Raw genomic sequence first — 72,089 nt, forward strand, 5'->3', positions numbered from 1 at the left:
CTCTCCTAAGTGTCCTTTATCTTTAAAATTTCAACCGTGACTTTCCTATAGGATTGTACGGAGCTCGCGGATGTGTTCTCACACTGCACGCGTCCCCAGTGGGTCCCCTGTGTCACTACCTTGGGTGGTTCCTTGGGGTCCCAGCGATTTGACGTGCTCTAGGCACTGTGTCTAGTCAAGTTGTTGTTCTTATACCACTTTCTTAATATATGGTTTGGTCTCCCCCTGGGGCCCATGGTGCTATTTACTGTAGTTCTAGTGCTTTAATATTGTGTATCTTGTTCTCTAATCTCATAAAGAGGTTAGTAGAGAGTGTTTAGAAATAAATACAAATATTTTATATATACCTTGTGTGGTTCACCTTTCATTTGGTAATTCAAGAGGTTATAATCTGGTAAACCAAGCTGCTTTACATTCCTTCGAGACTTAGCCTGAAGGCTGCTCTCCACAGCTACCACTGGGATAGCTTTCAATAAAGGTTGTCTTTAACCTAATCATCAATAAGGGTTGTTTGGACTGGTACACGGTAGGGGTGGGCGGAATTTGCGAAATCCACTTTAGGCAAATTATCGCGAAAATGTTTAAAATTATCGCAAATAAGCGGAAATATCGCGAAGATGCAGAAGTTTTTTTCCCACATGTTCGCGAGATTTTCTGCATGGTTGCGGGTCGCCAACTTACCCATGTGGTTGCTCGCGGGCGCGGCCATCTTATTTTCAGTTGTCTCGCGCTGCATGATCGCGAGAAGAAAGACGTGATCGCGTGACGCATGACGTCACTGCGGGCGCGAACTGTCGCGAGACAGCGCAAATGGCTAAAAACAATACAACATCTCATGGAGAACGCGACCGGATCAAGAAAACTTGTCGGCGAATGCAGGGATTCAGGTAAGGCGATCGCGCGCAGGCGAGAATGTATTATTTTACAGCGCGAGCAGGAAACAAATGATCGCCAAGCTGCGGAATGCGGAAATTTTGACATTTTCGTGCTTTCCGCGGAACGCGAAAATGTCAAATTATCGCAATTTCCGCGAACGGAACGAAATTTCCGCCCAGGCCTAGTACACGGTGCCCACTTTAAGTAGTGGACAGCATATACCAGGCCAACTTCCCACAACCAGCATTTGTACTGCGTCTTTCAGAAAGGCTATGATTGCACACATATTTACTTTGAGAGGTCAAAAGCTGTAAAATCAAGAACATGTTAGCATGACAACAAAGTAAAACAAATGAACATGCAGGTGTGATTAGTGAATAGCGCTGTGTCTTTATGAGAGACTCTGCCATCAATGGAGCACACACATTCTAAACAAAAAAAGCGGGAAATTAACCATTGAGAAGTTTAGACGAACGAACGCTCAAATAGCGCGCCAATCCTAGCGCGAGGCAGAACACTTTGACCTCCTGAGACGGAAGCCGGGAGAGTCTAGCTAGCGTTTTTAAAATTGTTTTACTGTGTAATTAAAGTGCTTTTAAACTTTATTTTACCATTTCGAGAGTGTATGCAAGGTGATTGTCAACTTTCCTACCTCGATCCCCCTCTGCCACGGGATACTGTCTCGAGTGGACGCCCTGCCCTGGGACACGCAGGCCACGCCCACCATCTGACAGGCCACACCCCTACCTCCGCCACTATTTATCATGTGTTTCCACCGGAAGCGCAGCGGACGGGCGCAGCGGGGGCGCCGTTTGCGCGCCGAAGGCGCGCCTAAGGCAAGCCCGTCTCCGCCCGTCCGCGACCAGACCGCGGCCGGGGCCAGACATGCTGCCGGCGAGGGATCTCAGGGTGAAAGGATAGTGTGGTCAGGTGAGGACCTAAAGGCTCTGGCTCCCCCCTTTAATTGCTGTCCGCACTCTACAGACCCTCTAACCTTCGCCCCTCCTCAGATCTGTAACAGTTGTGTGTCAGTTTTTGGCAATGTAAATTCTGTGAGGCTTCCTAGTCCCAAAACTCCACTTCAGATAGGCATTAGAGCCGGACTACTGAATTGTAGATCCCTGGCCAAACATGCTGATGATGTCTGGCTGTTACTTGAAGAACAGGAATGGGATATCCTGTTTTTAACAGAAACATGGATGAAGGAAGGCAACTTGACCTCCATTGCACTGGCAGTCCCTCTGGGATTTAAAATATGCCTCGCCAACCGTTCTGGGACAAAAAGAGGCGGTGGCGTAGCTATCATTTTTAAAGAGCACTTAAGACTAACCTCCTCAGCACCTACGACTACTCAAGGAATTGAAGGCCTCCACTTCTGCTTTCAGGCAAGTCCTCAGCTCTCATTAGCAGGACTGGTGATTTATCGCCCACCGGGCGGCGCAGATTCGAACTTATCTATCCTACTGGACATGATTGTTCAGAGCTCGCTCCTCCACCCCCATTTTATTGTGGTGGGTGACTTTAACATCCACATGAATAAATCCGACTGTGCCATGGCAGAGCTACTTAGAGCTACTTTAAGCACGGCCAGTCTGAGACTGATCAATGAGGGCCCTACACATAGGGGGGGCCATACTATTGATCTTATCTTTTCTAATATCAAAAATGTGCTGGCCGAGGATCCACTCCCCCTGACCTGGTCAGATCACTCACTTGTCCCTTTCACACTGAACTTGGCGCACGACATCTCTGCGTCCAGTAAATGTTACTTCCTAAAAAGACAATGGAAGAAGCTGATCCCCGAGTCTATGGGCCCTGTCCTGGAGAAGACTACCCCATCCCTGACAAACAACGCCAATATTGATGCTCAACTCTTCAACGAGTGGGTTGGAAAGATGGTTTCCTCTATTGCACCAGCTTCCCGTGCACTATCGAAAAGAGACTCTCCCTCAGCACCCTGGTTTTCGCAGGCGCTAAGAATAGAGAAATCAGCTTGTAAAAAGCTGGAGAGACTCTGAGAGCAAACTATGGTCTGGAGGAAAAGATCATGTACAAAGAAGCTTCTAAAAATCTTCGGAAAGCTATTAGAAAAAATAAAAAACGTTTTTATGCAGACTCGATTCTACAGGCAGAACAGTCTAGCAAACAGATTTTCAAAATAGTACAGTCTTTTTTTAAACCTAAGTGCATTGAGAGGGAGGTTGCTCCAACAGTTATGCTTTGCGAGCAAATTTCTGAGTTATTTGATCAAAAAATTAAAAAGGTCTACGACTCCTTTGGACCAGAAATAAAAACAGTGAAACAGGACCTCGCGAATAAGAGCGAGCTAAGTGAGACTTTCACCCAGTTTTTCACTATCCCCGTGAGTGAGGTACGGCAAGAATTGCTCCGATGCAAATCTGGTTCACCCGACGACCCCTGCCCTGCAAAATTATGGAGCTCTATAGCCGACTTCGTAACTCCTACACTTCATCATATCTGGAACTCCTCCATTGCTTCGGGCATATTTCCGGATGCATGGAAACATGCTACCCTCCTGCCCTTAAAGAAAAAGCCTAACGGGGACCCGGAAGATCTCACTAATCTCCGCCCGATATCCCTACTAGCCGCCCCGGGAAAAATGTTGGAAAAAGTCATACAACGACAGCTGAGTAAATTTGTAGAAGTAAACAAAATTCTCCATGAAACACAGTCTGGCTTCCGGCCCAGCTTTAGCACGGAAACAGCGCTTATTGAGGTAGCCGAGTCAGTTAGGTGGTCGATGGATGCAGGGAACTCAGCTATGCTGGTACTCCTGGATCTGTCGGCCGCCTTCGATACGGTGGACCACGCCAGACTACTCAGCCGGTTGGCCGAGATAGGGATTCAGGATAAGGCGCTGGATTGGGTACACTCCTACCTATCTCAGAGAACCCAGAAGGTGGCACTTGGAACAATCTCGTCATCACCCAAGCCCCTTGGCTGTGGAGTCCCGCAGGGGTCGGCCTTAAGCCCCCTTCTGTTCAATGTCTACCTTGCTCCTCTCTTTACGCTAATTGCCAACTGGGGTGTCAAGGCAATTTCATATGCCGATGACACACAGTTGGTATTTCCGTATTCCGAGATCACGCAAGAGTCCTTTTCTAACTTCAAAGGCTGTCTTCAAGACGTAGCCCACTGGATGAACGCTAATAAATTAAAACTTAATGCCAATAAGACAGAGGTTATCTTTTTTGGCAAGGGCTCCCCGCCCGCGTCAGATCTTTGGTGGCCGTCGGAGATGGGTCCTGCCCCGTCACCCAGTCACACGGCAAAAAATCTTGGAGTGAGATGGGATGATTGCATGTCCTTTACCTCCCATATCCAACAAGTTGCCGGATGTTGTATGAGCAAACTGAGAAATCTGCGTAAAATCCTCAGACTCCTACCAGAAGACTGCCGAAAAACGGTTATCCACGCCACTGTGACCTCAAGGCTGGATTATGCCAATGGACTCTACCTAGGCCTACCAAAATACCTGACACATAAGCTTCAGGTAGTTCAAAATGCGGCTGCGAGACTGTTACTGCGAATTCCACTCAAGCAGTCAGTCTCTCCGCATCTTCGATCCCTACACTGGTTGCCAGTTGCCAGCAGAATAAAGTTTAAAGCACTAACGCTGGCTTTTAGATCCTTGCATGGCTCCTGCCCAGTATACCTGAAAAACCGTCTTCCCAGATACTCCCAAGCCAGCGCATTGCGGTCTAACTGCCGTGTTCAACTGACAATCCCACGCACGAAAAAGGCTCGACTCGGGGGTCGGACTTTTTCGGCTAACGTCTCCGCGCTGTGGAATACCCTGCCACAAGAAATTCAGCAGGCCCCTCCCGAATCCTGTTTTAAGACACTGCTAAAAACTTGGCTTTTTAACCAACCACGCTAGCTTTTTAATTTAATTTTTAATTCTAATTTTTATTTTTTATTGCTATTTTTAACTACTCCCAGGTCTTCTGTGTTCTATAGCGCCGGGACACCTCCTCGCGAGGTAGCTGTCGCGCTTTATAAAACCCAGTATTATTATTATTATTATTAAGTCTTTGCATTAGCAAAGTAAATAATGAACACACTATTAATTCCAAGCAGCACGTTATAACACGTCTGCAGTCTAACAAAAGGACCACTTGATGTCCACTACCAATGCCTGATGGGAACACAAATGGCCAAATGAACCATCCCCAAAGTGCCAAGGCTTTAATGGAGAGCCCATTCCAACAATGGCAAGCTATGAAGTCAATTGCTGGAGGAGACTGACTAAAAGCCCACTTCCATTCAGTATTTGGTATTGCACATTTTGGAGAATTGATGATGTCCTCTATACAGCTTTTTCTAATGCTGTATGTAGCCTAGTGCATGTGAAAGTGTATTTTCTAAATTGGTTGTATCATCCACTGAAGTTTAGAAACATTTTATGAACGTTGTGATAAGAAATGCAGCATTTTACAGCTATTTTCTCACAATGTTCTACAGGAGTTTGAGAACACTCCTTGATGGTGCTAGCCTCCTTAGCACATCAAAGAGTTTTGGGTAAACCATTTACAACCTCTGGCATTTTAGCAAACTTATGTGAAAATTTTGCATGAAACATTATTTGGGCACAATTTTTTTTATTTTTTTTATTTCAAATACTTTATTGATTTTCAAAAAGAAAGAGGTAACAAAAAAAAACGATCACCTTGTCAAGGTTAGAACATCATATAGATAAAACAAACAGTTCACATATATAAAGCATATAATGAATTATTTAGTCTTATACCGAACACATGGAAACTAACCCCTATTGATCAATAATGAAGAAGAAAGAAAAAAATAGTGAAGATGAAAGGAAAAAAGAAAAGGAGAAAGATGAGAGGAAGAGGAGAGCAAAAGTCAAATACTGAAAAGATTTCTGTGCAAACATAGGCACAGGAGTAACCCAATATAGACGTGCCGTATAGAGACCAGTACAGGAGGGGGAGAACGCTGCTTTTCTCTGCTTTGTACTGTGCAATTCAAGATGAGTATTTGCGCTCTGCCGACCTTAATTTGATGCATGTGCCTCGTTTCCGTAGAGCCAGGACTGGAGGCCGTTCTTTTAGGGTATTGGCTCCTACTTTATGGAACTCATTGCCTCTTGCTATTAGGAGGATTTCTAATCATTTGATGTTTAGAAAGGCCGTGAAGGCTGTTCCAGTAACTTTTCATCTCCCTTTTTTTCCTTTGCCCCTCTTCAGCACTGGGACGTCTCTTTGCTGGGACAGCCAGGCGCTTTACAAACTGCATAACATAACATTTGTACCTCACTGCTTTCTATAATCCGCAACCACCTCCAGACCTGTGTAATGCAAATATATACGACAGCCCTCGAGAGAATTTTGGAATATTTTAATTCCTAGTGTACTCCCACTTACACATTGTAGTTTAAGGCTTCGGTTGGTTCATCATGAACTTCCAAAGCAAGATAAATGGGTCTTCCTTTCAGGCCACTTTGTGTGTCAGGAACATGTATTTAGTGCAGCTCCTGACTTGTGGCTAGTGCAAGATTTACAGAGCAGGTAAACATGGCCCTGAAGAGAAATACAAGCACTAACCTGGCAGTCAGTAGTGAAAGTTCCGTTCTCTCTAACGTGGAATTTTTATAATTATCAATGGACAGGCACCTCCACCGTCACGAAAACCACCTCAAGCATAACTGGCGGGCAGGTTAACCGAGACGTCAATGACTTCACGAACAGCGACACACTTATCTTCTTGTCGCAGGGCACTTCATAAGGCCTCCTCTTGACACACTAGCTCGAAAGGTGGTGGAATTCTCAGGTTGCGGCACAGGGTGGACACACTCCCTGCCAGCGCTGTGGTGTGGACGATTCTCCTGATATGTGCTAGTGATGTAAGTACAGTGTGTTAAACAAGCTTAGCATACAAACCAGCTGAAGAGGGAATAATATACCACTTACAGAAGCAAGGAAACCCTGAAATGAAATGATGCATCTGTATGAATGACGCCTGCCTTGCAGAGCCAGCAGACATTTTGCTTGAGGGATTACTTTGCCTGCCAGCCTGGGGGAAGAAGAGTTTTCTTTTCTAATCATTGAATAAAGGATGTTGGAGGATTGTGAGAACTGAATCTTAAGCAGGAAGAGCCGCCTCCTGCCTGCCCCAGGCATTCTCCACATCAAAATTGGATCGAGATTCACCCGCTCCTTTCAAAGGAGAATAAATAGCACGTAAGGGAGGGAAATAGTTTTGCAGTGATAAAATAATGCCTTAATGTCAAACCTGCCAGCATTTATTTATTTATTTACTTACTTGTTAGTTTATCTTAGGTATTTATTTTATAAGATCACTTTTAACCAAAGAGTTGGTCAAAAGGAAGTTAGTGGAAACAAAAGTGAAACAACTAACGGAAGCTGTCAATCAAATTCAAATCTGAGCGCATAAAAGTAGGGGCCACGTGTATAAAAAAGCTTTCTTTTTACTACTAAATAGTGATTTTAACCGAGTCGCTATTTGGTAATTGCAAAATGCTATGTATTTAAGGAATCGTCAAAGATTTGGGGGCATATCAGCAACAACCGGCGATAATTAACGCTAAGCGCACGTAGCGCTAGGATAATTTCCGACGGCTAGCGTGGATTTTTATCGCTGAGATAGTGTGCTATTAGCAACGCTTATCTCAAAAGCAATAGAAATCCTAGCGCTAACTGCCAAACGTGAGATTATCGCTGGAAACCCAGCGATAATCCCGTGAAGTTTGGCGATAGCTTGCTGACAGGGCCTCACATACTTAGCCATGATATCCACCTTGCATAGGATATCATAGCTAAGTCAGTTTCAAAGCAGGCATAAGGAAAGTAGCGATAACAGAGGTTATCGCTACTTTTCTCGTTGCTATGCTGCTTTGCGTGAGGCTTGATAATAGGAGAAATGTTGCTTAGCGACATTTCTCCCGTTATCCTGGGGAGGAATGCCCAAGACGGGCGTTAGGAATTCAGGCGCTAAGGCAAGGTTTCACGCGATAGCGTGACCTTGCTGATATAGCGATAAAATTATCGCCGCTTTTCAGACGAAAATGGCCGCAAAAGCGGCGATAATTTTATATCGCCGCCTTGTAGATATGCCCCCTAGTGACACCTTAATATTACCGCATAGCGATTCGGTAAATAGGTAATCGCAATTAGTTAATACCTCTTAATTAGTTCCTATGGGCCTAAAAGCCCATAGATGCAAATGGTTTTGCATTAGCTTGGGTATTGCAAATTATTAACCCCCCCCCTTAGGCGCCCTACAAAAAATAAATGTGCTCATGGAAAGCACACGTGCATTTCTGTGCATTTTCAAACTTTGCACATGGTTACCATCGACTTGAAATCAATGGTGATAACATTTTCCTAAATGTGTAGATTTCATTTAAAAAAAATGCTTGGTACATGTTCTAAGGGAATTGCAATTTGTGATTCCCTATTTTTAGTCACACTTTTAGGTAATCTCAGTATTTGGGATTACCTAAAATTACAACTAGAAAGCCTTTCATACATCATAAAAGGCTATTTTGCATTTGCAAACGGACGACTTTTCCGATTCTCCTTGTTTGCAAATGCAGAATTTTTGATACATGTACCTCTAGCTCGTTCAATAATTTTTTCAAGGTTAAAAGATGCCCAGCTGGTCTCATAGCCACATTTATATGAGTTTATAATATAGATGTCAACAGATAAAATGAATGAAAACCGAAAAGATGTGCAAGGAGACAGCAAGGGACAGTTATTCAAGCATAAGATGCAGAACGGAGAGTTTGATTGCGGACATAGGGAGGGATCATAGAAGTGAGGGGCGAATCAGTGATAACATTTGGGGACTGGATGTGGCCTAACGGTTAGGGTGTTTGACCTCAAATCTGGGGATCTGGGTTTGAGTCTCAGCAAGGATGCTCAACATCCTGTGATTCTGGACAAATCACTTAATTTCCCCGTGCCTAAAAAAATGAATGCGTCCTTATGTAACGCAACTGGTGCTCATGTAAAGCGCTCTGATACCCTAAGGTCAGGTTTGTGCTATATACAACTCGTGAAAAAAAAAAGACCAGAATGGGAAAGAGATATTTACATTAAAAATAAATTCAATGAAAACCAGGGACTTGTTGCTGATAAGGGGAGCTGGATGAGTGAGGTGGAAGATCGAAAGTAAGTTTTAAATTAGGTTAAGTACAGTTAAAGGATGTTCATGTAACCAAACACAAAGGGATAAAGAATAATTAAGTCGGGACAAGAGCAAGGTTCGTAGAAAAATGTTTAGGGAAGGAACGGTAATGAAAACTGTAAATTTACGAACATCAAGAAACATTAGATTATCACAACTGAAGCCATTTGGGGAGAAAAGTTGAAGAAGTGATTAAATAAAAAGCCTAATGAGGTGTGGTCCACATTAAGAAAGAACAGATGTACCCCAAGTAAGGCTCTGGTCTGATTTATTCACCCCATCCATCAACTGCTGCTGAGTAACTGACCACAGCAGAATCCCCTTACATCGTGAGGTTCTATTTAGAACATATGGTGAGGTTCCACAAAAAACCAGACATGATGTCACACATCTCCCTTCTTTACAACAAAAGAAAGCTAACAAAACATCAGTAGGCAAGGGTGAGAATGATGAGTTATAAACAATGCAAATAATGAATCATAAGAAAAAAACAACAATGCAGATAAGTAAACTTAACAAACATAGTCCTCCATATACAAAGGTTGTCTACGCACCCTCTAACTCCTCTCTCTATCATTATCGGGCAAGGAATCCACCCTTGTCGGAGATAAATCAGCATCACCTGTTGGGGAATAAGAGCAGGTGCGACACTTCCCACTGAAAGCTGGATTAGAATTTGTATTGACCAATACAACTCTGCTCCTATTCCAAATCCTACCATCATCAGTCTTCACCGCATTCATGAAAATGTTTGCAACTTTTCTAACCCTGGTATACTTTGACCAAGGTTGACAACCAACAGGTGCATTAATTTTCACAAAGTCACCCACATTCACAACATTGGTTTGAACACACTTCACTTCATCAAAGTACAGTTTCCTTGTCAACTGTTTATCAAGCTCTCTGCGTCTCCAATCGTCTATCTGGTTGTTCTTCAACCCTTTGTTCCAAACCATCCATCCTGGACACAACTTAGAGTTTGAGGCCCTACCCTTGAACAACTCAAAGGGACTTCTTCCCATGATCGTGTGAGGTGACATACGATAAGCAGTGATGCTGTCTTACGGGACGGTTTTCCAGTTTAAATTACTCACCTTGGCCAATTGAATACTTTCTTTGAGAGTTTTCTTTAACCTTTCTATAGCCCCATTAGTTTCTGGATGGTAAACAGAACTGCTCTTATGAATTATGCAGCAATCTTTCCAAAAGATCTGCATTTCAGAAGAGCAAAGCTGTTTCCCATTATCAGAAAGCATGCAATTGGGATAGCTTTCCCTCTTGAAGAGTTCCTCTAAGAATCTTATGACACTAGACGATGACATATCCCTAAGAGAACTAACTTCAATCCATCTTGAATAAAGATCCAATACTATAATCAAATAGGGGGTATCACTAACACCATGCAAGGGTCCTTCAATATCAATGGTAATCTCATCCCAGGGATGTTCTGGTAACTTCCTGCAGACCATGGGCATCTGCTTGGTTTTCAAACTTTTGTCACTGGCACAACACTCCATTCAAACCCAAACCATTCTCTCAACTTCCTTATCCATACCCGGCCACCAGAATTGCATCCTCAAATACTCCTTGGTTTTTACAATGCCTAGATGACCAACGTGTGCAAGGTTGAGGAGCTTACACCGTACACACAACAGTGGAATAAGCCTGGTACCACGAGCAAGCACACTGTCCATGACTGATAACTCTTCACAAACCAAAGACCAGGGTTTTTCAAGATGCTTGTTTTTCCCCAACAGAGTGCCTTCAAGGGATTTTTTCGAGAAGCAACTTAGTTGTATAATCTACAATTATTCAATCTGAATTCAAAATATAATCGTAGATGAGGTTATTTTCAAATTATTCGTGTCCAAAGTTTATACACAACGAATTTATCATATGTATAAATGTCCAATCATCATAACTGAAAAGAGTGAATACATGAAGAAATCAATTCCTCAAAATAAACTCAATATCAAAATAATCAAATGAAGCAATTGCTCGACTTTACTTCCTGCCCGGACGACGCCGCATAAATGCCAGTAACCGTTTGGAAGAAGAGACAAATAGCGTGAGACTTAACTCTCTTGGCACTCCATTTTCGAACTTTGAGCTATCTGCCAGTTCGTATTATATGGTGAACAAAAATAAGTAACTAAATCATTAACCGAGAAATCCTGACTGTGGGTGGATGAATTCAGAACTCGCTCTCAGAACAGATTGATACATCTATCTGACTTGTTATGATAAGGGGTCATCTTTTAAAACCTAGTAGTCCTGAAGATGGTCTTATGAAATGACAATAAAAGACCGAAACGTCGACTGATTCACTTTTTTCCACAACGATTGAATACTGTGATGAAAAAGTGTTTGATTTATTGTTAAAGTGGAGGAACCATTGAATGTATTATTTCCTTCCATTACATGTACAACTGTTGATATTTTAAGTACCCTGAATACCATTTATTGATATAAAAATCATTTCTCTTTTACACACCTTTGCTTCATTTGATTATTTTGATATTGAGTTTATTTTGAGGAATTGATTTCTTCATGTATTCACTCTTTTCAGTTATGATGATTGGACATTTATACATATGATAAATTTGTTGTGTATAAACTTTGGACACGAATAATTTGAAAATAACCTCATCTACGATTATATTTTGAATTCAGATTGAATAATTGTAGATTATACAACTAAGTTGCTTCTCGAAAAAATCCCTTGAAGGCACTCTGTTACCAGATTATTTGAATTTACCCAAGCCCTCAAGGGTCTATTGGGTTATCCACTCTATATACTAATGTTTTTCCCCAACAGCAGCAACTCAATCACTTTGGAAATTTCTGGATCCTTGGCAACCTCAGTTCTCACATCATCAATCAGACTCTCCTCATCCAAATCAATCTCTTTAACATTGACTAATCGAGATAAACAATCTGCAGAGTTGTTGATCAAACCTGGAATGTAATCAACGTCAAAGTCATACTCTTTAAGAGAAATAATCCACTTCCTTACCCTAGATGAAATTGAATCTAGACCTTTTTTGAAAAAAAAACTCCTTTAAGGGTTTATGGTCCGAGAGAACTCTTACTTTAGCACCTCTAATCAAGTTCCTGAACTTTCTCAACGCCCAAAAGATGGCCAAGCCCTATTTCTTGATTACAGAGTAATTCAGTTCAGAGCCCCTCAAACATCTCCATGCACAGGCAATCAGACATTCTACTCCACAACTCTTTTGAAGCAACACCGCTCCTAATCCCTTAGGCACTAGCATCAGTCAAAATGTGAGTCTCATCACCTGGCACAAAGGCTTGTAAGGAGGGAGCTTTCATCAAATCTTCCTTGATGGAGACAAATTCTCTTGCACACATCATATTCCAATCAAAGACCGCATTCTTACCAGTCAATCTCCTAGGACTTTGCGTCTTGTCAGCATACACAGGAATGAACTTACAATAAAATTCTACCATGCCCAAAAAGGACAGCAACTCCTCCTTGTTACAAGGTTCATTCACCTTCACAATGGTGCTAACCAGTCCTTTTTTTCTGAAAGACACTCTGCTCAGAGATGCAATGACTCAGATAGTTAACTTCTTCCACAGCAAACTTACATTTCTCCTTCTTAAGCATCAAACCAGCTTTCCTCAGACTTTCCAAAACAGCACAAACCCTTGAAAAATGATCAGCCTTGGTGCTACCATAAGTCAACAAGTCGTCCTGATCGCACTTCTCCCCTGAAAGACCTGGTTTCGGACGCAATTCGAATAAGGTTGTGTAGCAGGTGGAAACGAGACCACAGGAGAGGAGGAAAAGCTATAAAAAATGAGGGATTCAGTTTTGGAGAGTGACATCAAGTATTTAAAGACTGCTAAACAGGCTAAGATTTGACCCTGGACTGGCTGCACATTATAGGGCAGTGGGATAGAGTGCAGTGGAATAGAGTGCAGTGGCGTAGAGTGCAGTGGTGCACAGTGGAGTGGCAAAGAGTAGAGTGGTGCAGCATTAAGTGATGCAGTGTAGTGCAGTGGTATAGAGAGCATTTGCTTCGAGTAAAGTGGTGTTTGGTGCATAGGTGTAGAGTGCAGTGGTGCAGAGTGAGGGGTGTAGTGAGCAGTTGGGCAGAGTAAAGTTATGCAGTGCAGATCAGAGTGGCTTAGAGTGCAGTGACAGAGCACAATGGGGTAGAGTGGCTTAGCGAGCAGTGGCTAAGAGTGCAGTGGTATACAGCAGAGTGGCATTGTGTTTAGTGACGGAGAGTGCAGTCTTGCAGAGTAAAATGTCATAGATTCCAGTGGCATATAGAGTGGTGCAGAGTAGAGTGGTGTAGAGTAGAGGTAGCAAAAAATGGGGGGTTTGGTTTTGGAGAGTAAGCAAATATCAAGGATTTAAAGACTGCTCAACAAGCTAAGGTTCGACCCTGGACTGGCTGTGGAGTATAGTTCAGTGGGATAGAGTGCAGTGACATAGAGTGCAGTGGCATAGAGTGCAGTGGTGCACAGTAGAGTGGTACAGAGTAGAGTGGTGCAGCATTAAGTGGTGCAGAGTAGTGCAGTGGAGTAGAGAGCATTGGTTTTGAGTAAAGTGGTGTTTAGTGCATTGGTGTAGAGTGCAGTGCCGCAGTGTAGAGAGTTGTAGAGAGCAGCTGCGTAGAATACAGTGGTGCAGAGCAGAATAGAGTGGCATAGAGTGCAGTGACATAGAGCACAACGTTGTAGAGTGGCTCAGCGAGCAGTGGCTAAGAGTGCTGTGGTGAAGAGTGGCATTGCATTTAGTGACAGAGTGCTGCCTTGCAGAGTAGAATGTCCTAGATTGCAGTGGCGTATAGAGTGCTGCAGAGTACAGTATAGTGATATACAGTGTAGTGGAGCAGAGTGCATTGGTTTTGAGTATTGTGGTGTTTTGGGCATTGGTGTAGAGTGCAGTGGTTTAGAGAAGAGTGGCGTAGAGGACAGTGGCATAGAGTAGTGCAGAGTAGAGTACAATGGCATCGAGAGGTGCACCATAGAATGCAGTGGCATAAAGTTCAGTGGCAGAGAGTGCAATGCTACAGAGTACTCTGTAGTAGAGTACAGTGGTGTATAGGAGGGTACATTGGCATGGAGCAGAATAGAGTGGCATAGGGTACAGTTGTGCAGAGTAAAATAGAGCGGTATAGATTGCAGTGAAATAGAGTGCAATGGCTTAGAGTGCAGTGGTATAAAATGCTGCAAAGTAGAGTATAGTGGCGTAGAGTGCAGCGGCATAGAGTGCACTGGCTTTGAGTAAAGTGGTTTAGAGTGCATTGGTGTAGAGTGCAGTGAAGGCATGATCTGCTTAAAGTCCAGCCGCCTGAGGCGTGGTACAGGCCTAGAAACTTCATGGGCCTGGGAAAGCACCCCCATAACGAGTAGACTCTGAGAAGGAGGGCAGAGAAGCTGGCCCAGATCATCTACTAAAGAGCGCCGGACCTCGGCGCGGCCGCCAGTACCAGCGCTGCTGCCCGAGAGGAGGGCGAGAAGTGAGCCTGCACTGATGAAGGAAGGAGGCGCCTCAGGCAAGTGAAAGGTTGCAGAGACCAGCCTGAGGGATAGGAGGGCTTCTGCCGGGCGGGGGCAGTGCGAGCATCTCCCCCCTTTTTGCTTACACATACCGGGGCCTTTGTAAGAGGTCTCTAATGAATTTGGCGCACAGCTGCCCACTTGGCCACGGACAGATACACAGTTGCTTGGTGTTGGGGGTGATTCTGGCCAGTGGTATCACCGGGCGAGCCCAGTCGTGGCCCCCGGATCGGGCCATACCACAACATTTCTACAACTCCTGAAGGGAGGAAGCAGAGGCTTCTGGGAGTGAAGAATTATTGCCTCACAGAACAAAGTGATGTGCCCTGATGCGATTAGGTTCTGGGAGTTTCTTTCCATGACCTGTGCATGCCATAAGTGTTTACTGCAGTGATGTGCATATGTTTAAAGGGGGCATGATGGGTCTATGAGATATACAGGTGGTAAAAAATCTAGGTGCCTGTGTGGACTCTGCCCTTACCTTTCAGACTCAAACCAAGAAAGTGTCAGGGACCTGTTTTGCCATTTTGTGTTGGCTTAAACCGCTGCTGGGGTTTTTTGACCCGCCCATTAGGCAGGTTATTGTGCAGGATTCCATCCTATCGCGATTGGACTACGCTAGCCCACTTTATTTGGGGACTAATAAGGCTGAAATTTTGAGACTGCAGAGGGTTCAAAACGCTGCTGCCAGAACTCTTCTTGGCTTGCCCAAAATGTGTTCTACGACGAACGCCATACGTCGGCTACACTGGCTGCCTGTGGCCAAACGTGTAGAGTTTAAGTCCCTCTGCATTGCTTTTAAAATTTTAAAGCTCTCTTCGCCAGGCATCCTGGCCAATTTACTTGCACCATTACATTCCTGCACGCCAATTTGGGTTGATGGGGCAGGCTCTGGCGGTTGTTCGTCAGGTGAGGAGGGTGCGCACAGGCGGACATTCCTTTTCTACTTTGGCAGCCAAACTCTGGAACAGGCTACCTTTGCATATTCGTGGCACGGATAATTGTTTGTCATTTCGTAAGGCAATCAAAACATACCTCTTTCCTCCGTCCTAGGCTTTCCTTCTGGTTGCCTTGCAGTTTTTTGCTATCTGCGCTGGGACGCTCCTTTGCTGGGGCAGCTGTGCGCTTTAGAAAACGTTATAACATCACATAACAGAACATAACATAACATATGGACCTGCAGGGTATGTCTGAGGAGGTATAGGCCTAAGGTGGGCCCAATGTGATTATTATGCTATGCCTAATATGCTGCCTTAGGTAATGTCGTGATGTTCACACCTAGGAGTTGCTTATAATGGGTGTACTACAAGTGTTTACTGTGGGGCACTGTTGCTGATACCTTTGCCTAAAATGTTTATACCAGGTGTACCTTTACCAGTAGTTACTGGATGTTTTCACTTATCGTGAGTTCTAATGGTTATTACAGTGGCCCGATTGGCCCTGTAATGTATATAATCCTCTGTAAAGTCATACCTAGTGCCGGGTGGCACAGTGTATATATGTGATTGTGTCCTAATATGTTTTATGCATAATACAAAGGCTATTTTCATATAACCTTGTGTGGAGTTTCTTTTGTGGTGTGCCTAGTATGTCACTGCTGTGTGAGTGTGATGCACAAACGCTTTACACATTGCTTCTGGGATAAGCCTGACTGCTCTGCCAAGTGACCAAGGGGGTGAACACGGTTTATCTTCAGGTGTAACTCCCTTGCCTTGACTAGAGTGGTGGTTTCTGCCTGGCTTAGGCGCTTGCCCTAGCCAACCAGAAATCCCATTCCCATGTCCTTAAATTGTTTCAACATTCTGATGCAATGGAAACAGGCTTTGTTTAAGAAACCCACTTTGGACCCAGAGTGGAAGAAAAGTAGAGACCCATATCATTGCTTCCAGGAGTCAGTCCAATTCTAGAGAAGATTATACATATGCACCTTACAGATTACTTGGAGGCCAATATCATCCTGCACCCCACTCAAACAGGTTTCCAATCAAGTTACAGCATAGAAATAGCACTTCTAAGGGCCATGTCAGATCTGAAAGTGGTCCTGGATCATGGTGGCTCAGCAGCTCTGATCCTCCTCAATCTAAGTGCTGTACTCAATAGTGTCTCCTATCCCATCCTTGTCCATGGCTGGAAGAAGTGGACATTACGGGAATGCCTTAAAATGGCTGGCATCATTCCTGGAGAAGTGCAGCTTCCAAGTCAGCGAGGGGCCTTTCCTCTTGTCCTGCAATCAGTTGAATTGTGGGATACCTCAGGGATCCTCTCTGATCCCCACACTTTTTAATGTATGCATCCGCCCTCTATCCGATATAATCTCCTCTTTTGGATTTACAATGGTATTGTATGTGACGATACTCAACTGATAGGTCTAGTTATCTCCTGATATAGATTACACGTCTACGAGACTTAATAACTGCCTAGAGAATGGCATGACAACGAGCTGCCTAAAGCTAAATGGGCAGACAACAGAGGTCATGGTGGTGGGGAACGAGCCAACATGCTGGAACCAAATTAGCTGGCCTCCTTCCCTAGAAGAGCATCCATCCCAAAACCGGACGTTAAGAGCCTGGGCATCACTCTGGACAAGCATCTTTCCATGGCCTCCCAAGTAAAGTAGGTGGCGTGCTGCTGCTTGGGCCTTCTGAGAGCCCTAAGAAAGACTCTGAATTGGCTCCTGGTGGAGTCACGTAGAATTGTTATTGAGGGACTGATTCTTTCTCGCCTTGACTATGGCAACTCTCTTTACTTGGGTAGCCTAGTCTCGGTCGTCAAAAAACTTTACACTATTTAGAACACTGCCGCACGAATACTGTTAGGTATCCCGAAAACTCAGTCCGCACGGATAGCACTTAAAACTCTCTTCTGGCTACCCATACGTTGTAGTGTACAATTCATGGCACTATGCGTGTCACATCAGGAAAAACACAAGGTGGGGCCACATGTCCTCTATCAGCTGGTCACCTCCCATCGGACAAACAGAGCTCTTAGCTCTAACAATCTTGACTTACTGGTGGTCCCCAGAATCAAGAAAGCCAAAAGTGGTGGCCGTTCCTTTATATACCTTGCACTCATACTCTGAAATTACATACCGATTAGCTTGAGGATGAGGGACAACGTTATGAGGTTCAGAAAAAACAAAAAAAACTATCTTTTACCCTAACCTTTCTTACTCTCTCACTCCTGTTAGAATTGCTAGCGGATGGAAGCCCTGTGACGGGGAGCCATGTGCTTTACAAACCAGGCGAATAGAGGGGAGTGGCACCAGCGCTTAATTTGAGCCGGTGGTTTTCGGTGCTCGGCACCGGCACCTAATTACCAGCACCGGGGCTTATGACAGTCTGCCAGAGGGTGGCGCTCTCCGGCTCACTTAGGTATAAGCACAACAACAGCTGTCTGTGATAGTTAGTAGCTGTGTTTGTACTGTCATTGCCAGCTGACGGAGGCAATGTGTGGTGAAAGCTGCTGTGGTATCTTGACGAGAGCTCCGGCACTTATTCCTTTACAAATTAAGCACTGAGTGGCACAGAGTATAGTTGAATGGCTCTGAGTGCAATAACACTGAGTGCAGTGGTGTAAAGTAGATTGCTTCAAAGTAAATTGAAGTGGTGCACAGTAGAGTGCAATGGTGTAGAGTAGCGTGGTGTAGAGTGCAGAGTAGATTAGATTTGCGTAGAGTGGATTGGCATAGAGTGCACTGGCATAGAGTGAAGTGGTACAGATCAGAGTGCAGTGGTGACTACAGTGGTGCATAATAGAGTAGTGTGAGGTAGAGTGCATTGTGAGGTATAGAGTGAAGTGGCTTAGATTGAAGTGGTGCAGAGTAGAGTGCAGAGACGCTGTGTGGAGTGGCGTGGAGTGCAGTAGGGTAGTGTGGTGTGGTGCAGAATAGAGTGGAGTGACGTAGAGTGGAGTATGCATGGTGTGGTAGCTAATTGCCATTACAGGCAACACATCTTCAATTGAAATGACCAATAAATCTGCACAGACATACAGTTTTACTGATCAAAGTATACAGGATACAAACGAAAACATGTGTGGAAATGTCATCACCTAGTGTATTGATTTGATCGCATTAAAATATTTGTTTCCACCCACACTTCAGATTTACCACACACATGTGATTCATTTGTGCTTTTCTACTTCTGATATGTTCTGAAATATCTACACAGTTCATTTACAGACATCTAAATGTTGTTGTGTGCTATAAACAAAAATAACATTGTACAGCCTACCTCAAAACTCCCCCACTAGTCAGCATGATTGTCACATAAATCTTCTCACTTTGAAGTCAGAGAAAGAAAAGTAAACACCAAGCTCCCTGAAAAACAGAGCCTGACATTTGACCTCTGTTTTTGAATGCACGACAAATGTGACAAGATAAAACAAGATTTACAGACATTCCATACTGGTGGAAGAATACAGTAAATAGGATTTGGGCCATTATGTTTTTAGCAACCAGATAACTGCTCTCTGGTAGGCTTTGTCCTAAAAAGGAAAGGGCAGAAGTGGAACAGCTTTTTTGGTTGTCCAGCATCAGAAGAAGAGTCACCAGGAGGATGAATGCAAATTATTGTTTCTTCCTCGGGCATGGCTTCCCGTAGATTGCACACACCTTTGTGGATGAAGTTTGTTTAAGAAAGGAGGTGGTATTGGCACCAAGTGCTGTCAATAGTGGGTTGATTCCGAGGTCATTAACGTCAACAGAGGTCACCAAGCTCTGACCCTATGCATTCTTACTCATTCTCTGTCTGCATCACATCACATTGTCATCTGCAACTGCATGATGAGTGCAGAGTGAGCACCTTTGTCTGTCTTTTAGGTCCCCAATGACTGATCAATGGCGTAGCTTGGGGGGGCAGTGGGGGCGGTCCGCCCCAGGCGGCACTATTATGGGGGCGGCGGGCACATGTGCGCCGGCTGGTGCTGAGCATCCAGTACACCACACAAGTAGAAAGTGCAAGCGCACCTGCTTGCAAGCAAATCCTGCACCACCTAGGATAGTGGTGGTGTGGCACCGGTGCGCCGCCCAGCATACCATGTATGTGGGTCCCAGGGCCGTCAATCTTGTAGCGTGCAAAAGCGCTACCAATGACGGCCCTGGGCATCTTTTTTTGGCCAGCCCACGCGCTGCTGCAGTGACGCCTCGAGTCAACTCGAGAGTCAAAGAGAGACACTGCTTTCACTTTCGTGAGTTCATGGGCAGCAGCTGAACTCGGAAATGGCTCATAGCTTCTGTTAATGAGCTCACAGCCGGCGAAGTAATAAATCCAGTGGCCCGCTGCATCACGCGCACCCGACGACCCAGCCTGTTCCACCATAATGGCCAGTGCAGCTGAGCCAGCCGGCCAGAACGAGCCTGATGTGGGCGGCAGGTCACAACAGGGAGAGAGAGGCGAGCCAGGCGGACGGCATCTCATGAAAACGAATCTGCTCTCGAGATGCCACAGCTGCCTTTTCTTTTCAAGTAAGTGTGTGCTTGGCTGCCCTGGGAGTTAGAGAGGGGCATACAATAAGAGTCCTTGCTGGCAAGAATGTTCCAAATGATCTGTGCTCCCGGCATATCATTAAAACAATTATGATTGGTAATGCCAAAGTGTGTAAAAGGTGCAAGAGGGCAGTAACAATGGACCTAAATAAGCTGTACCAAATAAATAGGAAAATATGTGAACGAAAAAAATGTAAAACACTTTGACGCTGAAGGCCAGTAGGAGGGAAGGCTATTGGAACACGGCGGCGAGGGTTGTGTTATGGAGACTAAAACAAGGGTGTGTTACATCCTACTCACCCAAAAAGTAGTAATTTGTGATTTCGGTCTTTTGGATTTTAAGACTGTTATTTCACAGCATGGCATGCTTCCCTTTTCCGAGCTGCATGAAACCCCTGACGCCACGGCGCCTGGGACCTCCACAAGGCTAGCGTTATTGTCGAGGCGCCCAGGCTCCTCTGTGGAACACGAGAAAGCACTTAATGCTCTTTACATAATGAAACCAAACAAAAACAAATGACAGGCGGGCACCGCAAACTGAAACCAGAAAGGCCTTTACCGCGTCATAATTGTCCTCCCGTGTTGAGATGCAATATATTTTTTCATTAGGACACCTCAGACTTGTATTTGCGATGGCAGGACACTGATTATTATAAGCACGCACAGACTCGAGGCAATTTTAGACGTTTTCGATGAGCAGGATTATGTGAAATGTGCAAGGGGTTATTTAATGCAATGTATCAGCGACGGCGCAATGCATCTGTTGGGCGACTGTAACAACACACCAGCACGAACATTCAGAACGGGCCCATCCTTCCGAATACATCTTTTTATTTTAACAGACCATAACCCAACACTCCATCCCTTTCTGATGCGGTCGAAGCATGCCTTTGAGTGCCTTGACAATCGCTGCCACGGTGGCCTCATTACTAAACTTTGAATTTTAGAACCTAGTGGAGGCACAGTGGGAAACTATGCGGTCTCAGACTATGGGATAACATCCGACTTAGTCGGCGAACTGCAAATATTTGGGCAGGATTAAATGGATTTGACAAAACGTATATCCTCTTGCAGAAGGTTCTTCATCCTCACAGCATGGGCTGGCATCGGAGAAGACATGATGGAGGGCAGACTTTTGTGATCGTATTGAAACTTGTACTCTTGTCCCTGTCTGCCATGTTTGGAGCTTGTGACAGATGAAGACTAAAACTAGGCCTTTTTTGCCAAAGTGATGGCAAATGGTGAGCTATCGCCAACGTGAGGTTTGCTTTCAAGCAGTGCTTAATTTGTAAACAAAATAAGTGGCAGGGCTCTCATCAGGAGGCCACTGCAGCTTGCACCACACATTGCCCCTGCTGTGCTGCCAATGAAAGTGCTGTCAATGATAGTGACCATCACACTCCTACAAGTGTGACAATTCGAACTAATTCAGCCCCAAAGCCATAAAAATGGCTTGGGCAGCAGGTAAAAGTCATTTTAATGTATATTGATTTAATAATTAACTGTTGTTGTGGTCATCTCTAAATTATCCAGACAGCGCCCAATTGTGGCAGGCTGTCACAAGCACCGGTGTTGACAGTTAAGCCAGCAGCGGAAACCACCTGCTCAAATTAAGCACTGCTTTCAAGCAGACGCTGGAAACTCTGGAGTTACATTTCTAAGAGCAAGAGGGTCTACTGCTCATAAACATTTGAGAGTGTACAGGATTTGAAATCTGATGGTATATGCTGTATTAATGGGTAAGGATTCTACCATACAAGAGCCATGATGGACTACATTAAACGGTTGGCCCCCTTTTTTTTTTTTTATATTTGTTTTTATTGATTTCACATAACAGTGAGCCAGACATCGTATCGCGGTATATGGACATAGAAGTACATGGCATAGTTCACATGTTTACAACCAATTTAGGATAACACATATTGAGAGTGTCGGACATCCATGATGATCCCTGTATGACGTCACTCAGTGGTCTAATATCGTGAATATGCATCTCAACGGCTATCAAATACGGTAGGTTTTCGGCATTTTCGTCTACACCAGGAGCCCAGCCAAACATGTAATAATTAGTCAAATCTATCAGGATCTAATACAGTTATAATATTCTAACAAAAACTCTTACCCAACCCCCCCCCCCCCCCTCCCCTCCCTGCATGCTTGGCCATAAATATCTAACAGTAGTATTTGCACATTTTCTATATCTGCAGTTGTGTGTGTCTTAATTCCAAAGACTAACGTAGGCAACTATACAGTCCTGCTAATTTACACAGTATAGCCCACAAGGATTGTGAGGAGCCCATGTGTCCCACAGCTGTTGAGCAAACCCCCATGCAATATTCCGAGTCCGCCTCAGTAGGACAAAATGTCTATTGCAGCGTATTCCTCTATCATTGCATTCCAGCTCAACAAAATCAGTGTTTTTCGTAGGCCTCTATATTCCTCTCGTTTTAGTTCAGCCCCCTCCGACTTACCCCACCTCAACAATTCCGTGTGCCAGTCCTGTAGGGACGGGGCCCTAGTAGCTTTCCATCTTGTGGTTATTGCTCTAGTCCCAGTATGCAGTATTCCAAAGTGTCATTCTGGCGTATCGGGGCTATAGTCATCAATATTTTGCATATCGTCGCCTAGTAATGTCCCAGTCTAGGGCAGTCCTATATCATGTGTACCAACCCCGCATCGGGTGCGTGGCAGCGCGGGCAGGCATCGTCCGCCCCTAGAAACATAGCGCTCAGTCTGTGTGGGGTTAAATAAGCTCTATGTAGAAGCATCAATTGAATAAATTTAAATTTAGGATTCTGAGAGACTTTCTTCCCATTCCTTGGCTGTAAATGCACGGCCTACGTCCTCTTCCCACTTATCGTGTAGCCGCCATAAGGAGACCGAACGGTTGGCCCTTACGTTTGTTTTTAGGCCCAGTGCATGAGCTATTTGGTACGGGCCGACAGTATATATCATGGAATAATAATTGGTGAGATAACCCGGGCGGTTAAAGTATTTCTTGGAGAGATTTCTGTTTTGTGTAGTCCCAGAACTGACTCGAAGTAATATAGAAGGTTAATATGCTTTCAAAGCACATCATGTAATATGCAGATGATAGAATGTTTTCCTTTTTAATGTAGCTAGGTAAGTGGGTTATTGCTTTGAACACAGATCTTTTTCTTACTTGCAGTTCATAAATAGTAAGCCTTTCAATATAGCACAGTGAGCTATGTAGGATATGTGACTGCTACACCTTTTAACCCTCACTGACTCATGCAACACATCTTGTACACTGATTTACACACTTGCATGAAAATAGTGCTATTTAAATTGTGTGTAAATACTGGGACAGACCAACACACATGACATTCTTACAGTTCATGCACTTACATAAATGAACCTAACAAAGTCAAAAGCATGCCTCTCTTAAGTACCTGTGAAGAGATAACAAGCTGTGTGCTTTTATTTCCCTCCATTGCTTTTACATTTAAGTGTAAGGTTCCAGGCCACTCCATCAAAAGGAGGCCTAATGGCCCCTTAACTTGGCCTTTATCTTTGGCCCATCTGGAGGTGAAGATAAAAAAGCCCCCCTCGCTGCCAGCACATTGCTGATGGGAATGAAAAGCAGACAATGTGCAGGTGCTGCTGAACGTGTCCAGGAGTCTGAAAATGACACCGGGACAAGTTCAGCATATTTCTGTGTGTCCCAAATTGTTGGCAGGGTGGACGGCGGTCACCCTATGAAAATAGCGGGTGGACCCACGCAGCACCTCCGCTCCGACCTTTGCTTTCACCTGCAGTGGAGTAGAGAATGGCATTGTAACTTAAACCCTGCCAATCCACCCCCGCTGCTCGCTGTCCTTTTTCCCAAGCCCCCGGCCATGGGTGGCAATCTGAGGGATAGCCCTGGGCGCCAGAAGCTCTAGCTACGCCACTGTGACTGATGTAGTGGAAATGAAAGATGGACCCTGGATGGTGCTTAGTTCACTCCGTGCTTCCGTCTGACTCTGACTCGGAGTCGCCGCCACATCACCAAATTCCTCTGAGTGGCTGGAAAGTGAGAGGAGGCCTGATGATTTGCTAGTGTGGGCTGATTTTGCAACAATTCTGCAAAATCATCCCCAGTGATAAATTTAACCCGAAGTAACAAAACTGCCCCCCACCCTTCTGTGGTAAATAAAAATTCCTTTACCGGGACTGAATTTGATACAGAAACATTATAAAATAGCTCAGTAAAATGAGAGGCAGAATCCGTGATATTAGAGTTTCGGAATGGGCTTTATTCCAATAATCGATTATAATCGGATGCTTCAAGTTCCATCACCACGGGGGTTCAGGAAGTGAAGTACATACTTTATTGACAAGAAGGTAACTTTTATAGTACATACATTATAATGAAGTGAATACAGTAGGCGTAACAATTGATAAGGACATTGACGTTTGGTCTGCGTAACCGAAAATGGGTGTAATAATGAGTAAAAAGGAACATGATTGGTTATGATGTAATACATAGATGGATCTATAAGATAATACTTGGCATTGATGCGCGCGCAGCAGTATGACGTGTAATTGACGTGTAACTAGGGGGTGACGGGGACTTGACATTTAGCTCTATATGTGGAGACGAGAAGTCTGGGGGGTCAAGTCAACCTAATCCCAAATCATATCTAACATCCTATGTTTAAAGAACTATGTTATCCATAAAAGAGGGACTCTCGGACAGAATCTATTCTATACTGACTGTGCGTGCGTGTACAAGCGTCTAAGTGTCTACACTGAATGCGAGGGGGTAGGAATATTCCATGGTAACAGGGCTATGAATTACTTGCATGAGGACAGAGAAGATGGGCCTTTTTGCTTGGTAACTGGAAGAATGTTTACTTAAACTACTAGGCAGGAATGCATCGGCTGAGGGGGAGGCAGATAATTCGAAGGTGAAATACAGTTCTTGGCAGAGAGTAAGCTGATGTCAGGCTTCGTGAGCCGCGCAGAGAATGAGACAAAGTTCATGGTCACAGATGCAGGCTCGGGCTGGAGCTTTCAGAGGCAGAAGGCAAGAGGAGTTTTGATGACAGAATCAGGGCCTACTTGCCTGGACTGAAAAGTGGCATAAGTGAACCATATAAAGCCGATGGCCTTTCATATTTAGGAATGGGATATCCGGCCTATACATGGCGGATCTGTCAAAGGACATGTTGACGGTGGACGCACATGTATTTGCGTCTTCATAACTGGAACTGGAGGGAACATACATGTACTTGTGACATGCACATGGAACCGTTGGGGTCCAAGATAGGGGACATAACTGACCAGAAAAATCCATATTTCCACATTCCCTCCTTGTCCCCTACTTGCCCTTCAAGAGATATCAATCTTCATCAATCCATTGATCTGTTCATATAGCATCATTTGTTCTTCTTTCTTCTTCCGGGATCTTGAATGAAAATCTTGATGTGGAATGCACGATGTGGCACACAGACCACAAATTGCTGGTCCACATTGTAGACATAGACAGCAACTGAATAGTATGAGAAGGCCAATACCTAGGAAGGATAAAACTCTCCATCCCCAGGCTGATACCGCATTCCAAAACCAACTGGACCAAGTCCAAGTGCCTGGGTTCTGGTGTATCTGGCTTACAATCTTATGAAGGCGAGTGATGGCTTTATATACAGATGGCGAATTTTCTGGTATGAATACGCAGCAGCTTGATCCGATGACCCTACAAGCTCCGCCCCTATCAGCCAGGATGACGTCAAGGACAAGACGATTTTGAAGCACAACAATCCGCATAGCAGACTGCTCTTCCGTTAAATTGCCTAAGGCGGAAATAGTCTCATTCACTACTGCTTCAAGCGTTCTAGTTAATCTACGTATCAGCTTACTATTAGTAACAGTACCTATATAGGGAAAGATGCCTTTATTAAAATCTACATACTTGTCCCATGCCGTCTCAGTGTAATCGACAATGGGGAGATCTCTCCGTTCTCTGTTGTGTACTAAATGAATATTTCTGTAATAATCAGGAGGAGCTAGGAAAACAGGTGGCAAAAGGAATGCAATGTAGCAGGTACCATCCCAATCTAGAGGTAGACGCATATATGCAGTCTGACCACATATAAAGTAGGAGTGGCGAGAAGCTCTAAATGAAGATTTTCCTTGATCACTGAATTCTACCATAGTAGTGCATTTACTATGGCCCATATGTATGGAACCAACCTTTCTTACACATAATTCACCCCTCGCTGGGAATACTGACATGGTGGGTAAGACTAGTTCAATTTCAGATACGACATTTAGAATCATGAGATTAGGTGTAAAATTGCCTAATCCATATACTTCATTTTCTAGATCAGTTCCTGTTCTTTTGGGGCGACCCTCCTTGTCAGGGTAACAGACCTTGAGTAAAGCTAGGTTCAGATTTCCCCATACCCAATGATCTTGGTAAACTGCTGTGTCTGAGTCTATGGAATTAATTAAGCTAAACCATGCTCCACAGGAGCCATTATGTGTAAATGGATGTGGAAAGAAAGGCAGGACTCCTTCATAATTCTGATAGGGAGGGAGTCGGCCACACACCCAACAATTGGTGGCATTACTAGTCTGATGGGAATGATGTAACATACTAATGAAAGTGTTATTGCGCAGCGCAAGTCTATAAGACAATTCATGCGGAGGTAAGTCACTAAAAGAATGTTCAGCAGCAACATTATAAACATGTCTAGAAATAGGGTAATATATGTGCAACAACATACTTGTAATAATTATTAAAAGACTCAATAAAAACAAAATTAATAATGTCACTATGCAGTGGCTACGCAGTGATTTACAATACGCCTGTCGTTTCAACATTTTTCGGGTATTTTCTCTACTCAGGTCCAAGGGATACATGTCAGAGACAATTCAACCGCTTCACCTTGGAGAGGACTTAAACAATCAAATTGCTCGACTTGGTGGGCCTAAGCTTTAGTTTGTAATTTTCAGATTTGTTCGGTTCAACAAAAGGGAGTTTTGTATCAGTCTGTGAGGGGGTGCAGGGCACAATGTCTATATCCGAAGATAGTCCATGAAATTTCTTGATGTGGTTTGAATGAATCCAGCCCTTGCGGCCCTCGATCTTCACGGCTGTTCTTGTGGTCAACAGGACCAACTTGGGTGCTTTCCACCTGGGCTCCAGCTGAGTCTTTCGGTCGAAATTCCTCACAAAGACAAGATTACCCGGAACAACGTCATGGGGTTTCACCTCAGTGTTGTCGGGAAAGGCTGCAGCTACCTGTGAACGAGAAGATTGTAGTGCAGACATCAAGGAAGCCAAGTAATCTGTCAGCATATTACAGTCAATATCAGTTATTTTGCGTGGTATAGGCGTCCCCCACATATTCGGTGGTCTACCGAAGATCACCTCATACGGGGATAGCCCTGTTCGAGAGTGTGCTACCATTCTCATGTAAAAGAGTGCAACTGGTAACGCTACTACCCAGTCGACACCTTTCTCTCTGCATATTTTGGACATTCTAATTTTCAGTATCTGGTTATGTCTTTCTACGAGACCTGCTGCCTCGGGATGTCGGACACAGTGGAATTTCCACTGATATCCTAACAGAAGTGAAACGTGTTTCATTAATTCGGATGAGAACGGCTGGCCGTTATCTGAGTAAACAGCACGTGGTAAACCGTATCGTGGGAAGAATTCTCGAACCAACTGTTTGGCAGTAGTCGGGGCAGTGTAATCTGAAACCGGGTATGCCTCCGTCCAACGGGACAGAGCGCAGACAACTACGAGAACATATTTGAATCCTCGACATCGTTCCATCTGGATATAGTCCATCTGGAGTACTTCAAAAGGATGATTAGGAGTATGAAATCCACCCTGTTCTACGGGAACGCTTTTTCCTGGGTTGAACTGACAACAGATCATACAGGTACGGACCTTTTGTTTTGCTGCTGCTCGTAAATGTTTATTGAACCAAATGTGTTGAATGCTGTCTAGCATAGCTTTTTCTCCTAGATGTGCTGGACTATGTATAGTGTTAATTATAACTTGGACCATTGAATCAGGAAGGAACCATACAGACTTTTCCTTCATCATCCATCCTTGGTCCGTTTGGATCCCTCCTAATTCAGTCCATTTCTTTATTTCGTCTGGTGTAGCATGTGTCTGTATGTCAATTACGTCAAGAGTAGGATCTTTAACTGTCATACAATGTGTCGGTGTCGGGACTATTGTCTTTGTCATGTCGGGGGTTTGAGTTTGAGCAGTCAGTTTAGCTGTTCTGTCGGCTAGATCATTGCCTTGGGAAATGATATCAGTAACCTTCGTATGGGCCTTACATTTCATAATTGATATTTCAGTGGGTAGATGTATTGCATCTAATAATGCATGAATGAGGGGTCCGTGCTGAATGTGGGCACCGTGGGAAGTTAAATAACCTCTCTCTCGCCACAGCACGCCGAAGTCATGTACAACTCCGAATGCATAACGTGAGTCAGTGTATATGTTGACTTTTTTATTCATGGCTTGAATACAGGCTTGTGTCAGAGCGATAAGTTCTGCGGCTTGAGCTGACAAAGTAGTTATACGATTAGTTTCAATGACCTCAGTATCTGTTGTGACTGCGTAGGCGGCTACTAACTCTCCTGTACTTGTTCTCATGCATGAACCATCTACATACAAGGTCAGGTCTGGATCTGACAATGGGACATCGGTTAAGTCTTGTCTGGGTTTTGTTGTTATAGTAATAACTTCAATACAGTCATGGGCTAGTGGGTCTGTTCCGACTACTGGTAAAAGTGTGGCAGGATTCAATGTGTTACAGCGTCTGATTTCTATATGTGGCTGAAACAATGTAAGCTCGTATCCTGTAAGTCGCGCTACAGTCAAGTGTTGTGTTTGCGTTCTATTTACAAGAACCTCTACTGCATGTGGTACTTGAACTGTCAATGGATGTCCTAACACTATGGCATCGCTTTGTCTGATTGCTAAAGCTGTTGCTGCTACTGATTTTAGGCATGCAGGCAAAGCCTGAGCTACGGGATCTAATGTACTAGAAAAATAAGCACATGGTTTGTGTGCTCCTGCTTGTTCCTGTGTGAGTACTGACAAGGCCGTACCTTCGCGTTCTGTAACAAAGAGTGTAAACTGTTTTCTGTAACATGGCGTTGCTAAAACGGGTGCTTGACATAAAGCTTTCTTTAAGCTTTCAAAAGCTTGTGTGTGTTCCTGAGTCCAAGGGAGAACAGTCGGTGTGGCTGCCTCCTGTGTTGTCAATTGAATGAGTGGTTTTGCTAGAAATGCATACTGAGGGATCCACTGTCTACAATATGAAGTGAGGCCTATGAAAGCCCGCACCTCCTTTTGTGTCTTGGGTATTGGCATGTTAGCTATTAACTGAATGCGGTCGGGTGTAAGCTGCCTTCCCTCCTTGGACAGCGAGTGTCCAAGATAAACAACTCGCTGGACACAGAATTGCAGCTTAGAAGGGGACACCTTGTGACCCTTTTCGGCTAGAAATTGTAAAACTGTCAGTGAGGCTTTCTCACATTCGGGTTCGCTTCTAGCGGTGATCAGCAGATCATCGACATATTGAAGCAAGGCAGTGTTGACTGGCATGTGGATACTATCTAGTTCTCGTTTCAGTGCTTGGCTATAGATGCTGGGGCTTTCTGTAAATCCTTGAGGTGCGCGGGTGAATTTAAAGCTACGCCCATTTAAACTAAATCCGAACAAATATTGGCTTTCCGGATCTATTGGGACGCTGAAAAAGGCATTTTTGAGATCAATTACAGTAAACAATGTTGCTTCGGAATCAATAGCTGTCAATAATGACGAGATATCTGGGACCACAGGAAATTGTGGCACAATACATTTGTTTAACTCGCGCAGATCAATAACCAATCGATATACTGGCGGAGCTGTAGGATCTGTTCGTTTAAGAATCGGAATTATCGGTGAATTACATACATTGGAGTCTGTTTCTACAACTACTCCTTGGGCAATAAGCTCGTCAATGATTTGTAGTAAAGCCGTTACAGCATCTGGTGGTAACTTGTATTGTCGCATTCGTGGTAGTACCACTCCTGCCTTTAGTGTGACTCGATATGGTGTAATATTCATGCAACCAACATCAGTAGGGCCTTGTGCCCATAGATGTGTAGGTAAAGTCTGCAGTCGGGGATCCATGTCTCTAGATACATAGTGACCTTTAAAATCACGTAAAAACAACCTTACTCCTTCCGGAGAACAACATATTATGGCTCCTAGGGCTTTCAACGTTTTTATTCCTAACAAGTTTTCTGGACATGATTTAGTAAGCAATAAATCTGTAGTTCGGGTCAGAGGTCCTATCGTAAGTGGAAGAGGCTGTGACACTTCATTAACAATAGGTTTTCCTGAAAAACCAAGGGAAATATTCTGTGAGCCTGAGAGGGGTGCCCCTGGGACTTCACTTCGTTTTATAGTTGTTCGGCTTGCCCCTGTATCGAGTAAAAATTTTCTATCTTGACCTAATAATTCACTATGTACATAAGGTCCTTCTTGATCTACAGGAATCTCGATAAGGGGTAAGTCAACTTCCCTCTCTAGGCTAGTTCATGCGTAACGTTGATACTCCGGATATTCATACTGTGCAGTCTGATACATTTGTCGTGTTGTTGTCTGTGTGGCAGCAACAGGCAACGGTGGTGCAGCTGGCACAAACTGTATTGGCTGTTGTGCGGCTGGCATGGCCTGGGCATGCTGCGTAGCTCCTTGTTCATTCTGATCTTGTCTTAGTGGCCGTGATCTTTCTTGTGTTTTACCTATGGCGATATTATGTTTTAGCACTGGACAATCGTGTACGTAATGACCTGGCTTTTTACAATAATTGCATGTCCCTTTTACAGGTCCTGCTGAATCGGAATGTGTCATACCCTTTTTATGTCCTTCAGCTGGAACTGTCTGGGAAACTAGCATTTTCATTTTCGTGTCTTTCATGCGTCTGTGTTCATGTTCTTGTTCCTCTTTAATTCTATTGTGGTGGTACTGTAACATTTGTAACATTTGTGTTGGAGTGTTACCTTGCCAGGTACTCTCGAATTTTAATACTCTATTCTTTACTGGGGGCAGGGCATTTTCCACTAATTTTGTTACAAACAGGTGCGGGTATGATTCGCTACTTGCTTTTATGCCACTATTTATACCAAAACATTTCTCGAATCGGGCATAGTAATCGCTAGTGTCTTCATCTTGCTTCTGTTTGCAGGCTGAAATTGTACCCCAATCTTCCTTTTTCGTAGTTAATAAACGTGGCAGTACCTGTACTAGTAGACCTGGTAGTGCTTTAGTTTTGTCCCCAAGCCCCGAACCTGGACCTCGGGCCCTTTCTTCTGCTTCTAATGCTGACCATTCTATCTTTTGATCACCTACCTCCCACTCTTTTTCCTTGAGTTTCTCATAAATGCCAGCAGGCATCAACACCTTTAATATTGTCATAATGTCGGGGTAGGTATACTCTCCCATGAGTAACATGTCTTTAATTTCTCGGTGAAAACCCGCTGGGTCCTTGTCATGACTGGGTACTACTTTCTTCATTTCTAACAATTCTATTTTCGATATAGGCGTATATACAAATACACGTTTAAACTCATTGTCCTCGCCTTTTATTGGGTGTACTTCTCGTAAGGGATTCTGTCTATCCAGGTGATACGTCGTTCTTTCCTTGACAGGCAATGAGACATGCTCTGAGCATACAAAAAGAATATACTGCTTTCTAGATACTAGAATTTCTTTAATTAATTTGGTACCTGGACCTCTCCATTTATTCATCAGCAATTCAGTCAATATGTCAGGTAAGGTACCAGGGTCCGAATGCTGACTCTGATATAGTATAATGAGTTGTTGAATCATATAAATCCCAGCTAACCTCTGCTCATCTGGGGTGAGATTCAAAAATGTGCGTACTACTGTCTCATCACTATATTTTCCGGGACTGTCCATCCAATGAACAGCTGCCCTCGCTAAATCTTGTTCATCCATAGAATCGAGAAAATGATAACCCCTTCGTTCTCGGAGTAGTTTGTCGGTGGTTTGGAACGAATGCTCGTTAGACCTTACGTTATTTATAGGTATTTGGAAATTCCTGTCATTATCTGGACATATTGGACGTATTGGGTCAGTATAACATCTAGTCTGATTCCTATTACAAGATCTTCCTCTACCTACATAGGCTATGGTGTCTGGCTGTCCGGCGGGCAGTCCTGACCCTTCTTCCTCGCTTTGCTCGAACTCGTCTGTCTCTAATCTCTCTTCGTGTAGGCATTCTATTTCTTTACGGATCTTTCGGCACATGGCTATTATACAATTTTGCTTATCGTGTCTCCCTTCTGATATATTCTGGCTCCATTTTGTAAGAATTTTCATTGCTTCCGGATCTACCCCCGGTCGGTCTTGATTTCTGATCACACAGTTTATGAGGAAACGCAACAGTTCCCCCTGTATCTCTACTTTCTGGTATTCCATAGCTCTGTTAATACATTCTGGATCTCGCCCTGTTTGAACAAAATGATATATTTTATCTAGATGCGCAGTCATTCCTGGTAGCTTCGCTAAATACCCTGCGGCTCGTCTGATACGTAATGATGCCAGGATCATTTCGTCCTCTTTACCGAGCACCGGGTCATATCTACAATCTATAAGAAGTTCCTTAAGCGTACGATCACTTACGAATTTGGGTGTACGTGAATGCGCTGACTCTTGGAAAATAAGTTTATTTATTCTAGGTGGCGTAGAAAAAATATTGGTAGCACCTCCCGTGGCCCCGTCTGGGGCGTCGGGTGTGAAAGGATTCGTCGAACGTGACACAGCAACTATAGGTGTGGACTCAGCTATAGAAGTACTTGTAGGAACGGATGCAGAAACAGATGTGCTTGCCGGAACTTGTGACTCGATTTGTTGCTGCAGGGATACGGGTGCTGGATCTTGGCGTTGGACCTCCCTGGTATGCGGTCTACGTGGGGCGGAATTAGCATACTCGGGAGCTGCGTCATCTAAATATGAGGAAAGAAAAACATCTTCTGCGGTTCTAGGATGCCCCTTAGGATGTACCTTGATTGGGAATAATGGGGGTGGCAAGTCTTTCGGTATCTCTGGAGTAGCCTTAGGTAATCCTTCGGCCAGAAGGGGATACATACCATTCATAAGGGCATTTCTTTGTCTGTCTACTTGTTCTGATTTCACTCGGATACCTTCCTCAATTAATAAATTCTCTCGAACTTTATTGGAATTCTCTTTACTCTTCTCTTCCTGTCTACGTGCTTTTTCTGTTCGTCTATGTGATTCTTTACGCCATAATTCAACGGCGTCTTTCTGTGACTGTCTGACTTTCCTTTTCCATAACTCTTCCTCGACTTTCATGATGCACTCTGCATCCCAGGTCCCCGCTGTGGGCCACCTCTGACTTTCTGGTAATCCCTTGGTATAGTCTACCCATAAATCAAGAAATAATATAGCGTCTAAGCCATGTTTGTGATACATAAAGTGCCCTGGAGTGTCCCTAGGAGGAATAGGGACGGCTTCTTCGAGAACCCCTTTTCTGGTAGTGATCTGTCTTAATTTCGAAAAGAGCGGCATATTGAGAACTGACCTTATACTTGATTTTGACCTGATACTTGAATTTGAACAGACTTAATACAATAAACACGATAATGAACAGTCATTCATACCACGATATACAGAACATACTTAAACACTTTAAACATTTAACATTAAACCTTTAACTGAAACAACAATGATGATCGTCTGCATAACTAATCACCAAGCTTAATTCTCGACAATAACTAGACAATAACTAGATACTTCGGAATACTTCGGAATACTTGATATACTGCTAAACAGTACAGATACACTGCTAAAACAGTGCAGACCGGATTTGTGTACCCAAACCCGTCTTGACCGGCACAACCTATGTGCACGTCAGAAATGCCTCCCCAGCAATGGTACTCACCGGGTAGCTTCGGAAACGGAAGGCCTCAGTAACTTGAACTTGAACCGGACTGGACTCGACTCGACTCGACTCGTCGGACACTGGGCTTGACTTCGGACTGGTGGGTCTCTGTATACCTCGGATCTTGCTCTCTCAGCTAGGCTCTGGTCGGGATACTTCGCACTTCTCACCGCCTCGTCTGGGTGTTGATCGCAGTCTCAGTCGCCCCCGCTTGACCGGAGGGAGATACAGGAAATCCTGCTGGTACGCGTTATTGTCCGTCCAGCTGTGGCAGGAGACCGGGCCTGCAACGCACCGCCGGCGCGTGAGATGAGAAAGTGTCCCTATTCGGGCGCCATCATGTGGTAAATAAAAATTCCTTTACCGGGACTGAATTTGATACAGAAACATTATAAAATAGCTCAGTAAAATGAGAGGCAGAATCCGTGATATTAGAGTTTCGGAATGGGCTTTATTCCAATAATCGATTATAATCGGATGCTTCAAGTTCCATCACCACGGGGGTTCAGGAAGTGAAGTACATACTTTATTGACAAGAAGGTAACTTTTATAGTACATACATTATAATGAAGTGAATACAGTAGGCGTAACAATTGATAAGGACATTGACGTTTGGTCTGCGTAACCGAAAATGGGTGTAATAATGAGTAAAAAGGAACATGATTGGTTATGATGTAATACATAGATGGATCTATAAGATAATACTTGGCATTGATGCGCGCGCAGCAGTATGACGTGTAATTGACGTGTAACTAGGGGGTGACGGGGACTTGACATTTAGCTCTATATGTGGAGACGAGAAGTCTGGGGGGTCAAGTCAACCTAATCCCAAATCATATCTAACATCCTATGTTTAAAGAACTATGTTATCCATAAAAGAGGGACTCTCGGACAGAATCTATTCTATACTGACTGTGCGTGCGTGTACAAGCGTCTAAGTGTCTACACTGAATGCGAGGGGGTAGGAATATTCCATGGTAACAGGGCTATGAATTACTTGCATGAGGACAGAGAAGATGGGCCTTTTTGCTTGGTAACTGGAAGAATGTTTACTTAAACTACTAGGCAGGAATGCATCGGCTGAGGGGGAGGCAGATAATTCGAAGGTGAAATACAGTTCTTGGCAGAGAGTAAGCTGATGTCAGGCTTCGTGAGCCGCGCAGAGAATGAGACAAAGTTCATGGTCACAGATGCAGGCTCGGGCTGGAGCTTTCAGAGGCAGAAGGCAAGAGGAGTTTTGATGACAGAATCAGGGCCTACTTGCCTGGACTGAAAAGTGGCATAAGTGAACCATATAAAGCCGATGGCCTTTCATATTTAGGAATGGGATATCCGGCCTATACATGGCGGATCTGTCAAAGGACATGTTGACGGTGGACGCACATGTATTTGCGTCTTCATAACTGGAACTGGAGGGAACATACATGTACTTGTGACATGCACATGGAACCGTTGGGGTCCAAGATAGGGGACATAACTGACCAGAAAAATCCATATTTCCACACTTCCAGCCACCCAGGGAAATGCCAAATGCCTGTACTGCCAATCCGGGCCTGCCCTTAGGGTACAAAAGACAGCTTTGCTCTTGGTTCACTGATAGCATCTTCGTCAGGGTGGTGGCTCGGGCATGAATGTTTCTAATTTCATCATGATTAGAATCTGTAGCTTCTAACAATTGCCACTCAATACAATAGTATAAATTAACTTTTGAGCTGAAATTCATTGCAAAGACCATATTATAAAGAAACACATTGTTTTGAACTTTGAATTGTCTTTATCATATATGTGCTAGACTCTATGAGCCAAGCAAAAACAGACCCTTACCCTCTTCCCCAAACCCCTGAAGCTCATGACAACCCTGCAGGAGACAGGGACCACATAAATGCAAATGGTTATGAAGCACTCTTTAAAACTGTCTGGGGTGGCAACAGGCTGGTGTCAGGGTCCTTTGTGTGTGTTTGGGGTTATAAGACACACTCTATTTGAGTAGGCTACCAGTGTCTCTTCAATGACTGCCTACATTCGTTTTTCACTTTTCTGAAAAACTCCGCAAGTCTGGTCATCTACGTGTTCCAAACCTCTCATAACTTTTGGTTTCTCATCGGACCCTGACTGGTTGGTTGGTTCTGTGAAATAATGGATAGAGTGAAAGTTAAGTGGTTTTGTACTTGTATCATTTTAATCAGGGCTGTAGTTTATGGTCTAGTGAGTTGTAGAGACGTGTTACCTCATTCTTTATGTTGTTTGACTTGTTGGCTGTTGTGATGAGACCTCTAACAGATTCTACTTAGTTCCTTTTCAGTGAGGACAGTTTTTTGATCAGGTTGGTGACTTCACAATTTCTGTGGAAAATAATAGAAAGGATTGGCCATGTGTGCATTTGCTATATTTTATTTTTATGTCATTTTTAATTTCTTTACATTAGTGGAGGCACTTTTATGAGTGCTTTTTAACAGCTTGAATGTTTCTCTTTTTGAATCGTGTTCATATTATATAAATTGAAAACGTATTCTGATTTGTTTTTGCTTTGTCAAATTTGCTGCATGAAGCTGAAGATTCATGGGTAATCTATCCGCTCATAAATTGTAAATATCTGCTTTCTGTATTTTCACTTCGCTTCTAAACTGTCTTCTAAATCGTTTGTTCATAAATGGCCCTTTGTTTTCTACTTGGGTCACTCTTTCTGCTGTCTCTTAATTTCCCTTTTCATTTCCGCATGCCTGTGTTGCTTGTGCTTGAATTCATAACGCTGCTACATTGTTTCTTGTTCCCGCTGTTGCACATTTTTGCTGATATATTCTATTTTAGCACGGCCATTTCTAAAACCTTATTGTTAGTTTGCACGATTTTCGCTGGATTTACGTCGACGTGTTACATTGTTACTTTCATTACTAGCCGCGCTTGTTTCTGAATTGTCTTTTCAGTTCCAGGCGTTTTGCCTGGAACATGGACATCGCACAATAAATCACCAACCACCACTTACTTGTTAGCAAAAAAGGCCACTTTATTAAGACAGGTGCCAAATCATAATTTTTGCAATGCAATAACTTTCCAAAGTTTGTCTTCAAATCACCCCAAACCTACCCCCCAATGTAAAACCCCACCCCTAAACAGAATCCCGACCCCTGTGTGCATTTTCCCCTACTTCTCATTTCCTGATCCCGTGACTGCTCCCCCCCTCCCCCGTTGGAGGATAGGCTAACCCGCTCAAGGCTGCCCACCCCCCCAGCAAAACCCCGCCTACCCAGGACACTATCCAGCCGTAAAAACAAAACACAAGAAAAACCTGTCTTATCGTGGCAAAAGGAAAAAGAACGTCGGTGTAATGCCAACACCAGGACAAAATGGGGAAGAAAAACAATGCTATGAAACCAGAGGGTGGGTGGGTGGGACAAAAAGAGTAAACCAGCCCCTCCTCCCCGCTCCCGAGGGCCCAGTGATTTTCCCGCCCCTGCCTCCCTCTACTTATCACCTTCGGCGCGCCTCGCGCCCCTAATCAAACCCTCTACCCTGCACCTGGGTGGCCGCTCCATTGTGCGAAGCCACCCAGGGGGAGACCTGGCTCGCGCCCTGCACCCCCTGGGTCCCCCCTCGCACAATAAATCACCAACCACCACTTACTTGTTAGCAAAAAAGGCCACTTTATTAAGACAGGTGCCAAATCATAATTTTTTGCAATGCAATAACTTTCCAAAGTTTGTCTTCAAATCACCCCAAACCTACCCCCCAATGTAAAACCCCACCCCTAAACAGAATCCTGACCCCTGTGTGCATTTTCCCCTACTTCTCATTTCCTGATCCCGTGACTGCTCCCCCCCTCCCCCGTTGGAGGATAGGCTAACCCGCTCAAGGCTGCCCACCCCCCCAGCAAAACCCCGCCACCCAGGAAAACCCACAGAGTTTTCCTGCCCCACCCATCAACTTGGTGGTAGTGCACGAACCCTTTTTCAAACGCACCATATTTGTTCCTTCCAAATTTGCGCAATCAAATCCCGCAACTCCAGCAGGTAATATGCTTGCCCCATTGTAGATAAATGTACCCCATCCTCACGAAACATATACCCTTCCGTGCATTTAATGTTGGGATGAGCTAGGACCCGCACCCCATGACCCTCACAAAAATGTCTCATAGTGCGGTTAACCTTTCGTCTCGCTTTTTCCATTGCTGCATGATGCCGTGCTCCTCTCCAGTGCAACCTTGTAATGAACTCTGTCCAGATCAACTGAGTGCTCTCCCAGGTAGCCTGGAGGACCTCCAAATCATGTTTCATTAACTTTATTAACGACAGCCCTGACAAATCAACGAGGTCATTTTCACCCAAATGAATAATGAGCAAATGTGGCGGTCCCCTTCCAGAGCACATCGTGGCCAGCACCGGAAACAAACCCTCCCAACGCATTCCCCCTTTTCCTTTCCATACCACCTCGTGGCTGGCACTGCGCAGTCCAAGGGAACGCCCACACATCTGTTGTTCGGCATAGACTGCAGCCCATTTAACGAAGGAGTGTCCTACTATCCATGTCGATTTTTTCAAACTTACGGGCCCCGGTGCCAGACCTAGACAGAAAAACAAAGATTAACCAAAGAAAAAACGAGGAGCTATGCAGAGACTTTCCGAACATATTTCTCACAACATTTGGACTTCCATCTCCCAATACGGCGTATGTCTGCCCAGGACCACCCCAACCTGGCCGCCTCTGTAGCTGCCCCAATCCGGAAAGAGTGTGTCCCAAAACATAAAGGGTTTTCCCCCAAAAGAAGAAGTACCTTCCTCATGACCGCCAGCAACTGAGCCACCAAAATCGGCTGCCCCGAGGCGTGGCAAAACACAAGACCCAGAGCAAAACCACTTGAAGCCCTGAAACTTTCCCATTCCCCTACAGGGCAGCACAAACCGTCCTCACTTCTGTTTAAGAAAACCCATTTACCCCTGCCCAGCTGATCCGTCTTTGACATTCTCAACCACAGGCTCAACCTGTGCCCCTCAATAAATACCTCATCACTGCGGATACCTGGCCTATGCCGCAGCCCAAGCAGTTCCGAGGCTCTGAAAGCTCCAAAAAACAACCATAAGAAACATAATCTAAACAGCCTGCACTCAGACTCATCATAACATACCAAAGGTAACTGCCGCAGCATTCCTTGCAGCAAATCATAAGTTACCGCCCTGCGTAACTGTTTCGTCCCCGCCTGCACCCTGCTTAAACCTTTGAGGACCCTTTTCACCAAAACCCCCTGAACCAAATCCCTCCCCCACCACAATTGCCCGTAAAAAGAAAGCCCCGCCAACTTGCCAGAAATAGTTGTATGTGTGAGGCCTTTGTCAATCAAGTGTAACACAAAACCTAGCACCAGATGAGCATCGGTCCAACTCCCCCTATTCTCAGCACACAGTTTACCATAGCTCAAGAACTCTCTCCACGCCTGCTGATAGCTCCGTCGTGTAGAAGCCGCTATGGAGTTTTCCACAAATGCGGCAAGTCTCAATCCCCCCACTCCCAGACACACTGCGGGATTGGCGTCTTGTTGTGTTCCGCCCCAGGAGCCAGCCTGCGAAATCTCGCCCACTGTAAACGAGACAGAGAGTCCGCTATACTGTTATGCACTCCCGGGATATGACGCGCCTTAAACACAACATTGAGCTGTAAACATTTGAGCATAAAAGCGCGCAGCAAGCGTAAAACTCTCAAATCCCTGGCTTTCTGCTGGTTAATCAACTGAACCACCGTTAAATTGTCAACGTGGAAAAGCACTGAACGATTCTGAAACTCATCGCCCCAGACATATAGGGCAACCAAAAGTGGAAAAAACTCAAGAAAAGCAATACTGCGCCCTTGCGACATCCAATGACGTGGCCAACTCTCAGCGCACCAGCGGCCCTCCCAAAATACACCAAATCCATGCGCACCAGAGGCATCCGAGTAGATCTGCACTTGCCAAATCATGTCTTCGTCCGCAAAAAACAAAGACACCCCATTAAACTCTGCTAGAAATGTCAACCATATAGCCAAATCAGCCCGTGTAGCCGCTGAAATACGCACTCTGTGGTGAGGAAGAAAAGCCCCAGACATGGCCATGCCCAACCTCCTGCAAAATGTTCTCCCAGCCCGGACCACCCTGCATGCAAAGTTAAGATAACTCAACAGCTTCTGCACCTTCCTGAGCTCCAACTTGCGCTCGTCAATCACAGAGGACAAAAATGCAGTGATTTCCTGAACTTTCCCCGCTGGCAACCTTGCTACCATTGCAATGGTGTCTATTTCAATACCCAAAAACACCATCGTCGTGTTGGGACCCTCTGTCTTATCCGGGGCCAATGGTACACCCAGCTCCTGCGCCAACGTCTGAAAAGCCAGCAAAGCTTCCTGGCACTGACCTGTACCCTGAACTCCAATGAAAAGAAAATCATCCAAATAATGACAAATGAGGGCATGTCCAGTAACCTGAGTGAATCGCCACTGCAGAAATGAGCTGAAAAGTTCAAAGAGGGCACAAGAGATAGAGCAGCCCATAGGAAGCATTCGATCTACATAAAAAGCTCCCTGCATCTGCATTCCCAAAAGTTCAAAGTCAGAAGGATGAATGGGTAACAGCCTAAAAGCAGATTGGATATCACTCTTGGCCAATTGAGCCTCCCTCCCTGCCGATCTAACCAAACGCAGGGCATCATCCACAGAAGCGTAGGACACACAGGCATCGTCAGGCGATATGAAATCATTTATGGAGGAGCCCTCAGGCCATGATAGGTGGTGTATCATGCGAAACTCCCCTGCTTTCTTTTTGGGGACCACCCCCAGTGGAGAGACAATCAAATTGGGCATAGGACAGCTGGAAAAAGGACCAACAACTCTTCCTGCCTCCACTTCACCCTGCAACTTCAGCTGAACCACCTGTGGCATCTCCTTAGCGGACTTCAAATTATCGGACCACCTACCCAGTCTAGGCCCCTGGTAACCTATTTTGAAGCCGTCCTTGAAACCCCAAAAAAGCCTACTGGCAGCCTCAACATCAGGATACTCCTGCAACCATTGCCCCAACACCTCCAACTTAACCGGAGTAGGACCCCTTTCATGCAAACTGGAGAGCATTTCCCCTTCCCCTCTGCCCCCTACCCATGTCACCGAACCGCTGGCCGGCGAAGCATTGCGTGAGGGGATGCCTTCCACCACACTGGGAGCACTCATGCTTATATCGGCAAAACTGCCTATTGCAGAAACCCCTGTTGAAATTCCAACAGGCTCCAAAATTAGGGGTCTGACCTCTGCCCCCAAACCCCGCCCCAGGCTGGGCGGGACGAGCGGGAAAGGGCCGATAAGAGATAGGTAAACCACTAGCCGTGTGCGTAGTAGCCGGCGGCTGAGACGACGCCATCCATTGGAGCCACAGCTCAGAATCCACATCGCCCCAAGGTCTGTCCTGTGACACACTTAGACGAGCTCGAAACTCCTCATCATATGACAGCCATGCGAAACCCCCAAAGTAACTCTGAGCCTTCCGAATAATATCCATGTATTTGAAAATTGCCACCGCCCTATCTGGATATTTCTCACAATATACGCTGGCATATATCAGGAAAGCAGAAGACCAGTTCTCAATAGTCTTAGGGACCCTAGGCCGCCTCGCCAGCTCCCACTCCTCCTCCTTGGAGCCCTCCTTGGCCTGAATATCACGGTGCAATAATTTGAAAACATCCACAAACTCATGACGCCAAATCCTGCTTTTTGTCTTATCTGATAGATGCGAGCCCAACGGCATAGCAATCCCCATGTAAGGCAACTTCTTGTGTATATTTTTATCCTCCTCCACTGCCTCCGAGGCACCCTTACTTTGATCCGCAATAGACTGTGACACAGGGACGGATGCAGCCCCCCCCCCTCCCCTCACCCCCTGACGAACCTTGCTTCTCAGAAGAGGACTTGTCCCCCAAAGTATCCCCCCCATGCCAATAGATCTGGTGGCCTTCGGCGGTGGACCCCCTGGCTGCCAAACAGAACACCACCCCGGCGTACCTGTAGACAATGTAGCTTCTCGAAGGCTGCTGCCTGGCCGGTCCCCTTGCTTGCGACTGTTAGCTGCCAGAGCCTGTTCCTTTGCATAGTCCGCACCAGACGTCTGCAAAAAACTAAGCACATGTGGTTGCCCCAAACAACCCCTCTGACCCTTCACAGTTTTCCCCACTTTTTTCCCCTCGTCACCATCCCCGTCTCTCAATTCCCCATCCTCCAATTCCTCATTGTCCACTTCCATATTCCCCAAAGCATCCAACACACCCGAAGGCGCCCCACTGTTCCCCATCTTGCCCAAAAAGCTCCCACTCCCCGAACCTAAATGCCACTGTGCATCCGTGTGAGCAGAGGGGTGACCTAACGGAGAAAGGAAATCCGCTCCAGATCGCCCTCCCGTAGTAGGCCCCCCAGACAGAGCCACAGTGTGCTCCATCCGTCTGGAACGCCGGCCGGCCGCAAACTGCGTGGCTAAAACCGGCATATCTTCCTGGAAGCCGCTCAAACCCTGTAGTTCCTGCTCGCCCACTGCAAAGTCTCCCTCCCCCAACAACCCACTCCTACCAACTCCCGGGGCAACTCCACTGCCCACCCAGACCCACTGGCCCTCCTGCGAATCCGTCACCCTGGGTGTGGTGACCCCTGACAAAGGAAGAACGCCTGGCTTGTGCCCTGACAACCCGACAGATCCCTGCTCCGCAAACTGGCCGCTGAAATCAACCTGCGAAACCAGGGGGCATGCGCCCAATACTGCAGGCGATCTGCCCGGCAACTTCTGTAAATCCACCCCTCCCTGTGTACTCTTCAGCCCCAGTGCGCCTCCTCCTGTGCGGCCTGCCCTCGTTCCCACCACACCCGGGGCCCCCTCCACACTTTGCAGCGCCCACATCCCTGATGTCCCCCCAGAGGGGCCCTCAGAAGAGTTGTCCGTATTTACAAGCACAGGCAATGCAGGTGCCGGGCTGAACAGAAAATTCTGCCCATTCAGCTGCACCAATTGCGTACTGCTCTGCCACCCCAACCCCTCAGAACCTGCCAACTGGGGGATAGCCTGCTCCTGAACCGGCCCGGGGGACACCAGCCCACTACAGCTCTTTGGCCGCCTTCCGCGTGTAGCACGCATAGGCAGCCCGCCGACCCTGCCCCCAGCGCTCCTCCCGCGAAGCCCGGTCGATGCCAGGGGTCGCCCCCGCCTTCCCCGCACTGTAGCGCGTCTCCCGGCCACAGCAAAGCAGGCGGGCGCACATACCTGAATCGACGCTGACACCTCGTCGGAAGGGCCAGCCTGCGCCTCCTCACCCTCAACACGGGCCGGTTCCAGACCCACCTCCGGACCCTGCGAGACCTCGACAGCTGCTGCTGGCCCCGGGGATAAACATGCCGCCACCTCCTTCGCGACCCCGCTGCTGGCCTTTCGAGGTGCACGCGTCAGGCCCACCCATGCCTGTCCAGCGACTCCCGGCTTTAACAGGTCGCTTCTGCCTGCCTCGCAGAGCACCCGGACCGCCTCCCGCACCGCCTCCTGGGACGTCATTCTTCAGATGCCGGCCTACGGTAGGGAAAGCTGGACAAAAAGAGTAAACCAGCCCCTCCTCCCCGCTCCCGAGGGCCCAGTGATTTTCCCGCCCCTGCCTCCCTCTACTTATCACCTTCGGCGCGCCTCGCGCCCCTAATCAAACCCTCTACCCTGCACCTGGGTGGCCGCTCCATTGTGCGAAGCCACCCAGGGGGAGACCTGGCTCGCGCCCTGCACCCCCTGGGTCCCCCCGATAACTTTACCGGCTTCTGGTTGCATACTCATTGTATAATTTTTGCATTAATATATCAGACTTACTTCTACAGTTTGTTGTACTCCGGCTCTACGGGTGTTTCTCGAACTCAAGCCAGCATGTCTTACCACTAAGAGATGCAGTTTGCAGTTCCCCGGCTTATGGAATCAAATGCCTATTTAACCCCTATTTAGTGCTGGTCATTGTAGTGATTTTCCACGTTAGTATCCGGTATTATCAGTTTGCCTTAATTATTTTATCTCCAAGCCTCTCTGTAGATGTTGTAAGGACCTGAATTGTTTTTGCACTTCGAGGCTGTCCAACCTTTAACAATTTTATGTGTTGGATTCTAGTGTGTTTTTCTTGAGATTGCTTTTGGAGACTTCTCTTCCTTGGATAGAATATATTTCTAGGGGTGGTTTGTCGATCATTTATGATACTCTTCTTCCAGTTGCTTGTTAATAGTGTACCTCTAAATTTTTTAGCATATTATGAGGCGTTCTCATGATGCTTGGTTATAGTCTGTGTGCTTTCTGTCATTTAGCTTAAGCGTCTGGTGACTGTTTTGAAGCGAAGTATCAAAATGCTTCTTTCTCCATACGGGTTGCTTCCAGATCTCCTCCTCTATGATTTGGTTGCATCGCCCATAATACTGTCCATTGGAAATCTGTCTCAGTGTGACCATTTGTAATGAAATGGTTCACTAGTGGGGGTGTGGCTGTTTTCGTTCTTATATGAGACTTGTGTTGCACTATTCTTTGTCTTATTTCTTGATTGGTTTTTCCAATGTATAATTTTTGGCATGGGCAAATCATTGCATCCAACACATTTTGATGCGACAGTTGGAGAAATTAGTGTTTCCACTTTATTGTCCCATTCTGGAATACTGTGCCGTCCATTGTTTGACAACATGCCACGCACTTTCCACATTTGTGGTGGTCTTCTAAAGGTTTCATGTTCCATTGGGTTCTTAAATTTGCTTTTGCCACTTTTGGGTACTGCAAGTTCTTACTAAGGGCCATATGTAGGTAATTTCTATTTACAGATTTCTAAATACCGTATTTTACCGATTCGGTATTTAAGAATCGGTAAATAGAATGTAGGTAAAAAATCGGTACATTTTACCGATTCGGTAATATTCGTTATTACCGATTCGGTATTTACCGAATCGGTAATAAGGCATACCTTCCCATTCATTCCTATGGGCCTGGAGGCCCATAGGAATGAATGGGAAGCCATTCACTATTACCGATTCGGTAAATACCGAATCGGTAATAGGTGGAGCATATTCAAGGGTGGCAGGATGTCACATTGACACCCTGTTGCACCCCTGAATCGTACATGCGTGCACATGTGGTGCACATACATGCCCTAAGAGCATGTATGTCTGCCACATGGCACTTTTAAAAAAGCACAAAATTGCTTTTGAAAAGGTATTCGGTATTTACCATCAACTTGTACTTGGTGGTAAATAACGAATCCTTAAACCAAAAATGCACTCACTTGAGTGCTCCCTACATAGGATTTAAGGATTCGGTAATTTACCGAATCGGTATTTTACCGATTTCTTAAAATACCGATTCGGTAAATTACCGAATCCTTAAAACCTGCCCCCTACATTAGAAAGGGCTAAATACCAGTCAGTAACGGGAAAATTACAGATTTTCGGCAGTTAACGACCGGTATTTAGCTATCTACATATGGCCCTAAGTGTTTTCCTAGACTCTTTCACTGTAACCATTAATTCACAGAACCAACCAGTTAGGGTCCTGATGAGATCTCAAAAGTAATGAGAGGTTTGAAATGCATTGAATTTTTCAGTAAAAGCGAATGTAAGCAATCATGCAAGAGACACTGGTAGCCTGCTCAAAAGGAGTGCATCTTCTAACCTCCATGGGACAATATGAGTAAGAGGATCAGCATTTGAAAAAAAATAAGACCGATAAAACTTCAACACCATGCAAATCATAATATTAGTTTAATTTTAAGTGTTTGAAGTTTTGTTAATGTTTGTTATATGTATGAACACTGAATGCATTTGATTAATTTTTTCTTTGCAATATTGTGTTTTATGTGATCTTTTGTAAACTAAGGTTCATTCAGACAGGGCTGTAAATATTGTGCCTTACACATTAATGTTGTCTGAAAGATATGCATAAGTGCCTGCGAAATGTACAAAAATATCACAAAGTTTCAAAATTGAAAAAAGTTTAAGTTCATTAAATTATTTGATCTTTCAGCAAAGAAGTGTTGATTGAATAATTACAGTCTGGGTACACTGTATGCATTGAATATATTAGTGACCAAACCCAGCTGATAAAAGGGCCCATGCCTTTGTAGGTTACGTTCTAAAATAGGCATTTTCAGAAATGTGTCTTACAATTTGACTTTAAACCCAAAGAGGGTTTTAAATTCGAATTCACTTAAGTCCAAATAGCATTCCTCTATTTGCTCCTAATCCAAAGTTAGCACTTATCAATTGTAATAAGGTATCCCACTGTTAGCTAATGGGAGTGATAGGCGTGGAAAAAAACGTTAGGGCTTTTTCACTACCAGGACATGTTAAACTTTAACCCACATGTACTACTTGCTAAATGCCATGCACCCTGGCCTATGAGCTTTTCAGGCTTACCTAAGGGGTGACTTCTAAGCATTAAAAATAAAGGTTTAGAGCAGACTGTGTTGACTTCCTACAAGACATAGATTTACTGCAGCTTTCGGCAGAGGAGAGAGGCAGACTAGATGGTGACTTGACTGTAGAGGAGATCAGCTCAGCAGCAAGGGCTCTGCAGTCTGGGAACACGGCAGGGCCAAAGGGTCTGCCAGTGGAACTGTTCAAGTGCATGTTAGAGAAAATGAAACCACACCTCCTGGACATGTTTAAAGAGGCCTAATCAGTAGGGGTGTTACCTCCAGACTAGAGGACAGCAGTGATTAAGAGGGTAAGCCACCAGGGGATTGTGGGTCTTATAGACCGTTCTCCCTCTTCAACTATGAAGTGAAGGTGTTGGCAAAGGCTTTCTCTATACGGCTGTGCTTGGTGATCTCCTCCCTCATTCATCGAGACCAGTCTGAGTTTATGACACACAGGGGGACAAGCTGAACTTACGCAGAATATTTGGGATCCTGCACGTCACTGGGGTTGACACAACAGAGCCGGCGGCCCTTCTGTCACTGGATGCCAGGATGGCTTTAAATAGCATAGAGTGGCCATACTTATGGCCTGTCCAGAGCTGTTTGGGATTTGGACTGAAATGTATTGGGTGGGTAAAGCTGTTATAGGAGCAGCCACTAGCGCATGTGAGACTAAATGCGTCAGTATACCGTGTGCTTTCCCTACAAAAAGGGACGAGGCAGGGGTGCCCATTGTCCCCACTAGTATTTGCTCTCGCACTGGAGCCCTTGGCAGTGTGGGTGTGACAAAACCCTCTGATATATGGTATTCCGGTTGGGAACGAGTGGAACGAGTGCATCTCACTGTATGCAGATGGCATTTTGCTACACATAAGAAAGCCAAGGCAATCTACTGATGGCATACTACAAATCTTCCAGATTTTTGGAGAACTGTCAGGGAATCGAATAAATTGGGACAAATCTCTGTTGTCCCAGCTGGCATGTGATCCCCCAAGATTAACATCTAGATGTAACGTCCCATTAGAATTGAAAGGATTCAAATACCTGGGGATGTATGCATCAAGAAATTCTCAAGAGTTCCTTGAACGGAATTTGGCGACACCACTAGATAAATTTATGGGACGCCCAGCATTGGGGGATGCTTCCACTCACCTTGATGGTCTGCGCTGCCCTGCTCAAGCTGATCACACTGCCCTGCATGTTATATGTCCTGCAGAACACACCTTATCAGATCCCACCACTTTTCTTCGAAAGTTTATAGACTGAATTGTGAACCCTGATTTGGAGTGGAGGTACACTGTGTATTGCCTTGCTTAAGTTACAGAGAGAGGTATTCGATGGGGGACTGGAGATACCTGATGTCAAACTATATTACCTGGCCTCCCAACTAGTTACCCTGAATGGGTGGGTGTTCAGGGACCGAGGGGAGCCAGCATACAGAGTCGATAAAGCTGTCATGGGAGCCAGAGGCCACCTCCCTCTGCTATAAAACAGGAAAGCGGAGAAAGGCCTCGTGACATACCCAAAATCAGTGATAGGAACATGGAGAGTGGCCACAAAATACCTAGGCTGGGACAATAATTTAACTGCGATGACCCCCAATCTGGGACAGTGATAAACTCCACTAAGTGGGTAGGTTGCATAACTCTAGTAAATGGGAGTTTTTATTGGATTGGAGACCCTAGGTGACGTCTTGAGAGGGCAGGCATATATCACGTTTGACAAGCTACAAAGAGATTATGAAATGGGAAAAGGTGAGTGGCTGAGATATATGCAGTCAGGACATGCATTACGTATCTATATCGGAGGGGGGGAGGAACTGGCAGAGGCGTCTCCCTTGGCAGACCAGCTATTAACAGAACCCCTTGAGGAGAAGGCAATATCTGCTATCTATTGAAATTATCAAGCAATGGGGCTGATCTCCTTGGTCCCCAGAAATCAGCATGGGAAAGTGATGTGGGCCACATTAAAGGCGATGAGTGGATAGTCGCCATGCAGGGCCCTAGAGAAGTTGGGACACGGTCCTGGTTCCAACGAATTCACTTAACCCCTTCAGTGCCCATGACGAGCTGGACTCGTCATGGGCCGCGGTGGCGCTGTGCCCATGACGAGTCCAGCTCGTCATAGACCCCGCCCACTAATGCAACGGCCGGCACTGGGCGGGGAAAGGGGCGGGCACTGAAGGGGTTAAAAATATTTCACAGAAGGTAAGGTCATGTGGGTAATACACTGTGTCATTGAGGGTGCGGGCAGGAGGAACCTTTTATCACCTGTTGTGGGAATGCCCGGCGATACAGGACTATTGAAAGGCAGTAGAGAGGATTATGGCAGAGGTTGCAGGGGTGATGGTCCAGGTGTAGCCGAAGTGGCTACTGCTGTTGATCCTGGGAGATGAGGTCTGTCCTAAACACATAAAGCTGTGGCTGGTGGGGTCCCAACTCTGCCTAAAGGGGCAGACTGGGAAAATGATCTTGACTGATGCTGGCAAGCAGAGTGTACAATCTATATGAGCAGAGGATGCCCGAAGAAATGGGAAACAAAATTGGGAGGAATTGGCAGGGCTATAGTGGGCTGTGAGAGGGTGGGGCGAATCTGTTGCCTCTCTATGTGGATTATTAATTAATTAATTACAACTGTTAAAGGTAAATCAAAGCAATTCAGAAGATGCAGTTACTTGTATTTCATATTACTGTTGTTTGAATACACTACAGCAGTGGCAGGGCATGGGCATGTTTTAAAAGGCTACTTCAAGTGGGTGGTACATTCAGTGCTGCTATGCACAAGTAGCATTTAATTTACAGGGCTAGTTACGGTGGTACTATGCACCCTGGACTTTTAATTACATTAATTTAATTAAATCTTCCAATTAGCTGTAGTCTAATTTTACCATGTTTGAAGGAGAGAGCAGAAGCCCTTTAGCACGGATAAGCAGTGGTATGGTCCTGCAGCCAACAAAAACGAATTAGGTAAACAGGAGGTGTGAAGGGAATACCATGCCAAGGATGTCAGTTCAAAGAAGGTGCAATAATTGTTGTAAATGTTTGTAAATCATTCCTTCACACTCTGGGAGGAACTGTAATTTTCACATTTGCAATAATATAAACACCCAACTGTGCTATATATGTTTTGTTTTTATGTTGCACTTGCTGAAGCATTTGTGTAACTTCTTAGGATTGGAAACAGAATGTCGCTTTGATACCTTACTCAAACACCAGTATTTTGCCGACTTCAGAAACATCTGAGTCGTACTGATTAAATTACGTGACCGACTGTTTCGAGTTTCTAGCCAGTGCATAAGTAATGCTTTGATCTCCCATTACAGGCAGCCCTAATTCACCCAAACATAGGGCCTCATTATGATCACGGCGAGACCGCCACCGACAGGCACCTTCCTCCACATTGCATGGACATGTAAGGCCCTAGATAGATTCTGGAGGGGGGGTGGACTCTTCCTAGATTCCCTAGACTGACTTTACACCACAACACAGAAGGGATAGAGTGAAATAGGTACCAACGTCATCTCCTCTTCCTGCGCCTCACCCTTGCTAAGCAAGACTTTGCCAGAGAATGGAGGGTGAAGATGCTTCCCCTTGTGGGCGTTTGGAAGAGGGGAATGGATTTCTGCATGGGATTGGAGATAACAGTTTTCAAGGAAGAGGATGCCCCTGAATCATTTAAAAATATGGAAGCGATGGGCACAATATCTTGGTATCACCCTTGTCCCCCAGCCATCACTTACTCAATCTCAAGATGAGGAGGTCCGATCCTATGGTCAGGATAAAGGATAGGGGGTATGGTGTACCAGTGGTGGGTGCGAGTGCAGCAGGGGTCTTGAGCAAAATACAAATGACAAGTCATATTGCAGTCCGTTAGTCTGGTTTGTATTTGTAAGAATCTGATGCCATGCTGACAATTGCTAATGTATCCATTTGTAAAAGCAGCCCACCTGGCCATGTACCGGCATGAAAATCGATAAAATTTGTTCTAAAATAATTTCACGCTGTGCTGCAAGCCACCTTGCTGTGCTGCATGATTTGGAAAGCGCAGCATACATGGCGCATTCCTGCCATTTTCCAGTGCTGGCACACAATGTGCTGCTTAGCGCCAATGTTGGTGCATGGTGCAAGGTTTCCTTCATTGTAAGCAGGGGCACCTTCCTGCACAAAAGCAACCCCGAGGCATTTTTCTCTTTCTATGTATGCTTCAGGATGTAGCACACATAGAAAGAGGAAATAAAGATATTTCTCCTCATTACACCTCCCCTGGGAATATGTAGCATTTTGACGCATTCCCAGGTCTACCACTAATGGTAAATCTGGTAATGCAATGCAGCTGTGACCCACTGGGTTCCGCAGTCTGAAGTGCACAGCCTATGAAAAACTGGCCCATTGGCTCATATAATACAAAGTTCAATCCTTATTTTATTTTATTTTCATAATTTCTTCTTTTCTTTTTCTCAATTCATACAACAATCTTGTCCCTTTCGCTTCTCATTTAACCAAGCTGAGTTCGCACCCATTCATGTTTTAAAGATTTTATTAGCAGTGTGCTTTTTCCAACCATAATGTTCCATTGTCAAATAATATCCTGGTGTTACATCCTGATGGCGCAATTTCTATTAGAACCAATGCATTTCGAGAATTGCTCTCTTCCTCAGGGGTCATTGTAACATGAAAATGTGAAAATAACATTATAGTCGTCTCTCTCAAACAGCAAATCTGGTAATGCGTCAAAATCCATGGGTGGTAAGTGAGAACACCCACGCTTCACCAGAATGCCTCCCAGGGGCAGAGTAATGTAACACAGCGATGTGTGCTGCCTTGCGTTATTCTAGATTTATCAAGCCACTCAGGGTCAAGCAAAGTGGCCTTGTGTGGCTTGATCAATCTAACTTAAGAACTTGGTGACTCTTGCACCCCATTGCATGGTGCAAGGGTGGCCCAACTTCTTGATTAAATCAGCCCCAAATCTGGTATTGAGAGCTTTTAGTTTGGTTGCATTTCTAAGAATTACTTTTGTCTGTGTGCAGTGGCTTTAGCAATATCTTGCGAGAAATATAAGTTATGACCAGACCATGAAACTTCTTTGTTTGCCTTTGCAACCATAATATCCTTGAGTAAATCATTGTCTATGCCTAAAATCGAATAAAGCTTGTTTCGATTTGATTTTGAGTAAGTCAGTATTCAAGAACAAGCATTTGCAATGCAATAGATCTCGCATTTGCGAGAGTTCAAGCTATTGGCATTGTAAATGACAATACCTTTTATTTATCTGATTTGATAATGAACACATAAATAAAAGGCATTGTCATTTACAATACCAATAGCTCAAACTCTTGTAAATGTGAGACCTGTTTAATTTCAAAGAAGCGACTGACATTGTCCCGGTCTGCTAGGAAAGTGAAAGCAAGCATGGCGTGCTGAATCTTGCAGGAAAGCATCTCGTGCCTGCAGTAGGAGAAACTTGTTAAAGAAAATAGTGCTTACAGACTACAAAAGGCATACTGTGTAACAGAAGAAGTAAAAGGGCTAGTCTTCATGGGAGGTTACAAAGGAAGACAAGGCGGTACTAAGGAGGGACTAACAAGCCTATTAATGAAACAAAGCCAGCATTTACAAAGAACAATGACACAAGCCAATGAGAAATATGGGCGGAGAGTGGCCGGGGCTTCAAGTCCATACTCGAGTACAGCAAGTCTCGCAAAGCAGTGCATGCGCTGCCCAGGCTCAACCTAAAAAGGATAATAACACCGGTCTGTTAGATGGAGTGAAAAAAAACGGGTCATACCCCAATCTAAGTGTACTTTCACTATTTAAAGAAACTGATGATTTTACTTACCTACACACAAATACAATTCCCTGTTGATAGCTAAAAAGCAAAAAGAAATTGCCACATTCCCAGATGAAAAGCAAAGGACTGTAACCATATTAAAAGTGTGACTCCTTTAAAAAGGGAAAAGGACACTGGAGAAGCTGACTATTAAATGGCATTCCTTTCTTTCCTTTTTGGGTTTCCAGCATAAACTCATCACAATTTGTAATTCATTTGAAGGTAGAAATGTGGCTTCTACTGCTGAAGATGTATGGTCTGCCTGCGACCTTTAGCTCAAAGCCTGTGAAGATCACAACCTTTTCTCTCAGGTTGTATTTGCCTTTTAGTTGGACAGCACATTTATTTAAGCAGTGTTGGAACATTTGATGTGGATGTCTAAAACTAACATACAAAGTAGGTGAAAATCAGAAATGCTTCAAAGAACAAAGTCAGAAATATAATCTGCAAGCCCTGATGGCTGGGACCTTAAGAGAGAGCTAGTTGCTTTATGCAAAACACCTTCTATATAGGAGCAGAACTGAAAAACAGTTTCAGTAGCGGAATTAAAGAAAGGGAAAACCCACACTTTGCTGTCTTTTAGCTTTGGTATGTAGAAAATAAATTCACTGCTGTCATTGTCGAATTCATACCTAGATGTCCTGGAACCGAATCACCAGGGCCATCCTCTCTCGTGTCAAGTCATGCCCCCCATAAATGCAGTTTTTAACATCTAAAAGAAAAATGACGGAAAACAGAACTAAAGCAGAATATCCTACATGCTAATAGACCCAATTCAGGCAGAAGACTCCTGATTTTTAAGGCCAAAAATGGCTTTAGTTTAGCTGTCTCTCATCTGCTTCAATAAAAGTCAATGGTGGAAATACATTCTCTTGATTTCTTTTTTTAAATCTCCCACTTTCTCGTTCTGAAACGTTGGCCTGTATGGAATATGAACATGCCACACACAAAAAGATCAGGCCATGTGCCTCAATTTACTGAAATATTCATTTGTTAAATGGCAGATTTCTGCCAGTATTATTATTTACAATTCAAATTAAAAGGAGGCCATCTGCATGTTAAATCTCCGCCAGGGCGAGGAGCTTGAATCATGTTAATCGTTTTCAAGCTGTAATTGGGGCTAACACTGAATCCTAATGAAAACATTAAAAGCCAATACACCTTATGTAAGTGGTAAATCCATGGCATTTGCATAAGCAACACTTCTAAAGAGAATCTCCACACCACGCTAGAAGTGTTTTCTAGGTTATCAGGTGCGAAAGAAAATTCTGCCTGATGCTCGTAAGACTGCAAGTAAAGGATTTTGAGCTCTCAGTAGGCACTTACAGTGCACTCCAGACATATATGAAGGGGATATGTTGACTCCTGTCCTATGGATGGTGTCTAAAACAGCAAATGTGGACAAAATAGGTGATTTCTCAACTGTTTAATGAGCCTATATTGGTAATAGGGCAGAGTCCACCAGATGTTGGTTTGATTTTATGTGATTGTTTATCTCTCTTAGCCCTAAATGCTCTTTACAGGCACTTAAGCTGCCACCTTTATGAGGATCATTCATTTCTTGTAGAAGTTACCAACTTCATCCTTTGTTTGTTGTGTACAACACATCAATAGGAGAAGACACCTCGTCCAGTTTTCACCTAAAGTGCTAAAACACAGCACCCAAAGAAGATGTCAGCGATAACATTGTCTTGTTGCAGCACTAAACTTTATTTGGAACTGGGATTCATTCATCTATATGGAGGGAATACACTAATCACAGAAGATACCCTCAGATATAGGAAGTTGATCTATCACTTGGACAAGATATTCACTTCAACCACAGGGGGTAGGGAAGACACCCACTTCACACATCACCTTTATCGAATGCGATCAAAAAACTGTTACCTCAGCTATGCAGAAAATAAAGTCCGGCTCCCCGGCTGACACTATTCCTGCTAAATATTTCTCCATAATAGCACCCACTGTCCTTGACAGTCTGATTGCACTTTTCAACCAATCTTTGGCTGACGCGGTGTTCCCTTCTGTTTGGAAGGTAGCTAGTGTCAGACCAATTTTAAAGAAACCAACAGCGGACCCTAAGGTACTTTTGAATTATCGTCCCATTTCACTGCTCCCATATTTTGGAAAAATACTGGAATCCATCATAAATCAGCAACTGGTAGGCCATCTGGAGAGGTATGAACTTCTGGACCCCTCTCAATCTGGTTTACGAGCAGCACATAGTACAGAAACGGCATTGGTCGAGGTCACCGACAACATCAGACTAACCCTTGACAAACACCAATCTGCTGTGCTTGTCCTGCTCTACCTTTCCACGGCTTTCGACACCATCTCCCATAAGATTCTTGAGCAAAGATTATGGGAGGTTGGTGTCAGGGGAAATGCTTTGAGGTGGTTCATCAGCTACCTATCTGAGCGCACCACTGCTGTCCAGTTGGGAATCTTTGTTTCCTGTGCGAGGCCAGTAAAAATGGGAGTTCCTCAGGGTTCCATTTTAAGCCCGACTCTCTTCAACCTTTATATGACCCCTTTAGCTGAAGTAATTAGATCACACAGGTTTGATGTCATATCCTATGCGGATGACACGCAGATTCTGGTCACTTTCGGTCCTGACCCAAGCGATACTAAAAAGCATTTTAAGGACTGTCTTATCTGTGTTGACGAATGGATGAGATCAAACCATCTTCAGCTAAACGGGGCCAAATCAGAGATCGTGCTTTTTGGAAAAGCCAGCAACTATTGGTCACAGGACTGGTGGCCTTCTGAGCTCGGAATCTGTCCTGTTCCAAAGAAAACAGTCCGAAATCTGGGCTTTCAGATAGATGATTGCCTATCTATGCGCAGCCATGTTAAGCATATTATAGGTACCTGCTTTGGCGTCATGCTCAGTCTCAGAAAGGTTTTTAGATGGCTACCCATGGAGGCGCGTAAACCCCTGACACAAAGACTGATCACAAACAGAATAGACTATGGCAATGCCCTATTGTTATCCATAAATGAAGACCTCACTAACAAACTCCAGGTTCTACAGAACACTGCTGCAAGACTGGTCCTGGACCGTCCATACAGATCACCTTCGGCGGCCTGTTTGCATACCCTCCATTGGCTCCCAATCAAAAAACGAATCCACTTTAAAGTATTATGTCTTACACATAAGTCTATTTAGGGAACTGGTCCAAAATACTGGCGAAAAAAGTTGCAATGGTATCATCCGGCTAGAAGGCTGCGTTCTAGTGATGCGGCATTACTAACTCCGCTAAGAATCAACACCGTCAGACAAGGAGGTCGTTCATTTTCCTTTCTTGCACCGACTCTTTGGAATAAACTGCCTTTCCATCTGCGTACCATAAAAGAACATGGTAGTTTTCGTAAACAGCTGAAAACCTGGCTATATGTCAATTAGCCTGGTCTTTGCCCTCTTGAGCAGTCTGCAGCGACATGAGACTCTTGCCGAGTGATATGTTGCGCTATATAAATTTTCCTTTGATTTGATTTGATTTGATTTGATTTGTGATCCAATCCATCAGTCATAGAGAATATTTACTCCAACCTTTATCTATTGGTACCACACAGCAGTCAGAAAATATTTATACTTCACCTGTTGTGGCACAAAGAAATGCCTTAAAAAAATTCAGCATTACTGATACGACACATCATTCAGACACTGCCCACTGCAGCCTCCACCTGGTGAAGAAGTAAACTAACCACAAGGACACACATTTTTATTTGATGTAGTGCTTCAGCTCAACCACCTTGCTACGATTTTGTAAATGTCTCTTTCAATGTGCACCCTGCTGTAAAGGTATAAAACTCACCTATGACTTTAACCAATATTCGTTCATTCAGGAGCTCAGATATATACAACTCTGGTCCATCACTGTTGCCTTTCGCTGTTGAAATATTCAGCCTTGCTCACGGGGGACAACCCATGACCTGCAAGAGCACTTCACATTGTGCAGAAGAGAGCACTGTATAATCTCCATTTTTATGTGCTAAGACAGAGGGCCATATGTAGGTAAATTACATTTACCGATTCTTAAATACCGAATTTTACCGATTCGGTATTTATGAATCGGTAAATGTAATGTAGGTAAAATAATACCGAATCGGTAAGTGTCGGTATTTTAGAATCGGTATTTACCGATTCGGTAATGGCAACTGGCTTCCCATTCATTCCTATGGGCATCCAGGCCCATAGGAATGAATGGGAAGCCAGTTGCCATTACCGAATCGGTAAATACCGAATCGGTAATGGGGGAGGCATCATCATGGGTGGCAGGGTGTCACATTGACACCCTGTTGCACCCCTGATTCGTCCATGTGTGCACATGTGGCGCACATACATGCCCTAAGGGAATGTATGTCTGCCACATTGCACACTTCAAAGTGCACAAAAATGCTTTTTTACACCTATTCGTCATTTACCACCAACTTATAGTTGGTGGTAAATAACGAATCCCCACACCCACTACACACTCCCCCTACATCTCATTTCAGGATTCGGTATTTACCGAATCGGTAAAATTACCGAATCGGTAATTTTACCGATTCGGTAATTTTACCGATTCGGTAAATTACCGAATCCTGAAATGATCCCCCTACATAGCAAAAGCCTAAATACCGGTCGGTAACGGTATATTTACCGAAAATCGTCCGTTACCGACCGGTATTAGGCTACCTACATATGACGAGCTAAAGTCCTAGCTGTAAGGAGACTGGGTTATTAGTTGTGTTGGATGTGAGACGTGCAAGTAATAGATCTGCAATTACCCCCTCACTGGCAACCGAGTACCCCATTGTAGCGCTTGACTCTCTCAGGGTAGCGAAGCAGAGCAGTCTAAGGCATACTCAGGGAGGGTGCTGTGGACTAGGACTGGGTAAATTTCCGTTCCGCTCGCGGAAATTGCGATAATTTGACATTTTCGAGTTCCACGGAGAGCGCGAAAATGTCAAAATTTCCGCATTTCGCAGCTTAGCGATAATTTGTTTCTTGCTCGCGCTGTAAAATAATACATTCTCTCGCGCGCGCGATCGCCTTACCTGAATCCCCGCGTTCGCCAACAAGTTTTCCCGATCCGGTCGCGTTCTCCACGAGATGTTGGATTGTTGGTAGCCATTAGCGCTGTCTCGCGACAGTTCGCGCCCGCAGTAACGTCATGCGTCGCGCGATCACGTCTTTCTGCTCGCGAACATGCACCGCGAGAAGAGTGAAAACAAGATGGCCGCGCCCGCGAGCAACCGCATGGGTAAGTTGGCGAGCCGCGACCACACAGAAAATACCGCGAACGGGCGGGAAAAAAACTTCCGCATCTTCGCGATATTTCCGCGTGTTTGTGGAGATTTTTAACATTTTCGCGATAATTTGCGAAAGTCGCTTTCGCAAATTCCGCCCACCCCTACTGTGGACTAGTAATCACCATTCGATCGCACACAACAATAACACTCAATAAATAATTGTTCAGTCTGTGCTTTTTCTTTGGAAAAGGAAAGTACATTTATTGCTCCCACACACTACTAAATACTATGTAGCAATTTACAAATAAATAAATGTGGTTGAAATACCTTTGATGAGATTCTGAAATAACATTTGACTCCGAATGGGCCATGCACCACAAAAGTCACAGTACCCTCCTCCTATATCGGATAGCACATTACTATTTATGAAGGTGTTAATTCAAATAAAGCAGGCCTATTGGCCTTGTCAAGGTTACCACTTTAAAAGACCAAGTATTACATGTTGAAAATATCTCTCTATTACTGAACACTATAACCATGTTGTGCATACAATCGTCACCCTGTTAATAAAGCATTGGAATGTTTACTGAAAATCACTGTCAACAATACGTTTTTAAATAAAGCCTTCATGAAACAACATATGTGTCTGTGTCTTTATTAAACCACTTTAGACCACATAGCATGCAGTCATAGGACCAACCACTAGAAGGCCTTGCATTCTCAGGATATAGGAAAAAAGCCCCGGCCTTAGAAGTGTTAAGTTCTTGCTGGAAAACCTGGGGTCAGAAATTTCTTTACTCTGCAAACTTAGGGCCAGTTCTTAAATTTGTTTGGGGGGAAGATGCAACCCCTGCAGATTCCCATCAAGTTTCCTGTAAAATGTTGGTAATGCCCCTGACCTCTTGGGGCCACCACAAGTCATTATCAGTGCTCTGCATGCTGAATGAGCTGCTTCGGCCACGATCATCTGTGTTGTGGTGGCTTCGCACTACTCATCTTCTTTTTATTTTTGTCTCTTTTCTTTTTCATTGTGGGTGCCCGGTTACACACAGGACAGCCCAATGAAAATTTTGTTGGGGATAGCATGGTGATCCCACTGCTGCACAGCCCAGCAAGAACTGTTATTTAGCAATGTGGGAGCTGGAGTCTGTATTCTCCTTGCCTTCTCTGTGAGGGCAGGGTGCTTGTGTTGTGGTAGCTGCCCGCTAACTTCAGACACACAGAGCGACTTGAGCCTATCTTCAAGGGGTGGGGTGCAACGGCATACCCCTTATGTTGGGCTGATTTGGGTGATCTTGGGCTCCTTTTACTCTTTGTACTCTTGGTGGCATCCCAAGCCACCTGGGGCGTTAACAGCAGGCCTCAAAGATGACATGCTTTGCACGGAGCTGGTTGCCCTAGCTCCCTGCACCAGCGTTTCTCCTTTTGTTTGTCTTTGGGGCTCCTCATATCCGATTGAGGTACAGAGGTCCAGATCCCCACCTGTCCTTAGGGTGTTTAAGATATTGTGGGGTCAGCTGTAGGCAGAGACCTTAGTCCATTAGGGCATCTGGTTGTCCCTGGTGTTGGTGCATTCAGTTGCGGTGTCCAACTCTCTCTCTCTACCTTGTGCAAGAGATTTTAAGTGGGGTGGGGATTTCTGGCTACCAGGCACCCCTAGCCAATCCTAGGGTGCCACACCACCTCTCCACCCCATCCCAACTCTCCTGCACAGCTTGCTGGAACAATCCTAGATTGTGCCGTCAAGTGGTCTCTGTGCACATTTCCACAGAGGGCCCAGCTCCATCCCTAGCTGATCTCACTGCCAGTGACTTGACCACCAAAACATCAAAGGGGAGCCACCCTATGTTGGCTGGAAATGTCTGAACTTTTTCCTTTGGTCAGTGCTCCTGGGCTGTACCTACCCTGGTACAGTGTGACAGGTAATTAACAACTGCAGATTTTCTTTCAGAAGCTGAGTGAAGCACTGTTAATCATTCCTTTTGTGTTGTGGGGCCTTGGTTCTCTCTGGTGGGGAGCAAAGTAATTAACTTGGCCTAACATGGTGACAAATGGCCTGAAATCTGATACTGAGCTAAGCCAGAGAAATATGACAATTCTGTACACCCCATAAGGTGTACATGTAGGTTCTTGAGTCTAACATATTTTAGCCTGGCCTACATTTTTCATCCCAGTTTAATACCTCACTGGACTTTGTACATGTAAGGGAAGCAAAAATGCACTTTCAGGTGGATTTACCTTTATGTGTTTAATAACGTGATAGTGCTGATAAACCAGTACACCCTACTGACCTTACCTATGAGTGTTCACAATTATTATACGACCTACCCCAGGTCAACATCTGACCTTGCAGAGTCCCCTCTTGTGCCAGGCTACCGGTATTCTCACATGCACAGCCCCCACACATGTACATACAGGTGTGCATGTGTGTTCATGTGTAACCAACCAAGTGCCCATTCCACTTGCTAGATTTGTCCCAGCATCCTTATCCTAAAAGGCGGACACTAGCAGTAAACATGTACAGTCCATTTACCGTGAGCATATCATGGACTTGAGTAGTGAGACGCATCCACAGTAAAAAGTCCATAAAACAGGTGATCAAAAAGTGAAAAATCCTGTGGGTTTAAATGGTCAGAGCCCATTTCACTACACTAGGGTAACCCAACTTGCTTCAGTAAATTTTCTATCTACTACTCCTAGGTACACCACATTCATTCAGCCATCCTGCCTTAACTGTTTAACAACTGACCCAACTCTTGACAACCTAACATGCTCTCCTGCTTGAATCATTTATCCAAAAATGACTTGTGAGAATGATAAGTCAGGAATAGATAATTGCATTTTTCTATGATCAATTAATCAGTGACCTGCTTAGTTCAAGCAATATTTCCATAATGATTATGTAACCACTGATGTGCATGAATTAAAATTTTAAATAGAAAAATTCTTTACCTCATAAAATAATGTATTTAGACAACTATCCTACCGATATAATACAATATAATACGCACTATGGATATTAACTTCCATCTTCATTCTGTTAACAATTGAATGTGAATCAACTCCTTTCCACCAATGAAGTACACATAAGACTATGAATCCTGGAATGCTGTTTCATGCCATAAGAACTACACAAATTGTGGTCTTTTTTTACTAGGAAATAAGACATGTTTCTTGCTCCATACACACTATTCCATAATTCCATACGACCTGATTTTCACATTTGGGCTTCATACCTCACTGTTTCTATGTAGCTATATGTATCATGATAGCAGGGTTATCTGTGTTCAGAAGGCTTTGGTATATGATCAGATCCTTGAGATTGAGGGTGCTGGGAACCCGATATTTAATTATAAAGTACCTGATATTTAATTATAAAGTATTAATTAGAATTCGTGTTGAAGCACTAGTGTAAACCCTTGCGCTTTTCTTCCCTACTTTTTAACGTTCGTCTAATGTGTTGCGTGATCACCATATTGCAGGGTTCTCCAAAGGGTACTGTGTGTTGTTACCAATCTATAAAATATGGATAGTGTGGGCTTTGGCTCCACCCAAAGGAGTAATAGTCTCTGACATCATGCTTTTGGTTACAGTGGTGGCTCCTCTGCAAAGGCGAACGTGCGTCGCCCCACTGCCAGGAAGCAGCAAAAGAAAGGAAAAAATAAAATGATAATAACACAATGTTATTATCATTTTATTTTTCTTCCTGCTGTGGCAGCGTGCGTGAGGGGGTGAGGCTGCAGAGCAAGGGGGGAGTGGTAGAACACTGCTGTGCACAATGACTGTTTGGTCGGTCCACTCAGGCCGCCCAAAAAAGTCATGCACTTCCCTGTTCTCCATGCAGGCTGCATTACAGCCTGCATTGAGAACATGCCGACCCCTCTTGCCCCTTGCTGAGTGCCATGTCACGGCGGTCAAACCAATCACAACGCCGCATTGCAGCATTGTGATTGGCTTAGGTGTGGGAGCCTGTCTGCCTTTTTCCTGTTCCGACCTGGAGTCGGACACAGGCGAGCAGGAGAGAAGATGCAGGACCTGCAGGGGCAAAAATAAGTGTTTTTAATGCAGCCCGTGGCCCCCTGCCTTGTGCACCCCCCTTGAGAGCCATGACAGCCACCCTTGATTGCTTATTTGGTGCATCTTTCCACCTTCTAGGAAGTGGTTCTATTGAAATGCATATCTCACTATTTTACAAAACATTCAGTTTTTATATGGTTTGTCACATTCAATTAATTAACTCTCAAATGCATTCCATATAGAAAGCAATCCTTTAGTGCAGATTGTTTTACCAGTATTGACAAAGGCAATAGGGTAGGCTTTAAAGAGACAAATAGCATTTGCAGGTAAACAGCATTTGTGAATGCCTGCGTTCACGTGTGGGCACATTGAAGCAGGAACTATTAGCTTTGCAAGTGATTGTTTTATTTGCCGCGTGGCTGATTGTCTTAGTCTAACCACACAACTTTCATGTTTACCAGCGCAGCTTATTAATATTTTTATGAGCATTCCCTTATTAGCCCTTTAAAGTGGTGTGCATTTTATACCCTTGGGTCTATCTCTTGGCCGGAAATCAATTAAACATTTACAATAGCAGATTGAGATGAAGCTCATAAGCTGGCAGGGCCTTTCCTGCCAACTGTGCAATTGCCACGCTACATTGGCAGATTCCCTGTAGTTTGCAGCTGGTTTCTAGCTATGTTCAATATTCTATCTATACCCAGCATACTTAAGATCTCTCACGACTAAATCATCAACATATCTTTTGCAATAGGAAGGATCAGCGTGGAACCAAATGCCCAGAAATCAGCAAGGCTACCCCAAGACATTACAACCAGCCTTAAAGTGGTAAGGGGTAGTTTGATTTTCCTGGGTGGCCATATCTTCGTAGAGGGAAGGGCCAGCACATTGAGACCAAATGCCCCAGAATTAACAAGGCAACAAGGTTAGCCTGAAACATTACTACCAGCTTTAATGTGGCATGGGGTAGTTTGATTTTCCTGGGTGGCCATGTCTTTGCGAAGGGAATTGTCAGTACATTGAGACCAAGTACCCCAGAATCCACAAGGCAACAAGTCTAGCCTGAAACTTTGTAACCAGTCTTATAGGGGTAAGTGGTAGTTTGATATGTATCTGCGCAGATCTCAGTGCACTTTGTTTCTGTACAGTAAGAATTACAAGTCATGTCTTTGCAATGGGAAGAGTCAGCAGGATGGGACCAACTGCTCTGGAATCAGCAAGGCTGGCCCGAAACACTGGCACCATAAAGTCACTTTTTTTTTTCAAAACTCTCACACAGAATTGCACACCATCAACAATTCTAACCATCCTCAAAAAATCCATAGCCAACAACCTTCACCAAGTAATTTACCTATTCAACCTCAAAAAACAATTGCAAAGATAATTGAACAACAACTAGCTTTATCCTGACAACCAACCAATGAAAGATCTCCTGCTGGTTATTACTTTCGTGTTACTCTGGTTTATTGTGGCCTGACTGCTACCTCGTTACCATTTTCTATGACAACCCAATCACGCAAGCCATGTGGTGATCAGTAGGCTACCTTCGATGCTTATACCACATAACTTCAGGACATAGCTGTGTCCAGTGAGCAACCCCTGTCTTAAAGTAACAAAGACCAGTTCTCTTGTGCCACTTTGTTCTATGAATTCAGTCTGCTGCCAGATTAACCCACACCCAAGATCATCAGCTGCTTTAGACTTACAGGGGTGAAACCCTGAAACCGGTCCTAGGATGCTTGTTTCCGGTCCAGGGAGGACCTGGCTTGGCAGTTCGGGCTGGACTGTTCCCATGAGGCACAGGGTCAAGACTGATTTGCATATGGCCAGGTCTAAACTGGGGTGGCATGGTGAGCAAAAGAATGATGGATTTAACCCAGATCTCTTGACTGGGGGAGAATGTTTTGATTTGTTCTGCATTCCGTTCATCAATTGTGTGTCTTTTGCTTTCTCGCTCTAAGTGCTCCGGGTATGCCTAGATGTAGGTCCCGGGCTCATTGTGCCACTGGAATCAAGCTATCCTGGCTGAAGAGGGGGGAAACCCCGAAACCGGTCCTAGGATGCTTGTTTTCGGTCCAGGGAGGACCTGGCTTGGCAGTTCGGGCTGGACTGTTCCCATGAGGCACAGGGTCAAGACTGATTTGCATATAGCCAGGTCCACACTGGGGTGGCATGGTGAGCAAAAGAATGATGGATTTAACCCAGATCTCTTGGCTGGGGGAGAATGTTTTGATTTGTTCTGCATACCGTCCATCAATTGTGTGTCTTTTGCTTTAGACTTATAGCGCAACCCAAAAAAATCTCCATGTCTAAGGTACTCAAAGTATGGTAACCAGACTTCATTCTGGTCATCATCAGGATCATTAATGATTCCTTGAAACAAAGGAGCATACCCAAAATGTAAACATACCTTGCTGGATTGGTTGCTAAAGAACACCAATGGTCATCCAAAGGCCACACAGCAATCTCAGGGCTCTTATGCGAAAAAAAGAATAATACAACTGTGGTCAACATCCAAGTTTACCAATCATAGACAATGTTCCTGAATGACTTGCAGGCAGGGTTCTAGCCTCAGAGGGAGCTGAAGCAACATTAATGAATACTCAAGAATAGCTTTATGGCTAGATAAAGAACCAAATAGCTCTGTCATTCCTCTTGCCTTCTCAGCATGCTTTGGCACCTTAGCATCGAAATACAACCTAATGAGATCTCATTGGTCTAAGGGAGGAATGATGAAGTAGTTGGACAATGGCGACTCTCCTTCGTGGCTAACAAAACTCACCTGATTAATCTCACTTCCTTCCTTTTCACTAGTGTTATGGTGTCCACTCAGTACTGTCACTAATCCTTTATAAAGTCTAATAATCCCCTGGGGCAAGAATCACTATCAGCTGCAATTTGGAATACCAAGTGTACTTGATGATACTTACTTCTATAAATTAGTTTCTAATAAGCCAGGCAAATCCGACGTGCATCTAATTTTTCAAAAAATGTTCAAAAATCAGGGCACCATAACTACCTTGTCCTCAATGCTTAAAAATAATGTCTTAGTATTGGTAACTGGAGATACACGCACATTTATGTTCTATTTTCCAACACCTTAGGCTCTGCAAAATCCTACCACTGATTCTCCATACACATCCATAAACTTTGGAATACTCTTGTCTTTAATGCAGAGATTGCATGCATTGACGTTTCCATAAAAATCAATATGGGACTTCCAGCCAAAAGGCTGACAGACTTCAACACATTCAAAACCATATTGACTGGGGCGTGGCTAGTGGCCGACAGGAATGGTCGCTTTCTAAAGCAGCTCCGCAGCCCTTGCCTACATATCCGGACATTTGACCGACCACCTAATGGTAGGTTTCCCTATTGCATTGGGAATTCAAGCACGAACCCATCCCACACACAGACGCTGCCTGGAGAAGAGTCCCGACCGGGTTGTGAGCTAGAGGAGGCGGCGGACCTGCGGCGAGCTGCGGCGGAGAAGATGGAGACCACAACGCAAAGGGGCTAGCGCCGACCGTCCATCGCGAAGCATCCCTGCGTTTCACGACTAGCATTGTTAAACGTGTCTGGACACCCCCACCCCCCGCGGGGCTGCTGGAGAGAGACGTGGGAGCAGGAACAGAAACTGCTGTGATCAGCGGGGGTGAGGAGTGTCTACGGCCTGTGGAGGCAATTCATCAGCAGAGGGTCGCCAAAATCTAGACCCCGGCTTTGGGGCCTGTTCGCGAGGCCGCCGAGGCACCCAACACATCACGGAGTCCTCAGCGATCACTAAGAACATGAGGTGAGGAGGAGCAGACTGGGCAATCCAAAAGGGGAAAGGTGCTGCTGCAATGCCCCCGCCATATGCGCAAGGCAGAGCGCAGATTGTGCAGACAGCATTCAATTGAGGCCCCGGCTGCGAGGCCTAATACTCGGAGGTACACAGGCTCCATCTGATTTATGTCAGTGACTGGCACAGAGGCACCACGCTACGATACTGACAGTCATAGGTCCAGTAGTACTTTCTTGGGCCCCCACAGAGACATGTGACACTATACCACGGAGATACCTGAAAGGTATTACTCACCCAGGATTTCAGCTGGCTAAGACGAACTCAGGCTGCGGCCCTGAGGAGTGACTCAGAGCTTACATCCCTGATCAATATTTGCAGCAGCGCCGAAGAGTATTGCTGGACGGCCTACTCTCCACTGACTTCTGGTGACCTGTTAACTCTTCCTAAGAACTACCGCAATTGAGAAGAGACTTTGACTCAGGGCTGGATTACGCCCCGAATAGCCCACGAAGGAGCAGCAGCAAGGGCCCCATCCAATGTAACCAATTAAAAAGACGCTCTATGATTGCTCCCCACCGTAGCTGCATTAGATATTGCTGAACACTATTAGGCACCCACCTCAGCTACATTGCGACATAGCTGTGTGCTAGAGAAGGTTTGACTTCCTGGTTGCTCAGTAGGCCCACATGGAACATCGACAGGCCGACGAAGGATAGTTCTTCCCTCTGGGTAGGCGGCAGCCACTACAGGTGTGTCTCTCTCCACAGTTACGTCTCCTCTTTCTGCCATACAACCATCATGGCCAGCACCAAGGGACTCAATCTCAAACACAAAAACAACTAGCAAAATTCGCCTGGACCAAGCAGGGGGATGATGTCGCATCGACACCTGAAGGGAATCCCGAAACTGCACAGCCTCGTCCTTCAGCGAAAACTCTTAACCTTGAAGACGTCATGGAGGCAATTGCGGGAATACGGACATCCTTAGAGACGCGAATAGATTCAGTGAATATTGAAGTGACTCTCCTGCGGGCGGACCTCAAGAAAATTGACTCTAGAGTTAAAGATGTTATATTCACAACAACGGCCCTCGTCTCTGACACCTCCATGCTGCAGCGTGACGTTTCTCAACTCCAGGATCAGCAGAAACGGGTGGAAGAGCTTTTGGGCGACTACGAAGGGAGGGCAAGACGCAACAACATCTGAATTCTAGGAGTAACGAAGCAAATGCAGGAGCCTGCCATGGACCTCTTTGTGGAAGACCTAGTGCTTAACAAACTCCAACAGTAGTGGCTTTCCTGCTATTTTTCCATCGAAAGGGCACTCAGAGTACCCGCAGTATGTCCAAATCCAGGAGCTCCCCCACGCCCCATGATTGCGAGGGTCTTCAATTTCCACGACAGGGACGTCATCCTGCAGACTGCACGAGCTGGACCGCCGCTGAAAATTGACAACACAAACATCACCTTTTTCCCGGATTTTACAGTTAAAGTCCAAGCACAAAGGAGGAAGCTTGGGAGTGGCTAGACAGATGGCGTCAAATAGGGAGGCTGTCAGCTGGCCGCAACAATAGAAGCCCCAGCAATAGTCAACATGCCTCTCCTGCGCCCCGAGAACGGCTTCCGGAGGGAGATTCAGACGGGGCACACTGACTTGGGTTGCACGACCTCATAACTCTTGCATTTTTCTTGGGTCATTCATGCCCTCCCTTGGTTCCAAGGCTCTGCCACATGGGTGCAGTAACACTTTGAGTACCTTGGACACTATCTCCGAGGTGGCACTGTTCATTTCAAGCGTCTATTTGACAGTCTTCTGGTACCTAGAAGTCAATATGAGGATGGGACTAGAACTACATACATCTAAGTATACCATGAACATATTAAAGTTACTAGGCGAGGGGTGGAGGTGGTTAGTTAGGCACCTCACACATGGAGGGGTGGGCGACAGGCACTCTGCCTTGTTGGGGAGTGGGAAGTTTAAATTTCACTGGCGGGGGGCAGGGAGGGGGACTTAGAGGGCGGGAGGGGGGATAGTTGAGGTTTTCATTGTTATTTGTTTTTCTGCACAGAACGTACCATTGAACTTGCTTCCGCCACATGTCAATGCTATACTACTGTTGTTGTCGATGTATCTTGGAAGGGGGACCAGGAGAGACTCAGCCAATACGGTTATGTTGTCACACTTCTCCCACAGCGGCTGGTCAGATATGCCATCAACGGTGTCGCAGCACTTCTCCTTCCGTTTGATCTTTTCAATTAGCAGGATATGGCAGACTCCAAAGAAACGACGTTATCAATATTGACCTGGAATGTCAATGGCCTGGGTAGTAAGATAAAGAGGGGAGTGGTTTTGCAATACCTTAAGAGACAATCACCAGATCTAGTACTCCTACAAGAAACCCACTTGGTGGGCAATAGTTGCAAAGCGCTTCACAGGTGGGGATACAAGCTTGTGGCACGCGCAGGGTTCACTTCAGGATCCCGGGGCACGGGTATTCTCATTAGGAAAAATGTAGCCCTTACTCCTACATGTATATGGACAGATCCACAAGGTAGATTTGAGGTTTTAGAGGCCCAGTGGGAGGGTAAATTGCTGAATATAATATCAGCGTATCTTCCTCTGGCTCTGGGGAAAATCGCATTGCAGGACCTGGGCAAGATATTGATAGATCTCCCACCTGGCACTCTCTTACTGGGAGGAGACTTTCATATGATTATGGATGAAACACTCGACAGGCAACCCCCTAAGTCATCCACATGATGTAGTACATACCTGCCGGACTGCTCCCACGCTATGGGTATTGTGGACGTTTGGCGGGTATTAAATCCTGGAAAAGCTCACTTCACACATTATTCCAATGCACATAACAGTCAATCCCGGATTGATTATTTCTTCACATTCCTCGAAGATATAGGCAATTTCCAACATCCCCAGGGGCTCCCAAGGGGCAATTTTGACCACTCTCCCCTCAGGGTTGACCTTACCTTCCACCAACAGAGTACCCGAGGCCCCATAGTAATCAATCCCTGGATTATTACGATCCCTGACATCAAAGAGGACCTTGCTGAGCAGACAGAACATTATTTCACTGAAAATGATGGATCCGTTGATTCAGCAAATTTTATTTGGGAGGGCTACAAGGCAGTGATTAAGGGGCGAGCTCTGGCACTAAAGATTGGATATATTCGTAAACAAAATGAACAACTGACCCAATTGGAAAGTGAACTGCTCCTTTTAGAAACAGAGCACACTACCGCTCCCAATGAGACCACAGCCCAAAAGCTCCATAACAAACAGGTGGAGTATAAGGCTCTAGCGCGTGAAAAGACCCAGGCGCGACCTCTTCATACACGCCATTGAATCTATGAACTTGGGGAAAGAGACGGGAAGATGTTAGCATGGCTAGAAAGGCGAGATCAGGAGGCACGATGGGTCCCCGAGATCCAGCTTGAGGACGGAAGGCAAGTAGTAGACCCCCGTGCAGTAGCAGAAGTTTTTGCGGACCACCTGGAAGCGGTCTATACCTCTAAGACCACCACCTCCTCTGCCAACTCCCGCCAGTTATTGGAAGAAATGAACCTCCCCACCCTATCAGAGGATGATAGGGATGCCCTAGATGCTGACCTAACAGCGGAATTGATCTGCAAAGCCATCTTTGCCATCAACTCCGGGAAGGCAATAGGGCCCAATGTTATTCCGATTGAGTTCCTCAAAGGGATGGCCATTAAAGTGGCTCCCCACCTTAAAAATATGTACGACGAAAGCCTAGAAAAAGGATCTCTTCTCTTAGACCAGAGGCTAGCCTCTATAGTCGTCATACGGAAACCCGACAAACCGGCATCTTGCTGTAGCTCATATAGGCCCATCTCCCTAATTAGTTCAGAGGCTAAGGTACTAGCTAAACTTCTGGCATCGCATCTAATCGCAGTTCTTCCATCCCTGGTCCACGAAGACTAATCGGGTTTGTACCAGGCCTAAATACAGCTTTAAATATCCAACGGGAACATAATGTCCTGGGTAGACAGCCATACCTGCAAGAAGACGCAGTCATACTATCATTAGACGCCACAATGGCATTTGATTCAATAGAATGGCCCTAACTCTTCGAAGTGCTGACAAGGGTCGGTTTCGGTCGCGATTCCGACAATGGGTGACACTACTTTACGCCAGACTATTGGGTCAAGTCTATGTTAACAATCACACATCACGTGTCTTTTCTTTACAGAGTGGGACCAGGCAGGGGTGCCCCCTGTCCCCCCTTCTCTTTGCGCTAACCTTGGAGCCCTTAGCACACTGGATACGGCGAGATGTCTCAATAAGGGGTCTATGATGGAGCGAAAATATTGAGGACAAAATATCGTTATATGCGGATGATATCCTGGAGCTTCTATTAATAGTTTATTTAACGTTATTACCAATTTTGGCAAATATACGGGATGTGACATCAATTGGTCCAAATCTGTGTTATATGTTTTACATGGCCCACCGCCCCGACTACCTTGTGACTACACGGTGGAATTGGCCGTCCGAGGTTTTATGTACCTGAGCATTTTTATCACGTCAGACCCCCAAAAGTTCTGTGATCAAAATCTACAAGGCCCCCTCAAACGCTTGCAGGAAGATGTCAAACACTGGAGGTCATTGCCCTTATCTCTCTTAGGGAGGGCTGCCCTATTTAAAATGTTAGCACTTCCCAGATTCTTGTACATACTTCAAAACTGCCCATTCCCTCTCGCTGACGCGTATTTCACAACTATTGAAGGATAACTCCGTACATTATTATGGGATGGAAGAGCGCCTTGTATCGCTCTCCGGAATCTAACAAAGGGGTGGTACGATGGAGGAATTGCCCTTCCAGACCTACGCCTCTACTATTGGGCCTCGCAACTAGTAGCTATCAACCATTGGATTCATGGTTCTCTGTCAAACCCAGCATTCCACCTAGAACAATACCAAACATGGATGGAGGGCTACCTGGGTGCTCTTTACAGCACGGTCCAAAAAGGTCGCTAGCTGGGACCCATGTCACAGACGGTTGCCATCTGGCATAAAGCTACTAGGCGCCTGGGATGGGCGGACAAGTTCACAAAAGCTACACCGCTGTGGTCTTCTCAGAGGTTAGGACAACTTTGCAATCACGTGGGGTTCGAGAAATGGGACACCATCGGCATAGCTAACATAGGGTACCTGATCGGTAGAGGAAAGCTCCTTACATTTAAAGACCTACAGACCAAATATGATGTAGCACCAGGTGAGGTGTTCTGATACCTGCAGATCAGACACGCCCTTCTCACATGCGTTCCAGACTTGTCCTCCTTGCCCGAATCCTCCCCCTTGGAGGACAGTCTGCTCTCCGAACCGCTCTTGAAGGGGGCTGTCTCCTGTACATATTGCAAACTTTGCAATAATTTTCCTGACTCTTTCCAAGCTCTCTGTGAACGCTGGCAAACAGACTTGGGGACCCTGGACGACAAAGACTGGCAAACTGCACTAATGTCCCCGAAGGAAACTGCAATAAATCACAATTTTTGCCTCATACAACTGAAAATACTCCACAGGTTAGACCTCTCTGGGGTACTCATGGCCAAAATAGGAAACCAAAAAGGCGTGCTATGCCTTAGAGGATGCGGCCTAGACAGTACCTTTTATGACATCCTATGGGAATGTTCCGTCATACGTCCTCTGTGGGACGGTGACACTAATAAGATGAGAGACACACTGAGTAAACCCCTTCAGCTGTCACCGCAAATGGGGATCCTGAATATCTGGGAGGCCACTGACCTGACAGATTTAGAACAACAATGGGTGGCTCTGGGATACTTACTAGTGAAGCGTGCAATAGCATTACACTGGGGTTCCCGACACACGGTCATTACCGGTGGGGTGGGTGGCGGAAATGGATCGATGCATGATTGCAGAAAAAGAGTTTTACAAGCAGCGGGGTTGCCCTAAGAAGTGGGATAGGAAGTGGGGTGGGTGGAACACATACAGAGGGGAAATTTGTACCTCTCCAACAGTGGATATGGAGATGAGGAACAACCGAAACAGGGATCTGCCAAATGTTTAATTGTTTTTTATATATTGATATTGCACAGTACCTATGGGAAGACCTGGACCGTTCTATCAGACGATATGGTAAGGAGAGGACATTGTGACAGTAACATTTCCAAATTCACACACAAATGTGATATATGTATGATGTGACAAGGTGGCGTTCATAATTTGAACTTTGCTGTGGTATTGTACCGATAAATCTGTGCTTTATCTCTAATAAAAAGTTATAAAGAAAAACAAAACATATTGACACCATCACTATAGGCATATAAAGAATTAGCCTATTCTTTTCATGATAGGGGCATAATTAGATCCTTATAATGCAAAGGAGCGCATCCAAAAATCTCTGTCTTACTCAGACGGCACTACATGGGCAGGTTCTCCAGAGCTTCACCGAAGAAATGGTACCACACCTCATGACCAGAAGAAGGATAGAATAGACTTCATCATCATCCACAAGAACACAGGCTTTTTGTGGTAAATTCACATCTTATCCTAAATCAACTCTTAGCCCCTTATTATTTTTGTCATTAAGCAACCCTAAAAAAAGGCATGAAAGTCCACTTGTTCTGATTCTGTATAGCGGATGCCTCAGTACACTGTGAGGGATATGTACAAGGAAGTGGCAGACGGTGTTGTTAGACTCCTTGACTTAACGACACGCTCTGCCAGTTCTGAAACGCAAGGCTGCACCATATTTACAAGAAT

Source organism: Triturus cristatus, chromosome 11 (genome assembly GCF_964204655.1).
Source record: "Triturus cristatus chromosome 11, aTriCri1.1, whole genome shotgun sequence".
Classification (NCBI taxonomy): domain Eukaryota; kingdom Metazoa; phylum Chordata; class Amphibia; order Caudata; family Salamandridae; genus Triturus; species Triturus cristatus.